The sequence below is a fragment of the Gracilinanus agilis genome, chromosome 3, assembly GCF_016433145.1.
Source record: "Gracilinanus agilis isolate LMUSP501 chromosome 3, AgileGrace, whole genome shotgun sequence".
NCBI classification, from domain to species: domain Eukaryota; kingdom Metazoa; phylum Chordata; class Mammalia; order Didelphimorphia; family Didelphidae; genus Gracilinanus; species Gracilinanus agilis.
The window spans coordinates 369,643,583-369,705,408 of record NC_058132.1 but is presented as its reverse complement, the minus strand read 5'-3'; the positions used below and the strand labels follow the sequence as shown (position 1 = coordinate 369,705,408).

At 37.6% G+C, this 61,826-nt stretch overlaps 1 protein-coding gene across 1 annotated transcript; it reads left to right on the top strand.

The window, feature by feature from the left end:
* The first annotated feature begins 1,527 nt into the window (after positions 1-1,527).
* Positions 1,528-31,868, top strand: CEP97 (centrosomal protein 97). The gene is made up of 11 exons (XM_044669197.1): positions 1,528-1,573; positions 8,114-8,256; positions 9,357-9,515; positions 10,522-10,623; positions 11,768-11,881; positions 12,455-12,621; positions 22,356-22,520; positions 23,360-23,493; positions 25,430-26,207; positions 28,572-28,647; positions 31,101-31,868. The coding sequence occupies exons 1-11, from the start codon at positions 1,528-1,530 to the stop codon at positions 31,818-31,820; spliced, it is 2,604 nt and encodes an 867-aa protein (XP_044525132.1). The 3' UTR covers positions 31,821-31,868.
* Positions 31,869-61,826: the final 29,958 nt, after the last annotated feature.

Below are 61,826 nucleotides of genomic sequence, written 5' to 3'. Positions count from 1 at the left end.
TTCCTTCCTTCCTCTCTCTCTCTCTCTCTCTCTCTCTCTCTCTCTCTCTCTCTCTCTCTCTCTCTCTCTCTCTTTCTTTCTTACCTTCTGTCTTAGAATAAATTCTGTGTACTGGTTCTAAGGCAGTGGTAAGGGCTAGGCAAGGGGGATTGTGACTTGCCCAGGGTCACATAGTTAGGCTGAGGCCTAATTTGAACCTAGGACCTCTCTAGGCTAGGCTCTCAATCCACTGAGCCACCCAGCTGCCCCCCCCAACACATAATTTTTTGCAAAAATAAGTGACCATAAATTCTAGCTATATATATGCCTGTGGATGAGCTCCCACATATAAAGTGGGTAGGCTGTCCACATAGGTTACAGGCAACTATAAGAATTGGTCTAGATATTGGCTCAAGGGGAGGCATAGTGTATATCTCTAAGATCTTCCTCCATCTACTTTTCTCTGCCAGAGACTTTGATTTCTTCAAAGAGCTGAAGTGGGTCAGAGGCTGGCCATTTTCTTCTCCTCAGATAAAGGATGTTAGGCTAGAGTTATGTCTATCTACCTTCCACAAAAATTATTATTATCCAAGGGGAAATAATTTTTAAGGTTCAAGCTGAGCTCCTGATCACTATCCCTTAATGGAGGAGTGCTCAAGACTCTCTTCCCTCTCTCCAAAGTTTGACTCCCATTCCCAATAAAAGCCGGTTCCACAATCAATACACATGACAAATAGCATATAAATCCACCCATTCAAGCAGACAGCGAATAGAAACCAGAGCACATAAATAAGATTGTATACTGGACAATACACAGAGTTGAAGACCTCTTCCACTGGGAGGGAGAAATCTCAGCTCAAACAAGGGAAAGTCCCAGATCTCGTCCAATGGGAAATCCTCCAAAGTCTCTGATAAGCTGAGGATAAAGACATGATGAAAGTTTTAACTCCTCTACATGTAAACTTCATTCCAGAAACTTTCTCTTCTTCCAGGGACCTGAAGAAAGTTTGGAACTTCAGTATTTCTCTAAGCTGGAAGCCAGATCATGACTCTTTTCTCCGCCAGGCTCTCACCAACCACATACAGCGTAATCAATTTCCACCAGCGAGGAGAATCCCCACTTAATTGGGCTTTGAGGCAGGATTTTCTTGAACTTGTTAAACTTCACCTGTGCGTTTAAACACATTAGTTTTTAAAGAGGGTATGATAATTACACAGTTTGTTTAGGGGATGGGGATGGGGGAAAGTAACAGATAGAGGAAACAATTTGCAAATTAAACTACTTGTATATGCTTTTTCTGCTTCTAAAGTCACTCCCAGTCGTAAAACTCGAAGTCTAGTATTACTTTAATTTATTAAACCCTCTACCAATCAGAACGTCATAAGCCCTTCCTTCCCATTAGTCATGAGGATTGGGGATGGGAAGGTAGGGTGTTGAGGGATAGGCGCCGTGCATGTTGGGAATAGTAGTTTTGCGCTCTTCCAACTAGACTACATACCCCACAGGGCTTCGGGAAGTCGGTTGCCTGGTGTTAGCAAGCGGGAAGTATGGCGACGGCGGCGCGGAGCGACGGGGCTTTACCACCCGGAGAAGGTAAAAGGACCATGCTCCTTTAGTTTAGAGATGCTTAAGCAAACCTCGCTTCCAGTAATCGCCTCTCCACAGAAGGCTCGGGGCGGTTCCCCATTTTAGCGTTGTGTTTCGGTTTGTCTCTTCTCTAGCTTTCAGTTAGGCTTGGCGGCGGGGGCGGCGGGACGTGTTGCCCTCTGGGAGTTGTAGTCTTCCCGTGCCCTGGAACTCCCTCAATTACAAGGTGAGAGCCGGAGGGACTGGACTACACCTCCCAGGGGAATGTGTCCAGCCCCGCTCTCTGGTCCCGATGCTTTTTCGGTTTGTTTAGGATTGGAGAAGAGACCTCTCCTGCCTGCGACTTGGGTTGTACTGAATTTGGGGAAAAGCCAGATTCTTAGGAGCATTCTTCCTGCCCCATGTCTCTTGTTCATCATCTTCCTATAGAAGGGGATTAATGACTTTGATGAAGTGTGGGTCGAGGGGTGCGGTGGGGTGAGATGGGATGCAGTGGGAACATCTCTTCCCTAGGTGCAAGAGGTTGGGGTTTGGCCTTGCCTGTCCGCTTGTAGATTGGGCATCTTCTTAACCAGAACATCCCTACCTTTGCCCAGTCAGTTTACAGGGCCGACCACCTTTGTTTTGGCTGAGATTGCAGGGGTTAAGACTGTATACCCAGCTCTTCCTGCTTGGATCAGGGCAATGGGAGAGGTACCAATATCAAGGTTTTTTCTACAGAGAGCTTCTGAGTCCTTGGATCCCAGATCCACCGCTTATTCCACAGCATAATGCAGGCTCTTGTGATGAGAGAGCATCTTACATACTTACACCCCTAGCCCCAATTAATCCCAACTGAGAGGTGGCCATGACCAAAGACCATCACATTGTGACTAGCAGATATGATAAGGTCTCATTAAAGACCTACTTCTTCCCCATCTCCTGCTGCCCCCCAAAACAACAAAAACTGCCTTTGAGGCCCATCAGCCTGGCACCTCCCTGTGCTTATTCCCCCTCCCCCCCATTGATTTTTCATGTCCTCACAGATCCCAGTGTTAGAATAGACTATAAACCTCACGTGTCTTCTTTGGCGGTGGAATAATGAGTTCTCTCATAATTGTCTAATTTATTTGTGATTCTGACAAACATACTGTGTTTGTTTGTGCCAATACCCATGTGGAGAGAACAAATCTTCATTTTTTCCACCCCCTTACCTCAAAATTAAGACACTCTTTAGGGGACTTGTCCCCTTTAGAATGCATTAATGGCAGACATCGGCATAACTTCTGGAATAGACCTCTAGAAAGCTATAATTTGAATGAATTTGAAACTGTGGTTTTAGCCTTTTCCAACTCAAGTCAGTTGCTTATGTCTAGAAAAACAGCCATGCAAATTTTAGAAAAAAACTTGGTCAAAGCCATTTCATTTTATCATTTGATCCCTATTCTAGAGTTGTCCAAAAATATGTTCACATACTTCTAACTCCCATCACTCTTGCTTAAATATCCTTAGAAAAGTAATAGAAGGCAGAATAAGCACCTTCCTTTAAACCTGAATATTTCCAAGAGGTTGAAGAGTGGAAGAATGTCACACAGGAGGAAAAGGACAGCTGTATATTTGAAGTTGAAAATCAACAAATTTGAGCCTCTTTTTGAAGAGGGGGAAACAATGCCTGGAGTGAAAAGTGACTGTTTTCTTAGTATAAAGTAGAGCCACAAAAGTGATTCGGAGAGGAATTATCTAGTAAAATTCAGAGGAAAAAGAGAAAAGTAGTGGTAGTAAGTGCTCTAGAGTATTGTTAGCTATTTTTCCACTAGATAACAGCAATCTGATAATAAGAAGTCTTGTGTCTTCTTGGGGAATGTATCCAAAACATACAAGGAACCTTCCAAATTTTATCAAAATGGGTGACCATTGTGTAGTCAGAGTGATTTATGTGGGTACAAATGGCACTATGAGAAGGACTCTAGAAATAGTGTTAAAAGTTACAAAACCATGGGTTAAATGGGGGCACATGTTTTCCTCACTGTTGCCCTTGATGGGCAAGCATTGTATGCAGAAAAGAAAAATTGATTTGGAAAGTTAACAGCTAGCTAAAAAGGTGCTTTCTGAGAATGGGATTTGACCTTTTGGATCATTGCTTAAGATGAAGGGATGACTGATTACTGGCCAGGGATGGAATGGACCAAACAAAGGCTGGTAACAATTTCTTAGGTGGCTTGCAAATCTATTCCAAAGGACTTTAAATGAAAAATGATGGGGGAGGTAGAAAACTATCCATGTCTATATCAGAGAGAAGCTACAGTGGAGGAAAACCAAAAGCACTTGAGATGCCCAGAAGTTCAGAGTAGACAAAAATCCAAGAAAAGAGTCAGAAGTAAAATCCATAGCTTCAGATGTCTATTTGAAAAGCCAGGGGTGTGTTGGAGGTAGGTAGAACTGGCTCTCAAGCCAGTTTTTAAATTCGCAGTGTGAACACTTAGATGTAAATCAGGTCTTGGTTTATAGTCTTATTGATTTTTAGACTCAAGTACATGATGAAGAAAATGTTAATTATTCAGGTTAAATAGAGAAGCTTTATGGGGTACATTTTCTTTTCCAGAGATCTAGTTGTTAAGTATTTACCAGAATACTTCTGGGAAATGCTCAGTTTAGGCAGCGAGCAAGAGGAAATAGAAGCCATACTGCTGGGAGGTAAATTTGGTACTTGTTGTGGATAGGAAAATGGAATTGTTTTTTTAATTAAGTCTATTTATTTATTTATTTATTTGTTTGTTTGTTTGTTTGTTTGTTTGTTTATTTAATTTTGAATATTTTCCCATGGTTACATAATTCATGTTCCTTCCCTCCCCTCCTCCCACCCTCATCCCATAGCCAACGAGCTAGTCCACTGGGTTTTACATGTGTCAAGACCTATTTCCATATTTGCACTAGGGTAATTGTTTAGAATCTATATCACCTATCAAAACCCTATCAAACCATATGATCAAGCAGTTGTTTTTCTTCTGTTTCTACTCTCACAGTTCTTTCTCTGGATGTGGATAGCGTTCTTTCTCTGCAGTTCCTCAGAATTGTCCTGGATTATTGCATTGCCCCTAGTAGAGAAGTCCATTATATTCAATTGTGCCACAGTGTATCAGTCTCTGTTCTCCTGGTTCTGCTCTTTCACTCTGCATCAATTCTGGAGGTCATTCCAGTTCACATGGAATTCCTCCAGTTCATTATTCCTTTGAGCACAATAGTATTCTATCATCAACAGATACCAAAATTTGTTCAGCCATTCCCCAACTGATGGGCATCCCCTCATTTTCCAATTTTTTGTCACCACAAAGAGCGCGCCTATAAATATTTTTGTGCAAGTCTTTTTCCTTATTATCTCTTTGGGGTATAAACCCATCAGTGGTATGGCTGGATCAAAGGGCAGGCAGTCTTTTAAAGCCCTTTGGGCATGGGAAGCTAGAGTTTTAAAAAGTTAAAAGATTTTCTGAAAATCTTAGAGGCAGCTTATTTTTGTTTCCCAATTTTGAGCAAAATATTTTACTTCCCCAGGCCTCAGTGTTCTTATCTATAAAATGAAGAGGTTGGAAATCCCTTCTTTTGGTAGAGTGGCAGATGCCTACATCTTCAGAATTCTACAGATGACTTCAGATGCCATCACTATTTGTTGTTTTCACTGTTATTTGTTGTTATAAGGGAGATTTCAGTTGATGGAGGAATTGGTATTTTGGGGAAATGACTGGTGAAAAGTTAAAGGCAACAATAAAAATTTGAAAAGATGAGATTGCCAGACCAGGTGATCACTAAGCTGCCTTTGATTCTTAATTATCTTTGACTTTATAATCAATATTATTCTCTTATCTCTTACTTAGACAGCTGAGGCAATAAGAGGAAGATTGTATCACCTGCTCATTTCCATGGCTGTTCAGAGCCATTCCTGATCATTTTATTATGACATTTTAAAGGTGGCTTAGCTCACAATTCTTGTCTTATTAAATAGGTTATATGCAACTGATTCAGCCATTTTAAGAATCAAAAAGGCCCAGATACCCAACTGATTAGGACTCAAACATGGCTGGGGAATTGTGTTGCTATAGAGAGAATGAGTTTGGAAAAGACCTAAGTGCTTAGAGTTTACAGTAGTTCTTACTACCAATAAAAAATAAATTTCCCAGAAAAACATCAACCCTTAGATTTCTCCCAGTAAATAAGTTAGATTGATATTGGAAATACTTTTAAAGTTCTATAAAGTAAATTAGATTTGTAAGGAAGAACTTCCCTATACATAAGTATCTACTTTCAAATTTATTTTATTGAACAATACTTCACTTTTGCCTCCATTTAACCTTGTGATTATTTAAAAGTTATTTCAAAGCCACAAGATATGTAAAGTTTCAGTAATATGTAGTTGGTTGCTAAAATACTGCATTTTAGAAGTTTGGCAAAAAGATATCCATGCCAGATAGTAATGTACTAATTCCCCAAGGAATATTGAGTAACTTAAAGAAAATATTGTTCTTTAAATTCTTAGAATGAGAATTGCTAGACAACTTAAAGGTCATTTGCATAATCCTTTTCTGAAGAATGAATCACTTCTGTAAGCACATTTATTCCTTTTATTTTTTTAATACTTAAAACATACAAAACAAGCATTTCTATATACAAAATAGAACAGAAAAAGGATTATGCATTAAACGGAAAACCTCTCATTATACTTTGTTTTTCCTTATAAGTACAGCATGTGTTAGATTCAAGGTAGAACTTTCACATCTATCCTATTTGTGTTTCCTTTGGCTTTCTGTGCATTTAAAAAAAATATTCAATGACTTTTTTTTTTTGATAGCCTTATGTATAAGCTTCCTTCTCCCTCCTATTATGTCCTTCCCCATTGAAAAAAGGGGAAAACCCCCTTATAATAAATAGATACACTAGTGCAAAACAGGTCCTCAGAATGAGCATATCTGAAAATGCACATTTCATTTTATATCTTGAGTTCATCCACCTTTTTGTCAAGGGGTACAAATTAGGCTTAATTATTGGTCTTTTGGAATCATGCATTTTCATCAAAGTTCATAAGTCTTTCAAAGTTGTGCTTCTTTTACTTGTGCTCACTTAAGTCAGTATCAATTCATACTAGTTATTTCAGTTTGTTTTAACCTCTTCCTTTCATCATTTCTTACAGTGCAATAACATATATATGTATAATATATTTAAATCCTTATTTTCTGTTATAGTTAGCTCTAAGACAGAAAAGCATGGGATAGGTAATGGAGGTTAAGGGACTTGTCCAGGGTCACATTGAACACAGTTCTCTCTACTGCAGGTCTGGCATTCTATCATACTGTGCCACTTAGTTGCCCCCCACTTCCCTAATATCTCATTACATTTATTTAGCGTTTTTTTTTTTTTTTGCCATTCTCTGGTTGATAGGCCCCCCCCCCCAACCCCAGCTCTTTTTTTTTTTTTTTTTAAATTTACAAAAAGGACTACTGAAAATATTTTTGTACATATGGGTACTTTTCCTCCTTTTTTAATCTCTTTGCCCAGAGTAGTATCACTGGGTCAAAGAGTATACACAGTTTAGTGACTTCTTAGGTAGAATCCTGATTTGCTTTTCATAAGGGCTGAACTAATTCATAGCTCTGCAGTGAGTGTGTTTTCCCATAGCTTCTCCTCCAATTGTCATTTTATGTTTTTTGCCATTTTTGCATATCTGCTGAATGTGAAGTGGAACCTCAAGTTGTTTTAATATGTTTAAGTTTGTATGTTTAAGTGCTTTGGAGCATTTTTTTCATATGATTATTGGCTGATTTCCTTTCTTCCATTTGAGAACTATCATTTCATATCCTTTGATCATTTATTGATGAATGGCTCTAAAGGCCATTCATTCTATGGTTTGAAAGTATGGTTAATTGTTAGAAAGAGTGAAAAAAATGAATACCCTTTCTTGGGTCTGGAGTCTGTGACCATGTCTGGAGATAGCAGCTGGTTTCTCCATGATTCAGCAATTCATTAAGCTGAAGCTTGCCTACTTTATACTGTTGGTCCTAATTCTCTATCTCAGCTAAACAAGTCTAATTCCTCTTTCTACTTGACAACCCTTCAGATGTTTGAAGATTATTTTGCCCTTTAGCTTTCCCCTTTCTAAGCTAAATAGCCCCAGTTCTTTCAGCTGATCTGATATGGCATAAATTTGACTCCCTCAGGTTATCAGTGTTTGTCTTAAAACATGGTTCCCAAAGCTTCACACAGTATTTTGGTTGTGATTTGACTAATTCAGTTTACATTAGAGGAATTTCTTCCCTTGCTTTGAATGCTATATGTCTAATAATATAGCTTAAAGATTGTATTGGGCTGTGACTCATCACACTTGCCCAAGTTGCAGTTTTAGTCCTCTAAAATTCATATCTTTTCACATGAACTTAAAGGCAAGCCTTTACATTTATCCCCATGCAATTTCATCTTAAATTTGTAGTATTACTTTTGTTCTTTGTCTAGTTCAAAAATGAATTTCTCTATGCGAAATTATCATACTGTCTTTATTTTTTAACATTTTCCTCTCTTTTCAAGGTGCAGTGGTGGATTGGTCAGGTCAGGGCTTACAGAAATTAGGTCCAAATTTGGCCTGCGATGCTGATACACATACTTTGATTCTTGATAAAAACCAGATTATTAAACTGGAAAATCTTGAGAAATGCAGAAGACTAATACAGGTCAGTGTTTTGTGATATGATACTTGGAAAAATGATTGACTTGGGAACAGTTTCTGTATTTAATACAACATGGCCCTGGAAGACTGCAAACATTAAAAAAGCAAGACCAGCTTGTTTTTCTGATGAAAACACCTGTGCCAACTTACCCTAGGTTGGAAAAAAAATTATTAAAATGACTAAAATTTCTTTTAAAGTGAAAACATTTATTTTAATATTGTATTCTTAAAGCACCCCACTCCCTCCATTCTCAGCAAAGGAATAAAAGTTTGCTTTTTTTTTTTTTTTTATGAACACTTTCTTGGCCTATGTAACAAATTTTTCCCTTTTGTTCTACATCTTGTTTAAAGATTCACCACTTGGGGGGCAGCTGGGTAGCTCAGTGGATTGAGAGCCAGGCCTAGAGACAGGAGGTCCTAGGTTAAAATCTGGCCTAAGATACTTCCCAGCTTGTGACCCTGGGCAAGTCATTTAACCCCCATTGCCTACCCTTACCACTCTTCTGCCTTGGAGCCAATACACAGTATTGGCTCTAAGACAGAAGGTAAGGGTTTAAAACAAATTAAAAAAAAAAAAAGATTCACCACTTCCATTTTGTTTTGATTGGAAATTAAAAACAAGTATACTATATCATATTTGTTGTTATTTAGTCTTTTTCAGGCAAGGGCAGCTGGGTGGCACAGTAGATACAATGCAGGACCTGAAGTCAAGAAGATTCATCCTGAGTTCAAGTCTGGCTTTATAGTTACTAATGTTAGATATGACTGAAAACAACTTTTATTGTTGTCACTGAGACAAAAAGGATTAAGTGATTTGCTCAAAGTCATATAGCTAGTAAGTGGGACTGGGTTTGAACTCAGGTCTCCCTGATTCTAGGTCAGGCATTTTATCTACTGCGTCACTTAGCTGTCCATATTAATGTTTAGAAAATTGAAAAGCTCTTGAAAACATATAAGCAGAAAGAACTATTTAGTTTATTTAAATATAAGATTTGAATTGTGATTAACTATTGAAAAGAGTTTTCCTTCCTTTATTTTAAAGTCAGTCTGAAATTTGTATATATCATTGCTGAGAATAATTTATTTTTCCTGGTCATGGCACAGTTGTCAGTTGCCAATAATCGGCTGGTTCGGATGATGGGTGTGGCCAAGCTGACTCAGCTCCGAGTGCTGAACCTGCCTCATAATAGTATTGGCTATGTGGAGGGGCTGAAGGAGCTACTATACTTGGAATGGCTGAATTTGGCAGGAAATAATCTGAAGGTAAACGGTTTTTCTTCTTTCCCTTAAAAAAATACTTAAGGACTAGAAAAGTAAGAACCTTTGAAAAAATTATTATTTTAAATGTCATTTGAATACAAATAAAAAAGCTACCTTTTCTTTTCTTTAATGTGCATGTAATGTCCCAAGCACTGAAATATGTAGGTACTTAATCCCAATGAAAATACTTAAAATGATGATACACTAAAATCAAACCTATCAGAAGCAAGATTTATCTAACTAAAAATAAATATCTCAGAGGAAAGATTTGTCAACATTAAAATCAGACCTCTCAGGATTTATCAGATGAATTAGTTTCAAGAAGAGATGACTTGAGTTCACACAACAAAGAGTAGAGTAAGCCCTAGAGGGGGAGGCCATTTCATTCATCTAGGATTTAATTTTCTCATCTGCAAAATGAGAAGGTTGATATTAGACTCCTAGTTCTAACATTTTCTGAAAACCCTATTAAAGATGCCATAGTATGAAGCCCATTGTACTTTCTCTCACTTTTTCTCTCTTCCTTCTCTGTTTTAACTGGATTTGTGATTTCTGCTCAGGGTGTGAAATTTTCTTTATCCATGTGGATCAGCTTCTTTGCAAATTACAGACTTGACATATTTTTTAAAAATTTATTCCAAATGTAACAAATACCAAATAAAGTTATCATTTCTCTATACTGCCTCTCATAGTATTAGGAAAATGGAGTGCCAAAAAAGTTAAGGATATTTCCCAGGGTCACTATAGCAGAATGTTATTAGTATTTAAACCCAGGACTTCCTGCCTCCAAGGCCAGCTCTAGCCCCTACAATTGCATGATGGTCTCCCAGATCTCTTAAACTTCTCCCCAGAGGTCCTTGACCCCTCTTTTGTCAAGTTCTATCTCCTGCTTCAGGTAATAAGGGGAGAAATCAGGAGAGGAAACTTCTGGTAGTTGTAAACTAAAGAAGTGCTTTGTTTTATGGAGCTTATGCATGAATTAATAGGTTTCATATTTTTCTCATCTTAGGCTATAGACCAGATCAGTAACTGCACAGCTCTACAACACCTTGATTTATCAGACAATAACATATCCCAAATAGGTGATATTTCTAAACTCACATCTCTTAAGGTAAGTGTACCTTCTGACCTCCTGGCTTTTTAAAGATTTAAAGACACGATATTGAGAATTAATGATTTGACCAGTATATAATCATACTTCTTTGAGAGAAGAATTAGACTATGTTAAAATTAGGATTTCCATGATTCCTTGAAAAATTGCTTCTTTCCTCCCCTTCCTATGTGTCTTTTTACCTCTCTGCATCACCTCCTGATTACTGGAATTGTAGCTGAAACTAATGTCTAGGACTGATGCTATAGGATAAAAAATTGGCCATCCTCAATTAAAGTTAATCTTTATCTTTTGAATGAATATAATGGCATTTCCTTCTTTCTAGCCAATAAAGTTTATTGACGTTTAGAACACAATGTGAAACCCTTGATTTGGCTGAATTTCAAGAGCAGTGATTCTCAAATCTAGATTTGTGACACTTCCAGCTATCTATAATTCAGTGTTGTGAAATTCATTAAAAAAAACCCAAAATTTAAAGATAAGATAAACACATGTCTTATAAGACTTTTATGGAGTAGAAAGTAATGGGAAATCAAACAACAGTTAGAAATCACTGCTTTTTAGAAACTATTTGTAAGGTAGCTCTTTTCATCTTTGTGCCTCATTTACATCATTAGTAGCTAGTGTAGTCATTCAACCTTGGAGCCAGTAACATTATTAGAATCTAATTTTGGTTGACTTGCGATCAACCCATCATCTCATCTGTAGGAATTATTTTCTGCTTCATTCACAAATTCTATTAGTCAAGTACATTGATTTAAAGAAAAAATGAACAAAAATTGCAAGTAATGTATTTAAAGAGAAATTTTACTTTACATATAGTTTCTCTAATACATTTGTTTTTATGTTTTGATTTGAAATAAAGGATCAGCTATATTTAGCTGATATATATAACTGAGATATAAGTTTTGTGACCAAGGCAAATTATTGAACTTCCTCGGCCTCAGGTTTCTCATCTGTAAACTGATGGACTTGGACTAGATATCTAAAGGTTTTTTAAGATCTAATATTTTGTAATTTTGTGCTTTGTACAGCATAACTAAATCTATTTCTGTATTAATTTGCACAATATTGCAACATTGCCAAAGTATATTTTCTTTTGCACTATTTTAATTGATATCTATTATTTGGTCTTACCTTAAAGACTCTCCTGCTACATGGAAATATCATCACCTCTCTTAGAATGGCTCCTGCTTGTCTACCTCGAAACCTTGCTATCCTTTCCCTGGCAGAGAATGAAATACGAGACTTAAATGAGGTACATATTTGATAACCATTTATATGAATGAGAGAACTTTTGAAAAAGATACAGTAAGAGGATGAGGGTGGGATCATAAGTTAGTTTCTTATTTTTAGCACTTTGTAGAAATTTAAAATCATTTTTACTTCTTTTATGTGATTTCATTCTTCCTTTACTCCCCTCCCATTCTCTCCTTCATCCTAATATATCAATATAGGATTGGACTTAATTTAATGTGTTAAGCCTGTGGTAATCCTTCTGCTACCATCTGGGTAAAAGAAGTTTGACACCATGAGTATACCTTTCCCTCAATTACCATAGATGCTTTTTACAAATATTCTGGTTTCTTTGTGTTGGGGAAGCTGATAGATGATACCTTTCTAAGGGATAATCCAAGTCCAAGTACAGCAGGGACAGATGGCTATATTGTTGCTGATTTTTTTCAAGTTAGTAGATAGTGCAGAGGGTGGCCCATTTTCAGAACAACAGAGAATTGTCTCCTCCAGTTTTGTTAAGATGTGAATCATCAGAAATCCAGTGCTTTGACACTAAGTAGTTCTTTGGTTTAAACAAAAATCTCCTTTGTTCCAGATTTCTTTCTTGGCATCCCTTTCTGAGTTGGAACAATTATCCATCATGAACAATCCCTGTGTGATGGCCACACCTTCCATTCCAGGCTTTGACTATCGACCATACATTGTTAGCTGGTGCTTAAATCTCAAAGTCCTAGATGGATATGTGATTTCTCAAAAGGAAAGGTGAATATGACCCCTTTAACTTCATACCATAGAAAATCAGTAAAAAGACTTTTGTACTTAGCTAACTAGGAATGGGATAAATTGTACAATTCTTAAAATATATACTCCAAAAAGAAAGAACAACATTCAGTCACTTAGGTACTAACTGTGATTCTCTGTGAATGGTATTTTTCCTGTACTTTTGATAACTAAGCCATGCTGGAATGTGTCCTAGCAAATTCTGTACCATAGAGTGTCTGGTTGTTAGAAAACATTTAACATTAACAGGCTCTGGGCATAGTTGTAAATCCAAGACATGGAATGTAGCTGTTATTATTTCTTACATTTTTTTTGTTTTTGAAGAAATTAGAATTCATTGCTGTCTCTTTTTTGTGTCTCGGCACAACATACTCTGTGAATATGAATGAGCAGAATATTTTGTGAGGATATATAGCTGACTTTAGTTTTAACCTATTGTTTAAATATAGATTTTTCTTTTTGAGCATTAAGGAGCATTAAGGGTAGACTTTTATGGTTAAGCAAAAAAAAAAAAATGAGAAGAGTGAAAATTCTCTATTAAATCAATATTTTGGAACCACAGAAAAAAATGTTCCTTAGGCTGTTTCTTTGGCAGTACGGTGATATCTCTGCAGAATCATGATGATTATATAGCATATGATAAAAGTGAAATTGGACAGAGACCTTGGAAATTGGAATTATTTTAATCTTTTTTTTTTACTTCAGCTATTTTTAAGGGGCACAGTTTTTTTAATTAGTGATGCAATATGGGACTTTATTTTCACATTCGGGTTTTGTATCTCTTTAAAGAAAATAGGCACATGCCTGTAATCCCAGCTACCAGGGAGGCTGAAGTTGATGGATCTTGATTTTTTTTTTAAAACCCTTAACTTCTGTGTATTGGCTCATAGGTGGAAGAGTGGTAAGGGTGGGCAATGGGGGTCAAGTGACTTGCCCAGGGTCACACAGCTGGGAAGTGTCTGAGGCCGGCTTTGAACCTATGACCTCCCGTCTCGAGGCCTAACTCTCAATCCACTGAGTTACCCAGCTACCTCTTGGATCTTGAGCTGAGGAGTTTTGAATTACAGTGGACTATGCAGAATGGGTATCCATATTTTTGTATCAGTAGTGTGAACCTCTGGGAGCAGGGGGTCACCAGATTGCTTTAGGAGGGGCAAATCTGTCCAAATCAGAAACCAGGTAGGTCAGATTTCCTGTATAGTGATCAGGTCCATGTATATATTCTCTGCAGTTCTATCCTGAGTGAGATGGGGAAATGAAATAAAAAAAAAGAAAGAAAGAGAAAAGAAAGAGAAAACAGGAACTCCAAACTCCTTATGGTTCTTCCTTAATTGCTTTTGAGTAGGCATACATTTTTTAAAACCATTTTTTTAACGTGGGTATCAAATCCCATTTTAGGATTTTTTTTGTTCTGCATATTCCAATAAAATGTTTTCCCATTTTATGTGGCAGAGGCATGTAAGGAATTCTTATAGTATATTAATAGTGTACTAGATATAGAAGACCGTTTTTCTCTGGATTTGTAAGTTTTTTACTCCACAGAGATACCTTGCCAAACTTCACTGATTCACAAGTTTTTGTGAATCATACCTAGAGACAATGCTATAGAAATAAAACTGAGCAGTCTGGAATTCCCAGTGGAAAGTCAGAACTACTCAGGTGGACTCAGGCAGAAATTTTCCTGGAGTGAGAATTAGTGATTGGACTGAGCTGGTAGAGAGGAGGGATTGGAATTGGGGCTGAGCTGGGACAGTTGGCTTAATGGTTTTACAGTGGGAGTGGGAACAGCAAAATGAGGTTGGTTGAAGTAATGAGAGGTAGGGTTTTATGTGATTAAAAAAAAAGATGAGCATTGTGGGGTAGTTTCAAAGAGAAATAGTATAAAACCTGGGAATGTTTAGAGTAACATATGTAGCTGGTATAAATAGAGTGTAGCATTTGTTGCTTTTAATCTATAGTTTTTTGTATATTGTTTCTTTTTTAAAAAATTTATATACATCTTAATTTCAGTACTATAGAGTCAAGAATACTAGAATTCAAATCCTACCTCAGATACTTATTAGCTGTGTGACCCTAGGCCAATCACTCTATGTCTCCAGGATTGATGTAAGAATCAAATGATATAATATTTGTAAAGCACTTAGCACAGTGCCCGGCGAACAATAGATGCCTTTTTCATTCTTCTTCCTACCAAGTTTAGGCAAAACCCACCTGGTAATTAGCTCCCCAAAAGTCCACAGAAGCCATTGTAACCTGTATTGTAATTGAAGTGCAGTACTATTAGGCCTAATCATCATGTATAAACTTGTTTCTTTGGATTTCTTTTTTTTTTTTCAGATTCAAATATTTTATTTTTTTAGAAAAATTTTCCATGATTACATGATTCATGCTCTTACTTTCCCCTTCACCCCCTGAGCCCCCCCCCCCCATAGCTGACGTGCATTTCCACTGGTTTTAACATGTGTGATCAGTCAAGACTCATTTACATATTATTGTTAGTTGCATTGGTGTGGTTGTTTTGAGTCTACATCCCCAATCATGTCTACCTCAACCCATGTGTTCAAGTGATTGTTTTACTTCTGTATTTCCACTCCTGCAGTTCTTCCTCTGAATGTGGGTAGTGTTCCTTTCCATAAGTCCCTCAGAATTGTCCTAGATCATTGCATTGCTGCCAGTACAGAAATCCATTACATTCGATTTTACCACAGTGTATTATTAGTCTCTGTGTACAATGTTCTTCTGGCTCTGCTCCTTTTGCTCTGCATCAATTCCTGGAGGTCTCTCCAGTTCGCCTGGAACTCCTCCAGTTTATTATTCCTTTTAGCACAATAGTATTCCATCACCCGCATATACCACAGTTTGTTCAGCCATTCCCCAATTGAAGGACATACCCTCGTTTCCCAGTTTTTTGCCACCACAAAAAGCGCAGCTATAAATATTTTCGTACAAGTCTGTTTATCTATGATCTCTTTGGGGTACAAACCCAACAATGGTATGGCTGGATCAAAGGGCAGGCATTCTTTTATAGCCCTTTGAGCATAGTTCCAAATTGCCATCTAGAATGGTTGGATCAGTTCACAACTCCACCAGCAATGCATTAATGTCCCAATTTTGCCACATCCCCTCCAGCATTCATTACTCTCTCTTTCATTTTAGCCAATCTGCTAGGTGTGAGGTGATACCTCAGAGTTGTTTTGATTTGCATTGCTTTAATTATTAGAGATTTAGAACACTTTCTCATGTACTTATTGATAGTTTTGATTTCTTTTATCTGAAAATTGCCTATTCATGTCCCTTACCCATTTATCAATTGGGAATGGCTTGATTTTTTATACAATTGATTTAGCTCCTTGTATATTTGAGTAATTAGACCTCTGTCAGAGTTTTTTGTTATAAAGATTTTTTCCCAGTTTGTTGTTTCCCTTCTGATTTTGGTTGCATTGTTTTTGTTTATACAAAACCTTTTTAATTGAATAGAATCAAAATTATTTATTTTACATTTTGTAATTTTTTTCTGACTCTTGCTTGGTTTTAAAATTTTCCCTTTCCCATAGGTCTGACAGGTGTACTATTCTATGTTCACCTAGTTTTCTTATAGTTTCCTTCTTTATATTCAAATCATTCACCCATTCTGAATTTATCTTAATGTAGGGTGTGAGATGTTGATCTAAACCTAATCTCTCCCATATTGTTTTCCAATTTTCCCAACAGTTTTTGTCAAATAGTAGATTTTTGTCCCAAAAGTTAGGCTCTTTGGGTTTATCATACACTGTCTTACTGACGTCACTTACCCCAAGTCTATTCCATTGATCCTCTCTTTGTCTCTTAGCCAGTACCATATTGTTTTGATGACTGCTGCTTTATAGTAGAGTTTGATATCTGGTACTGCTAGGCCACCTTCCTTCACATTTTTTTTCATTATTTCCCTTGATATTCTTGATCTTTTGTTCTTCCAAATGAACTTTATTATAGTTTTTTTCTAATTCAGAATTATTATAGAATTTCTAATTCTAATAAACTTTTTTCTTTGGGAAAATGCATTGAGTGCATTATAACCTTAGTGTTGGAAATTAAGGATTTCCCATCCCTACATCCATCACAAACCTTTTGCTGGCAATAAGGATGCCTCTACCTCCAAGTCTAGGTCAAGGGCTCCAACAGAACCAGAAGGTTAGGGAGCGGGGTCCTCAAAGGATTACTGGGTAAGGAATTGGTGGAGGGAGGTACTGTTTTGAAATGAAAAGTTGAATAAGGGTTAGTGAGGAGTGGAGTAGGGTTACTTTCTTTTTCCTTTTTTTTTTTTTAAACCTTTTCTCCTTTCCCTATTCCCTTCTGCCTCCCCTGTGTAAAAGGGCAAGGAAGGAGGGAACAGTGGCTTGCCTTTTCTTCCACTTTAAAACAATTTAAAAAATTTTAAATATTTTTATTCTGAACTATTATTAACAAACACTAAATAAAATAGGCATTTTACACATATGTGATAGAACAGAAAGGTGATTATACATGAAACTGCAACTATCTCTTTTTTTTTTTTAAACCTTTAACTTCTGTGTATTGGCTCCTAGGTGGAAGAGTGGTAGGCAATGGGGGTCAAGTGACTTGCCCAGGGTCACACAGCTGGGAAGTGTGTGAGGCCTGATTTGAACCTAGGACCTCCCATCTCTAGACCTGACTCAATCCACTGAGCTACCCAGCTGCCCCCTGCAACTATCTCTTATGTATAGCTTGCTTTCTTTTTTTAAGTTTGTTATAAAATCAGTCTATAGCTATCAAAGCTAACCTGGGTTTTTGACTTTCTTCTGACCTTCCCTGTGTGCTTCTCTGTCTCTTTAAAAAAAGGGTGTGTGTGTGGGGGGAATTGAGAGCCAGGCCTGGAGATGGGAGGGTTCAAATGTGGCCCATGATACTTTTTAGCTATGTGACCATAGGTAAGTGACTTAACTTCCAATTGCCTAGCTCTTACTGTTGTTCTTCTGCATTGGAACCAATATAGAGTATTGATTCTAAGATGAAAGGTAAGTTTTCCTTTTAAAAAAAAAGATGCCTCAGTGACCCTCTTTTCTTTGCCCCCTTTCCATCTACTTTCCTTCATAACTGGCTATTTTGATCAATGCTGGTTAGTAAGATGACAGCTGAAGGAGTTTTCTTTCCTCCTTATCTCTTCCAACAAGCATTCATTCCTCTTCTCCCTGCCCTTCTCTCTCTCAGAAATCTTCCTGACAACACTAGTAGATGGCAAGGAGTAGAATGAATTTAGCATTGCTTAACCAGAGGTGTCAGTAGGTAAGTGACTCATTTAAGTCCCAGACTACCTAAATTAGAAGGGAGATTTCTCTTTTTTTAAAGCAGTAGATGGTGCTCTAATAAGTGTTTAGTTTGTGTTTGAGGGAGTTTGATTATTAATTCAGTCTTGTTATTTTCAGTGTGCATGGATGATATAGTCCATTTTTGAAATGCTGGTTTTTTTCCTCTAGGGAGGATGAAAATAACATTCTCAGATCTGTGTTAACTGAGGGTTTATGGGTAGGGAATTTGAAGAGCATTTAAACCAGTTGAAGCTAAAGGGTGCTTTAAGGAAAATAGAACATAATTATGTAAAGTCCAAGTACCTGCACTTCTAAATGATTTTTGTTTGGGTTTGAATCTCTTTAAATATTCTGTATTAAACTTTGCAGTGATTGTAGTATTGTTCTGAATCTGTTTATATAGCTAGAGGCCATCATTGTGTTTTTTTTTAAGCAAACCATCCATTTTAAATCTTGAATTTGGGAATGAAAGAAGAATAATAGGGTGAATAAAATCTTCTAACCAATTTCCAAGTCTTCCCTTCAACCTCAGGTCTCAGGAGCCTGGAAGTTAATTTTTTTGATTTTGTGTGCACTCAGTTTAATTGACATTACCAAGAACATACAGGTTCTTGTAAAAAAACACTCTCCTATATAGTATTGGTAGTTTTAATTCCAGTGTATAATGAAAGTGTTCCTAGCATGGTGTTATAATAATTAAAATTGGGTGGCCAAATATGATAGTTAAAAATTTGGTTTGACAAAGATAATAATGGTTAAAAAAAAAAGAATTGTTGTGGTCGCCGTTTATAAAAACTAAAGTTAAACTATGAGTCAGTAGGCTGATTAGTAGCTTTATTTACGGCAAGGTAGAGATATTAAAGTGAGAAATATAGGAAGGAGGTAGAAAATATCACCTAGATAAAAATACTCTTAAGTCCTAATCCTAGTACCTCCAGACCATAAATGCAAATCCGAATTAGAATCTCACCAGAATCCAAAGTCCAGATCAGGAAGCTGAAATCCAAAGAACCAAAGATGCTGAAAAACTGTGAGAACCTTCAGCACACATGAGGCCAAGACTGCCAGGAATCCCACCAGAGCTCACACAGGGCTAAAGGCTGCAAAGAATGAAGAGCCAAAGAATGTGCCAAGCATGAAGAGCTCAAGAATCAAAAGAGCCATCAGCTCTTCTCTTCATATCTCAGGAATCAATCACAGCCTTTCAATTTGCAGAGAGGGGGAGGCAGTGCTTGTGGCCTGTTAGGGCGTGAACTTTCTTTGTTAGTGACTTACTAAGTGTTAAATAGGGATATTTTAAGCTTTTGATTGATTAACTTAAAATAGACAAAGGGAATAAAAAATTCCCTTTCACAGTATCTAGCACATAATAGGTGTTTCATAAATGTTTATTGATTGATGATTACAACTCTCTACCATTACAAAAACATGCATCAGTTCTTTAGTGTTCTTTAAATTTCTTTAATAGATTCAAGGGGGCAGAATGTTGGCTACATGTTTATACCTGAGACACTTGGAATAGCGAAGAGTCTCAGAATTGCTGATATGCATGCTTAGCTGAGGCTTTAAGCATAAAAAAGAGTGATAATCTGTCGACTTCACCAGAATCTGGCTGTTATTTGGAACTCTTTCTATACATTAGAGACCTCTGCTACACATACTTTAGCAATTATTCCCAAAGGAGACCTTATGATCCTGAGTTGAAATATATTGGGAATTAACCTTAGGCAACAGTGATACTTTTTCAAAGGAGTACAAAAGGCATACTCTTTGTTGTGTGTTGTCTCTTTGAACATATTTAATATATGTCAGATAATCTGTGTGTGTGGAACACTGCTGTGCAGGTCCCAAGGCCATAAAGATGCTTGTATAAGACATGGTCCCTGCACTGGTGGAGCTGGCAGTAGAAGACAAACTGGTAAATACTTCACATACTTAAGTCAATCTGGGATTTCATCAGTGCATTTACTCCTTTGATTCCACTTATCATCCCTGTGACTTCCCAGACCAAAGCACCATTCCCTAACTACCATTCTCTTAAAGTTCTTGTTTCTCTCTATTAAAATGTAAGCTCATAGAGAGCAGATCCATCTGCCCTTTGTATTTGTATTTGGCACTCAGTATAGGTACTGCCATGAGATAAGCCTTTTATAAATATTCATTCATTCAGTGATACACATCACAATCCATTTGAGCTTGGCCATCTTGTACAATGCTTGTCTAGGGCCTCCCATGAGGTTACCTCACAGGACCTGCCCCATGTGCAGTTGAGTGTCTCATTCACTTTCTCCTGACATTGTCAGGATATTGGAGCACATAAGCATCCTATCGTCTTCCTCTCACTATTTTGTCCAGGGACCCGCCTGTCTTCTTCTTGAGTCATATATTTCCTTGTCATCATCCTTTACTGAGGTTCCTGTTTTTAGCTCTGAATTATGCATTGAATCTATCTGATCATACCCATCTTGTCTTCTTCCTTTGTTCTCTTAGTGATACATATTTTTGATTCCTTGGGGATGATAGTATTCTGACTTATAGCCCCATTAGAATATCATAGAATGTTTTGCTTGGTAATACATGTAACTGAGATTGAATTGCTTGTCGGCTCCTGTAGAGAGGAGGGAAACGATATGAATCATATCACTTCAGAAAACTTATGTGGAAATTTGTTATTAAAATAAAAAATCCAAATTAAAAAAATAATATTATAGGGCCCTAGATCTAGAACGGGAAGGGACATGAGAAGGTACCTAGTCCAACCTCTTTATTTTACAGTTGAGGAAACACATGCTCCAGGAGGCTAAAAGATTTCTTTGAGGTCACATAAAGTCATCAAAAAAATGGGATTTGAACCCAGGTCCTTGGACTCTAGAGTCAGTGCTCATTCCAATACACAAGATTGTACATTATAGATACATAAAATGTACCTTGCACAGTATACCATCCTTTATGACTTAAAAAGATGGTCCTTGCTTTCTAGGAGAAATTTAGGTTTATTAAAGGAACTTTGCAATTTCCTGAAAGTTAAACCAGCCTTTTTTAAAAATGCTAAAATACAATGGAGGGTGAGCTGTGGTTTTCTTCATCATTATGCTGATAATATATTAATAAATGCTAATAATGCTGATAAATGATTCACTTAGATCTTATAATTATACTATTTTATAAATACCAAGAAAACTTTTTCACATTAGTCTTTTTTTTTTAACCCTTACCTTCTGTCTTAGAATCAATACTTTGTATTGGTTCTAAGGCAGAAGGGCAGTAAGAGCTAAGCAGTGGGGTTAAGTGACTTGTCCAGGATCACAGCTAGGAAGTGTCTGAGGCCAGATTTGAACCCAGGACCTCTCATCTCTAGCTTGGCTCTCAATCCACCGAGCCACCCAGCTGCCCCCTCACATTAGTCCTGACAGTTAACTAACCAGAACTTACATAGTTACCTCAGTTCAGCCATACCTCTGAGAACCCATTTTTCCATTCTGGAATGTAGACAAATCACAGTGAACTAAGTTAACTGTATTTTATGTTCTAGGGACCAATAAATTCACAGAGTGTATTTGTCCCTTACGCAGTTAGAAAAATTATCTTTTTCCCCCACAGTCTGTGGCAGAGTCTCTAGTGGGCAGGTGATATGCATATTGGTGTTGATGTGGACATAAACTATGCATTTTGAAAGGCTCAAGAGGACTTTTACGTCTCTGAAGTAGTTTTCAAATGAGAATAGATCTGACACAGAATACTGTATCAAAATGATAGAACTCCATCTATGTTTTGGTGCAGCATTGCCACAAAAACATCCCCAATTTTGCAATCATCTTTAATGCCTCTAATTAGTAAGACGAGTGAACCAGATAGGCCAGTTTTTAACATTTCAAAATTTATATATTTTTATTAATATATTTACAAGTCTCAGCCCCTTCCCATAGAAGGTATCATCTCAGAGATAGATGTATATATATAAATTAGTTCTTTCCTGTTTCAGTTCATTCTCTGGCGTTAGCATTCACAAGTTATTCTTTAAGTATTAAATCTGTAGCTGTGTATAATGTTTTCTTGGTTCTACTTATTTCACTGTTCATCATCCCATAGAGTTCTTTCCAAGTTTTTTTTTTTTAATTTGCCTGTATGTTGTTTCTTTTGGTGGTGCAACAGGATAGGCCAGTTTTTAAGACAGTTTGTGAATTTTATGACTAAAGAAAAGCCTACTAAGACTTTTATTATCAGAAGTTAGCTTGAAGTATATGAGTAAAAGGGTCCAGAAGCCAGAGCTTCCTTTCTGTAGTATCGCATTGCTGAAAGCATGTCTTGATGTCATAAGATGAAGATGAGGCTTGAAGAGATCAGCAGTCACAACATGCTTTAAAAGAGGACATGCCATCCTAGACTCTTCTTTATTGATTCTTTTTTCAGTTTGAAAGCTGAGTGGCTTTACAGCCAGGGCAAGGGAAGATCATATCGACCAGGTCAGCACATCCAGCTGGTCCAATATCTGGCAACTGTTTGCCCTCTTACTTCTACTCTGGGCCTCCAAACTGCAGAGGATGCCAAACTGGAGAAGATACTGAGCAAACAGAGGTGAGTGAGTAAAATTTGTGGCAGCTAGGTTCGGTGTTAGTGGTTCTAATTCCAACATACAGTGAAAGTGTTCCCAGCATAGTATCTGACAGATAATAGGTTTTAATAAATGCTTGTTGATGGATGCCTACAACAAGTATTATACCTTCCATCATTCAGGACAGCTAAGTGGCTCAGTAGATTGAGAGCCAGGCCTAGAGACTGGAGGTCCTGGGTTCAAACCTGGCCTCAGATACTTTCTAGCTGTGTGACCCTGGGCAAGTCATTTAACTCCAGATACATAGCCCTTACCATTCTTCTGCCTTGGAACTGATACTTAGTATAGAGTCTAGAAACAATCTCAGTTTTTTTTAAAAAAAGAATCCTTATTACTGTTGGGTTATAGAAGTGGTGACATTAATGTGTGGATCCGGCCACATAACTTAAGGCTCCATTGCCTTTCATTGCTGAATGAAGTCCAGTGGGAAGAGGTCCAGGTAGGCAAAGAGTGAAAGGGAGCTACGGACACACACAGACACACACATACATGCACATACTGTGTATGCATATACATGCATATCTCTATTTGTAATTAAATATATTTATAGATGTGTTTAACTACTTGCTTATGAAGACATCAGAAAACATTTAGTCATATCTTATGTAGAGATTAGGTCATTTCTGGGTAAAGCCTTAAAGGATTTTATGTATATAAATAAGTGCCTTGTGGAAAGTTCTTTCTAGCCTTTCTTTCCCAGTTTTCCAAGACAAGGATTTGAAACTTTGGAGGTGGTGGGGTGGAAGGGAGCTGCTACATGACGTATACTATAATTTAAAATTGATGTGTTATTGATTTTTAGGCTTCATCAGAGACAATTGATGTGTCAAAACCAAAATGAAGAATCTTCATCTTCAACTACTAGTGAAACTGAGATAGCCATTGCACCGGAGGCCTCAGATCCAACTTCAGGGTGCCAAATAAGCCTGGAAAGTGGTAAGATTGCCATATGCTTTTATAAAGGGTATATATGGCACCATATGTATATGTTATATATACATATATAATATACATATATATGTACATACATATATACATATATGCAGACACATATAACACACATTCATATATTTAGTTTTTATTTTGTTTTGTTTTATTTTATGTCTTAGAATAAATACTGTGTATTGGTTCCAAAGCAGAAGAGTAGTAAGGCCTAGGCAGTGGGGGTTAAGTGACATGCCCAGGGTCACACAGCTAGGAAGTGTCTGAGGCCAGATTTGAACCAGGACCTCCCTTCTCGGGGCCTGACTCTCAATCCACTGAGCCTCCCAGCTACCCCTATATTTGGTTTTTATTAAGACTGGTTTTAGAACATAGGTCAAACTTTTCTATTTAGAAATTCTTCTCAAATTTTTATTGATTGCATTTATTTTTCTGTCACCTTGATTTCCAAAACCATCTTTCTCACTTCCTTGCCCAGCAAGCTGCCCTTGTAACACGATAAAAGAAAGTGAGGAAATAAACATTCAACAGAACTAACCAATGTATCTAGAGGGGCTGTGAGAGAACAGGCACATTAATGTACTGTTGGTGGAGATGTGAATTAATTCAGCCTTTCTTGAAAGCAATTTAGAGCGGTATGCCCAAAAGTTGCTAAACTGTGCATATACTTTAATCTAGGGATACCACTACTAGGTCTGTACCTCAAAGAAATCAAAGAAAGAGGACCTTTGTATACAAAGATATTGATAGCATTTTTTTTAGTTGCAAAAAATGAAACTAAGAGGATGCACATCATTTGAGGGATACCTGAACAAATGATAGTATATGAATGTAATATTGTATTATTGTGCCATAAGAAATGATGTAAGGGACCATTTCAGTGAAAAACCTGGGAAGATTTGTATGAACTGATCCAGAGTGAAGTGAGCAGAGCAAGTAGAATAATTTATGCAGTAATAACATTGAACAAACAAATTCAAAAGCCTTAATAACCCTGATCAATGCAGTAATGGACCATGATTCCAGAGGACTGGCAATGAAGCATGCTGGTCGCTTGACAGAAAAGTCATAGACTTAGTACAAAATGAGGCTTGCATTTTTTGGACATGGCTGATGTTGGAATCTGTTTTGCTGGATAGGTGTATTTGTTATATATTTGTCATACCTCCAAGAATTTGAATGTGGCCAACTTTCCACTATCCTTCCAACTCTGGCTATTTTCTTCTCTTGCCATTTTTGTTAATTTTCTGGGTATAATGTAAAATCTCAGTGTTCTTTTATATTTTACTTATTGGTAATTTGGGATGATCATACTTATGGTTGCTTATAGTTTGCAATTCTTTTTTTGAGAACTATTTGTTTATATCTTTTGATTACTTTAAATTATTTTTAAAAGTTTTATAGCACTACCATTTTGGAATAAGAAAATAACAAATTGCTTACACATTCTGATGACTCTTATTAAGAATTATGAAGTAAAAAAATCTGAAGTCACTGGATTTTTAGAAGATATTATAATTTGAGAAGTATGGAGAATCACTGTTATTTGATAACTTACTCATTTTTGTTCTTAAGAGATTTGATGTGAATGCAGAATTCGTAGGTCAAAATAGACCCTTTAAATTCTTAGTTACTCTGTGGGAGGAGAAACAGCAGAAAAACAACTGTTCGAACACATGGGCTGATGGGGATATTATTGGGGATGAAGACACTAAACGATAACTCTAGTCCAACTATCAATAATATGGAATTAGGTCTTTATCAATGATACATGTAAAACCCAGTGGAATTGTGCATCGGCTAAGGGGGTTTTGGGGGGGTTTAGGGGAGAGGAAAAGAACATGAAATATGTAACTAGGGGAAAATATTCAAAATTAAAAAAAAATAAATTCTTATTTACTCAAATGAAACTATCTTTCTTTTTTTTTAGAACCTGTCATTCAAGTAAATTCTTGGGTTGGGGCAAGTGCCCATGAGGATCACTTATATGCTATTAAGAGCAACTTGTCAGCCTCAGTACAGACTGCAAGGTTTTCTCGAAATGACCTACACCTAGAGGATATACAGACAGATGAAGATAAACTGAACTGTAGTCTTCTCTCCTCAGAGTCTACTTTTATGCCTGTTGCCTCAGGATTGTCCCCAGTATCTCCTACTATTGAATTGAGATTACATGGTATAAACTTGGATCTGGAAGATGATGGCACCGTGATTGAATCCCTGAAAGAAATGAAAAAACCAGATGTGGACAAAGAAGTAGAAAAGGCTTTGAGGGTTTCAAAAGAGAGTTCAGTTAAACCAGAAAATAGTGAGGGGAACCCAGAGACTGATGGCAGAGTTGGAATATTGCTGCACCCTGAGCTGGTCACAGCAAGTGAAGTCTCAAGGGATTGCATTAGTCATTCCCCCAAGGCCTTTGCTGGGACAGGGGGATTCAGGCTTTCTAGCACACAGTTTGTTAATCAAGACACATTGTCTCAAATCATTTCAGAAAAACTTCCCCACAGGCTTTTACCTGAGGGATCTGTTGCTTTGGACAAAGATTCTGCCACACTTCGAAGAATGAATGAAGCTGCTACCAAGCTCCAGGCCTGCTGGAGGGGATTTCACATCAGGAACTACCACCCCCAAGCCAAAGAAGTGCGCTATGAAATCCGGCTGAGGAGGATGCAAGAGCACATTGTTTGTTTAATGGATGAAATGAGAAGGTGGGTGGGGAGTTCTGTTCTAGCTGTACCCTGCTTGTGAGTAGAGGGCTAACTGTTTCATATCACTGAGTGATCATGAAGTGTCTGAGATACAGGCTAACCTTACTGGGCACAAGAGGATTTTCATTTTGGAAACTTACTCTCAGGTCTTTTTCCGATGCCTCTTTGTGGTACGGGGATAACCTGAGTCCTGGAGCGCTATGCCAGCCTCTGTCACGCTGGAGGTGGGCCCACAGGAGACTGCATGTCTGTTAACTGAGGCCAAACCAGCTAAGTTTAAACAAACTCATTACCAGTTTGGCTATAGGGTGATACATTTCCCAGGAGCAGCAACTTGTAAGGATTAAAAATGGGGAGATTGGCCATAGATCTTAATATTTTATTGATCAGAAAGGAGAGGATGAATGCAGAGTGAGGAAACGGATCATTCCTAAAGAAAGGATCAATATATAGCCTCCATTTAACTGACTTTTGACCTATACTGGTGATGGCAAACCTATGACGTGTGTCAGCACTGATACACGTAGCCATTTGGTCACATACAGAGAAGTATGGGGCCACATGCTGAGGATGAAACATTTGCTATAGTGTAGTGTAGACACTCTGTGCACTATAAATGACAATTCTCCCTATATTAATTTACCTAATTTGGTTATTAAATACAGTTATATATTACAGTTATACTTTTTTGTTATTTAAACTATTTAAACTATAAATATCACAAAATTATGGCTGAGTTATGCTCGGTTTTTTGGTGAATTTTGACACACCTGGCTCAAAAGGTTGCCCATCACTGGTCTATACTCTTCCATAGTAGAGCCAGCCAGCCAGCCTCAGACAGCTCCAACTCGGAAGTACAAGAGTGCCAAATCTGGTCTGGCCTCAGTTTATCTAGCTGTTTCTCTGCCCACTGACTCTCACACATCAGTCCTCATGAGGTGACTGTGGCCCAGACTCCTTCCGCCTGAGTGCCCAGAGGACATCCGGCCTGCCTCCTTCCTCATTGTCCCCTACCTCAATTGCTGGCTTTTCCTGCTGACTACAGAGGGCACCAGAGCTTCAATTCTATCCTCAGGATCAAAGTCCCTTCAATAACTTCCTTCACACAAACTCATGAAGACTTACTACAAGGGCATAGCAGGGCTTGTGATCTGTGGCAACAGAGTGAAATTAGATTTCCTTGAAAAGTGTATTCATTTCTAAATGTACAAAAGAACTGTAAGGGCAGGAACTCAATCATTCATTAAACATTCGTTAAGTGCCTGCTGGGTGCCAGGTACCTGGCAAATGCTATGGACAGAGTGACTGAAATGACGTTGTCCTTGTACTAAAGGAGCTCATATTCTCTTAGAGTGAGGAGAGATGGAAATAAAAGCAGTAGGGAGTATAGGACTTTTATACAATCAGTCCCAAAACAGCAAGAGGTCAGCAGATGCTGGAGCTTTTTTCAGAAAATAAAGAGTGTTGGTTGGATCTGCTTCTGTAATACTACTACTAATAATAATGTCACATTTTAATAGAATCTTAAAGTTTGCAGGACCTTTCCTTAAGTTTTATAACTCACATGATCCATTTACTTTATAGGCAAAACAATTAAAATTTTATAGGTTTGTGTTGAATAAATATGATATTTATTAAGGCTGCTTAATTTAAAATGTAAATGCATCGACTTCTTTGTAGTTAAAGGATTCATCAAGTTTATTATACTCACCTGGGGTTGTGGATGCACTGTACCAAAATAAATATGAAAGGGCAGATGAAAATTATTGAGTATGTTAAAGTTTCTAACATATACCTATTTTTTTTTTATTAATGCTGAACAGGGAAATCTTTTAAGTAACCTTTTGTTAACTTTATTCTGTTTTTGAAAAATTTAAGGAATTTTTTTTGTTTTGACATATCACTCAATTCCCAAAAAACACCACCTCCTGGTTCCTTCCTAGTATGAATCACAGTCCACGTTTCATTAACTTTGAAGAGGTAAATTTAAAACTATATACATCATTCTTCAGCATCCATGAGTTGGAATTAAAGAATACAGAGATCCCTACTAGGACTAGTTTCTCACAATCATAGATAAAATTATTTAGTACTTTGTTTTATGCATGATATTCTGATTGTTATTGTTACTGTGTTACTGTTCCACACAGTGGTATATAGAAATGAGTAAGATCTTTATCAATTAGCTGTGATATTAGTTCATATTTGCTAAGATTTCATATAGCTATTTTACTTTCTTCTAAGGTTTATGTTTAAGATGAGATAGAGTAGAAAGATCATCACTGGACTTAGAAATTTAATTTCTTGAAACTGGTAACCAAGTTCTATGCCTTCTGTGAGTAATTTGAACATTTTGAATTGTAGATTGAAAAAAGAAAGAGATGAAGAGCATATTCAAAAGTTGGTACAGGAAGAGGCTGTCAGATTCCTTTGGAACCAGGTAAACTCTCTTCCATTGATTTGCCTCTTTATGTAAACAAAATATACATTTCTATAAGAAGAAGGAATAAGTCTAAATACTTTCCCTGGCATGTTAGCTACCCTTTGCAAAGATTAAGGATAATTGGTACTTTAATGGCCGTATACTTTTAGAAGTGGGAGTAGTGGATTAAATTAAATAAAGTGATATTTTAGTTTTACCTTATATGAAAAAAATCTTTTTTTTAATAACTTGGGAAAATGAAAATAAAATTCAAAGGTGAAGGGAAATGGTTAATAGAATTTTATGAAACTATTCTGTTAGGCAGAACAGCATTACAGGGGCAAGGTTTGCTAATAATTATATGTATTAAAGACTTTATTTCACACTTCTTAGGCCTAGATCTTTAGGCCTTTCCTGCCTTGTACTCAACATACTCCATATTTGGCCATTATCTCATACTGCTCTTATTCCTCCTATTCAGTACTATGGGCAAAAAAGTTTACTTTCTGCCCTCTAAACACTCTTCCTTTTGCTTATGCTATTCCTTATGTCTTATGTCCTTTGAGTTTCTCATCATATTTTAAGTTCAACTTAAATGCCAACCTCTCCCTGAAACCTTTAACTATTACCATTCCCTCTCCCTCCCCCTTGTCTGGAATGACTACCATTTCAGACCTCCTTCACAAAGTACTTTGTTTTATATCTTTATGATGCATTTGCCTTGTAATCCTGTGTAGTATTGTTATCTGTGTTTGGAATATTTATGAAGTATTTTATCTGAATTTTGTATTTTCTCCAGTTAGTGTGGTGTTATGGATATGATAGATATTTTCTACTATTGGATGAATGAATGTTAAAATGACACTGGTTGGGGTAGTAATTGCTTGGCATATAATTGGCACATAATAGATGTTTGTTAATTGAGGCTAATAGGTAGAATATACTTATAAGAAAAACTCCTATTATTTCCTTCCAGGAAATAGTATCCACCAAATTTAAGGGTTTTTTTTTTGTAGCATATCTAGTTAGTTTGTAGGACAGTGTTTAATTTATATTTGAGTTTAATTTGAGCTTTTTTATTTTCAAAAAACCCTTACCTTCCTATTAGAGTGAATACTAAGTATTAGTTCCAAGGCAGAAGAATGGTAAGAGCTAGGCAATGGGGGTTAAATGACTTACCCAAGGTCACACAGCTAGGAAGTGTCTGAGGTCAGATTTGAACCCAGGACCTCCTGTCTCCAGGCCTGGCTCTGTATTCACTGAGCCATCTAGTTACACCCCGATTTGAGATTTTTTTTTTTTTTAAACCCTTACCTTCGGTCTTGGAGTCAATATTGTGTATTGGCTCCGAGGCAGAAGAGTGGTAAGGGTAGGCAATGGGGGTCAAGTGACTTGCCCAGGGTCACACAGCTGGGAAGTGTCTGAGGTCAGATTTGAACCTAGGACCTCCCGTCTCTAGGCCTGCCGATTTGAGATTTTTAAAAGTGAGTGGCTACAGGATTGCTCATCCCGAGAAATATAGTGTAAGCTGCTTTGTCAGATGAATACAGGTTGACTTCTTGTTTATAGGACATCATCTGAATTATTTTCTATCCTAGAATTTTTTTTTGTGTCAAATACTGCTTGATGGTCATCCAAGACAGAATCTTTTTGTGATTGTATTTGTAGCAGGAATTTGACCTATAGACTTTTAAAAATCTTCATGTGATTTAAGAATCTAGTGGCCAAGGAGTTAACTGCAATATTTTCAGAGAATACATTTACTCTGTCATTAATTAACATTTAGGAAACTCTTTTGCCTGCCTGTACACCTAAAGTATGATTGATTATAGTTTGTATTACTTAGTACCGTTATAGTATTTTTTGCTTTTATTCCCTGGATTTATTTTATCATATTTATCTCCTACTTTTAAAAGATGTATACTATGTTTCATATAAAAAGATAAGGATAAAGACGGATGTAGAGATTGGAGATGCTGGATTCAGATAGAACCTCAGACACTTCCTAGCTGTGTGACCCTGGGCAAGTCACTTAACCCCAACCCTAGCCCTTAATGCTCTTCTGCCTTGGGACCAATACTTAGTATCAATTCTAAGATGGAAGGTAAGAGTTTCAAAAAAGAAAAGACAAGAAAGCTAATTCTAGTGACCTACTATCTCTTTGAATTAATTTTTCATTTGGTTAATCCCTGTTTTCTCACTCTTTGGGATCAAGGTGCTCATACTGTAAATATATGGCAGAAACTAGGAGTATGTTTTGCAGCCATTAAACACAGTGGATGAGGCCCTCAGAAGCACGGAGTTCACCACCTGGGTTTCACTAGTCACTGGCCTAAGTAGACACGGACACTGCTCCTTTACTGGAAAAATAGCCTCAGTGCATGCCCTCCTGGAGGTTGTTTGTGTTTTAAAGTTTGCTACATAATCACCAGCCTCTTCTTCCATAACGAGCCCTCATTCTGTGCTTGCAGGTGAGATCGCTACAAGATTGGCAGCAGACAGTGAACCAGCACCTCAGCTCTGCCTGGCAGCCTAGTGCTCCTGTGTCAAGTACCCTGTTGTCTTCCCAGTCTTCTCCCTCCTTTATCTCAAGTCAGGAGCCCTCTTCGGCCTGTGCCTCTGACTGGTTTATTTCAGATGCTGAAGCTGCTCCTGACAAAGTCCTAATTGAATTTCCAGACTCCGGCTTTCACTCTTCCCTCACAGAACAAGTTCACTTGCAGTTTTCATTTGATTCTGAAAGGAGTTCCATGGGAGGCAGTGAGAGCTCTTTAATGGGGAATTCCATTGAAACAGTTAGACATTTCAGAGAATCAGATACAGGCGATGCCAGTGAAGAGTACAATGAATGGAATAAAGAGAACTCTAATACAGCGAGCTCTAATAATGAGCAGGATAACAGTCTTCTTGAACAGTATTTAACTTCAGTTCAGCAGTTAGAAGATGCTAATGAGACGGCCGGTCTGGACGATGGCATAGAAGACAGAGGCCTTCAAATTACTTCCGTTCCAAGTTCTTGTGTCTCGTCTGACTCTGCTGTTGCTGCGGATGTACCTGATGACAAAGTTACTCCTTTGCAAGAAGAAACCAGTCAGACATCAGAGACTTGTAAATCAAATGCAGAAGTTCAAGGTCATCAGTCAGAGTGTGACTCTGCATTTCAGGTGCTCCCTGTTGGTATTGCTGTGTAGGGTGCCCAGTGCCATGGAAAACTGAGGAATTATTTAATTCATTCTAGTTTTCAGTTGTACTTATATTTTCTTTCAGGCGTGTGTGTTTTTTTGAAAACAAAACAAAACAAACAACTTCATAATTTATATAGAATTTATATTCTCAACTCTTGTTTTCCAGACTTCAAATATTGCATTGAGGCTTCATTTTGACAGCATTTTGCTAATCTTGTATATTCAAATATTGAGCTATATGATACTGAAAAATATTTTTACCGGGAACTGTATGCACTTTATTTCTTAGCAATTGAACTGTATCAAAAGAGCTTTTTCTTCTTTGAAATGTACTAAGATTATGTTTTCCTCTGAAAAGAATTAAACTAAAGCATCTTTGAATTTAGGAAATTTTATCTAAATGGTTATTGCATTATTTTAGCGAACTGTCCTTTTTGGTAAAGTGGAAAATACATTTTATCTAAAAAGAAATCAAATGCAATGGAGCAGTATATACAGAACAGTGAGGTGTTGGAAAGGAAACAAGATGGCTTTCTCACCTCCTGATGTGGCAAGAGGATTCCAGCCTTGCTTTGGTTTTCTCTGTTGGAGTCAGGGAAAAACCTTTGCCCAAATCCAGTAGGACACGATGAAGCTATGGAATTTCTTTGGTACAGATGATTAATTGCCTTAAGAAGTATCTTTAGTGAATATCAAAATATCCTTAAGAGCATGATCTTCAACAGCAAAGTGTTTCATCTAGCCCTGAAGCGCAGATGATTTAAAGGAAGCAATAATAGAAACCCTCCTCTCAGATGGGAGGAAGCAAGCAAGCACAAAGATCAATGCATCTGCATACCACTGTATGTGTTCTTGTTCTTCGCTTTAAAAACCTACCAGAATGAAGTGTATTTTTATTAACCACTCTTGACTTGTTTCCCGGCTATGTACCCTTATTAATGTTTTAAATAATGGCACCCATTTATATGGCACTTTACAATGCACTTTCTTCACATTTGTTGTGCTTTTTTATTTTGTTTTTTTATCCTCAGCATAGTGCCTTGCATGTAGTAGGGAGTTAGTAAATCCTGTTTGGGTTTGGAGATAGCAGAAATATTATTAAAGCCATTTTATTTTGTTTTGTTTGTAAGTACTTGATTAATACTTTTTATTATCACTATTACTTCACTTCCTGCTTGATTTCCTTCCCCTTTCCCCCCACCCCAATAACTCCTTCTTGTCACAAACAAGGTTGGTTGGTTGGTTATTCTTCATACTCAGAGGTCCAAAATGGCATCACTATGTTGGGGGGCAGTGTACAATATATCTAAGTATGATCGATCAGACCAATACGAGCTTGGAGGGCTCTACCACAGCTCAGGCACAGATAGTTCCCAGGACCACATCCCGCCAAATCAACACCTTAGCTATGGCTGAGAACAAAGGCTTTGCATTCATCACTCGTGCTTCTTTGAGAAGCATTAGTTCCTCTTCACATTTGGTCCTCTAAAATCCTGCTTAGTCAATTCCATACATTTATGAGAATTCTGAAGTCTTTCAAATGACATTCACTTTACAGATAAACCTTTTGGTGAAATCTGTTTTCTTTAATGATTTACCAAGGATTACATAGCTAGTAAGTATGAGAGCTACAACCTAAACCTAGGTATTCTGACTCCAAATATTTCCTTTTACCCTTACCCCATACTGCTTCATTTCCACTTAAATAGGGAATATTTTCCCCCTTCTTTGAGGGGAGTGAGGAGAAGGGAGGAATTAGTAGTCAGATTTGGTTATGGTTGTTGAAGCCCATACACAATTCTCTTTTTAATTTTGCTCTTTGGTAAGGCATGTACCGACTTGAAGATAAATACTAATTGAAGAACTTGAGCTAACTTTTTTTTTAAGGAAATATTTCCCACTTAAAGCTCTAAAAAAGTACCACAAATAATGGTGGTTAAGGTGGGAAAAACTATCTTTTGCCATTTGTTTGGTTAAAAAGTTCCCCAAATGCACAAAGAAAATATTTTTTTTTGAATGTCACAAAAAAAGATCCATAAATAAGAACAAGAATAATCTAACTATTGGGAAATGTTTTAACTGTTTGAAAGTTCATCAAAAAATGTTCTAATCTCTTTTTACTACAAGCACATAGAATTAGACCATCTATGATTCAGTTCCATTTAATAATGATTTAGTAAACCTCTACTACTGTATAAGATCCTAGGGATACAAAGCCAAAAAGGAAGCAATTCCCACTTTGACTCTTGAGTTTATATTCTGTTGGGAGATTTAATGTACCCAGGTAAATAAATACAAAGCATATAAAAATAATTTCAGGAGGGAGTACTAATAACCACGAAGGATAGCAAGGGCCTTGCATTGTAGGAGGGACCTAAATTGTGCTAGAGATTATAATTCCTAATCAGATTCCTAGGATTACAACCATTTAGAACTTTGACATTACTCAAATATTCTAAGACTTAAATTAGAAGTTAAAGACCCATTACTGGCCCCCTGTAACTCACTGGGAATCCATTCTCTAAAATTATGTAAAATAAATCTTCCAGAATGCAGCTAACCTAATATTTATGCTGGAATTTTTTTTCTGTGTTTGTGAATAAGTAGAACTCAGGTTAAGAATTCTCTGGATCCAGATTGTTTTGCTAAGGAAATTTTCTGTCTGCATTCTTTGGCTTAAATCCTAAAGTGAACATTGTAGTAAAATGTTTGTAGTTGTTAAGTGGATATATTATGTAGATTTTTTTCCCCTTTCATGACAACATGTCTTATTGATTACATGTTAAACAGTAATTGAAGCATTTTTGGGCTTTGGATAATACAACTTGTCTTTTATGGATTATTTTACATTTATTCTTAAAATGCACCCTATTTTTCTATTTTTACAATTAAGTGCCTAATTTCCTACCAGGAGTTAAAGAAAAACCACCTTGAGTTGCCCTAGTGCCAAAGTCTTCTTATTATATTAAAATTTTCCATAAAAGCTGCTAAAATTTCCTATTTTGGTATTATGTAATTAGACTATCTTATTCACACCTTTTTTTTTTCTTTTTGCTAAGTTCATTCATACACTAACATTTATCTAAATTGATTTTCTTTCTTTTGAGATGTGAATTTCATTACATAAAACTAGCCTTCAAAGGAATTTAATTTGATGAAGATTTAGCATAATGCCACATCAACTAATATTTTCATCTCTTACCTGTACTAAAGTTTAGAAGTACAAGAATATAGACACATCCCTTCCACTTTCCCCTATGGACCATTACCGTTTATCTAGCATGTAGGTGAAATTAAAATAAATTTAAAGTTAGAATGTAGGAAGTGGCTGGACCAGGCAATATATAAATCTGAGGGGTTTATAATAGTTAAAAACCAATTTATATAAAATGTGTGCTTTTAAAGTCACAGAGTATAATAGTTTGGGTTAAGAGGCTAATGTAGTTAAGGCTTAGTAGCTGGCAGAAAGGGATATGTATGGAAACTTATTCTTTGACTTTGGTGACCTTGTTTTAAAGGGTTTTAGCCATGGGTTAGGGGCAATACAACAATGTTGCTTCACTTCACTGAGCTTTTGGGATTTGGTTAAATTTTTTGAAATAAAAAAATTTGTACTTTACAGCAAGCAGTGAGTAGATAGTAGGTTTGCCTGTGTTTTTCTCTCTGTGTTTGAAAAGAAAGTTCTATCATTGAAGATAAAGTAGCTATTAAAAAAAGAAAAAACAAAAATAGAACTCTAATCTTTTTTTCCTAAGAAGCATAGTTGTATTAATTACGTATGATAAAAAAGAATGGAAACTATATAAAAAGTTTAGCAAAGGATCCTTTCTTCCACATATCAAGATTGATAATTTCATCAGCATGAGTAGGTATCCTTCTGTCATCTGAGATGTTGCACATCTTCGTAATTAGTTTCACAAATTTATGGAGCCAAAAAAAAAAAAAAAGTATCCTTCGATGGTCAGTTATGTTAGTCCTTAGATCATGTATATTGTTAGGCTGGATTAGAAACTTTTCTATCTTGAGGTTATGGCCTAGATTTTGAGAATCCAGGGTCATCTTGATACTATGATGAGATATAATCATAACTTGAGCAAAGAACATTATTTGATAATAAAAAGTGACATGTTGCTGATCAATATAAAGCGTTTCTAGAGAAATTGAATTTGATCACTTCAAACCTCAAGATTTACTGAGCCAACTAGACGTGAAAATTCAAACTTTACTAATTACAAAAAGCACGTTAGGCTAGTCAATATATATATATAAACTAGTTTGATTTTATATATTTGATTGTAAAAAGCTTCATAACATGCATGCTATAGAAAAAAAATGTAAATAGATGGCAATGCTGTTCTTGTGAATGTTCAGATAGCTTCCCCCCACCCCAATAAGGCGGATGCTATTAATCTTGTAAATTGTAGTGTCTTAAGGCAGAGTTTGTGTTGTGTGTGAAATATTTTTGTTAAAATAACAAAAACAAAAACAAAACCCTTTGTAATGGTGTGTTTCCATGTATCTGACTCTAAGTCTTATTCCCACTCTAGTCAATGTTTTTAGGAACTGAACTTAAGCAATTGTTTAATTTTTGGTGGTCCATTTTGATGATTTTCTGTGTAGTTTTATTAAATACCACAGTGCTTTCAGTTCAAGATAGTCAAGATGAACAGGAACTGTATGATCGAAAACATGAAATACTGTAACTATAGTGAAATGGATACAGTATGAAAATACAGCAGAAAATATTCCCAGGAAATGGATACAATATGAAAATAAAACATGAAAAAAAAGATTAGCAACCTATTCATAAAACAAGTGGAAAGATGATTTGCTTCTTTAATGTAAGGGTTTTTTGTTCATCTGTTTTGATGATTATATATGTAGTCGAGGTAAATTTGCTATACTGTGCTCCCTCACAGTCACTTCTAGGTAAAGTTTATGACTACTTTGCCATGGAGTTAAAGAGAAATTCTAGTCAAAAAACACATTAAAAGTAGTTTGCTTTCCAAGATGGAAACTTGTGTGCCATATTAAAAGTTCATAAATAAAGTATATGACAGTAAGAAATAAATAAATGACAATCTTGGACAGTATCCCTCTATTTAATTGTATTTTTCCAAAAACGAGGTGCTTTTTAACCTTGTATAATATTTTTAATTTTATTCAATCCATTGTTTGTAGTAGATGGTGGAATCATTCTCTGTGGTGGCTTTGTTAATCTTACAGTTCCATTTCTTTGTTTTTCAAAGGGGAAAGGTAGTGTTTTATGTATATAATAACAGTTTTAAAAATTAATTTGATTGTGGTTTATATTTAGATTTCTCTAAAGCTTGTAGAAAATATGTGGTTAAAGTGATTACAGTGTAAGTATTTTTTATGACTGCTGACTTTTAAAATTATGCTTAAATGTTTAGTTTGTATTTCTGAGGTTCTAACTTTAAATAAATTATTTGTATCTTTGCTTCAGTCCTTAATCTATTATTTTTTAAACTAGTAGTAATGGTTCTTATTCATGATTTTAATGATTAAGGGACATATTATACAAAACAAATCACACATGTAATATTGTATGGAGTGTTGTTTTTTTTCAGTGTGCTTACTTCAGCATGTTTACTAAGAATTAGTCTGGCATATGAGTTGGAGGCACAAATGGCAAATCACTCCACTATCTTTGCCAAGAAAACCCCAAATGGGGTCATGAAGAGTCAACACAATTGAAACGACTCAACAACATACAAGAATAGTCTGGCAAAATGACACTTGAGGTTTTCTCATAGTAATCGAAAAAGATATGAGGAGATAAGAATCCTGGTTTTTAAAGTTTAGATTATGTATACTCAGAAGGAATGGACACAGTTATGTAATAATGACGTGTATTGATAAATATTTTAATTTGTAAAATGCAGTTTTAATATATATTCTGTCCTTTTTATGGAGAATTCAAAGCACTTTCAAATATTGTTTAAAAATTTTTCATGACAATAATTTAGGTAGAGACAACTTATTACTTAATAATTTTATAGGTTACTGAGTGGTCTGACTAATGTCAGTAAAGAGTGTGATATGGTAACCAAAAAAGTCAATTTAATCTTAAGCTATCTGGAGTGGCCTTGTTTTCAGAATGGAAGAAGAAATAGTTCCACAGTATACTGCCCTGATTAGATCACCTCTGAAGTATTGTGTACAGTTCTGGATGTCACATTTTAGGGAAGGTCATTGGTAAGGTGGAAACAATAGATGAATTTTTAAACATCAGTTTAAGAAGCCAGCTATGATTAGCCTGAAGGAGACAGCATACTGCAGATATGATAGTTATCTTTTCTATTTGAAAGGCTATCACAGGGAAGGAAGAATAGAGCAGTGGTTCCCAAACTTTTTTGGCCTACCGCTCCCTTTCCAGAAAAAAATATTACTTAGCACCCCTGGAAATTAATTTTTAAAAAATTTAATAGCAATTAATAGGAAAAATAAATGCACCTGTGGCCATCACCACTCCCCTGGCTTGCTGCAGCACCCACCAGGGGGCGGTGGCGCCCACTTTGGGAATCACTGCTTTAGAGAGTAGATCTAGGAGCAATGGATAGAATTTATGAAAAGTCAAATTTAGACAAGATAAAGAAAACTTCTTAACAATGACCTATGAGTGGAACAGACTGCTTGAGAAGGTAGTGGGCTCCCCTCTGGCAGTTTTCAGACAAAGTCTAAGAGACCACTTGGTAAGAAGTTTATAGAGGCTTTTTTTTTTATCATTTTTCATTTTTTGGTTTGGACAAAATGGTCCCTGATCTCTTCCACTTCAGTTCCGATTCAACTCTAAGATTCTGTAATAATGCAGGCAAAAATTGCTCTTAAAATCTGAATATAGTTTTCTAATAGATTAGTGCTCTTTCCTAGGTGGTATTGCTAGCAGGTAATATGTTATAAATAATTAAAATTATGTCTTTATGATAAAATTTGTCTAGAAATGTGTGGTATCATGAACCTGTCGAATCTCTGGATTTCCACTTCTTCCACCATCTTTCCCTTCTCCACCACAACCTCTTTTTTTTTTTTTTTTTTTTTTTTTTTTTTTTTTTTTTTTACCAGAGTTGCCTAGAATACAGTATTCAAGAATCCAATCCAACCCATATCTGACCCCTCTACAAACCATGATGAGGTCATCCTCCAGTGAAGGGAAACCCATTACTTTTTGAAGCAGTCCATTTCACTTTAGATAGCTCTATTTACTTAGAAGTTTTTTCTTATATTAAACCTAAATTTGACTATGATTTCCACCCATTACACTGAGTTCTGAAACAAACAAGAAAAAAACCCAAGTCATCCATCTTCCAAATGATAGTCCTTCAAATACTTGAATTCCTATCTTTTCCCCAGGCTAAATATTCCCAGGACCTTCAAACAATCTTTATACGACATGGTTTCTAATTATTTCATAATGTTGATTGTTTGGAATGCTCCAGTTTTTCAATATCTTTCTTAAAGTGTGGCTCCAAGAACACAGCTTTCTCTTTCTCTCTCTCTCTCTCTCTTTCTCTCTCTCTCTCTCTCTCTCTCTCTCTCTCTCTCTCTCTCTCTCTCTCTCTCTCTCTCTCCCCCCTGCATATATATATAAATTATTAATATATTTCCAATTACGTGAACAAATAATGTTTATATTCATTTTATAAAAAATTGAGTTCCAAAATCTCTCTCTTCTTTTCCTTTTTCCCTCTCCTCATCCTAAGATGACAAGCAATTTGATCTAGGTTATAATTGTGAACACAGCATCCTTAGGTATGGTTTGACCAGGGCAGAAAAGAGGCTAATATCTCCCCTGGTTCTGGATGTTACTTTTCCTTCTTTAAGAAAACAACAACAAAGAAACCCTTAGAATCCCATCTTAGAATCAATACTGTGTATTGATTCCAAGGCAGAAGAGTGGTAAGGGCTAGGCAATGGGGGTTAAGTGACTTGTCCAGGGTCACCCAACTAGGAAGTGTCTGAGGTCAAATTTGAACCCAGGACCTCCCATCTCTAGGCCTGACTCTCAATCCAGTGAGCTGCCTAGCTGCCTCCTGGATGATACTTTACAACATAGCCTGTATTAAAAATAAAGAAATCTCTGGGCCACAATTCTGAGCTGAAGATCCAAACTTTAACTGTGGTAAATAAAAGCTGGAGATCTCACCACACCCAGATCTGTGGTAAGACCCCATATAGATGTTCAACAGTGTGTTTTACAGTTTTTGATAGCTAATTAGCATAAGACATCAATCCAGTAGAAGATACAAAGGATATTAAGAAACATGCAGCAACGCTTGATAACAAGGGTTTGGAACATTTGCTTTGAAGCCCTAAAAGCTCAGTACAAGGTTAACTGTCATACTACTTGGGTCAGGTAACCTTTGTTGGCCATACTATTCTGGGGAGCCTATAGTTGACATAAGTCTTCAAAGGATCAAACAACACATGGACAAGCTGTGGTCATTTTCATATGATCTCAGGAGGTCAGCTGTACCCTCTCCACTCCCAATGAACCCAGCTCCTTCTGCATGGGTTTCAGCTTCCCTAGATAACTGCACACTCCTAAAGTTTTTATTGCTCCAACAGATGCTCTTAATATATTTAGTTGCCATAATATTCTGATATACCATACTATATATTCTTTCTAATACTACAGTTAATATTCTGTTATTATAATTGATATCTTATAGACAGTATAATAATTGGATCTAACCCTTTCTAAAGATTCTTATTGCAGTTACTTATCTAAAGGACTGTATGTGGTCACTTGGTTCATAATCAATAATATAAAGAAAAAAAACAGTTTTCCTTTCACTTAGGTCTACCATGTTCCACTGTTTATTCACCATGAGCTCATAGTTCATTTAAACTTCAAGATATTTTCCTTAAGAATTGCTCCCTAACCAGTTGTCATTCATCCAGTCCTTATGAAGTTGATTTTTGAACCCAAGTGTAGAACTTCACTTTTATCCCTATTAAATTTCATCTTTTTGAGTTTTCCCACTGTTCTAGTTTATTGAACTCTTTTTAGATTCTAATACTGTTATACTTGTTAGTTGTCCTCTCCAGTTTTGTCATCTGAAATGATCACAAATATACCTTTCATGGTTTCTCACGCAGAGCTCTCTGTCCTGTTGGTTTTGACTACCAAATCTATTGTCTTTGCTCTGCAGGTATACTTCCTCTTGACCTAGACCTGTGGGAGCAGATGAATATTTCTTTTTACTTTCCTGTTGTCCCTGAAATCAGAGCAGGAAAGTGCCAGCAATATAGTTAATAGTAAAAATTGGTGGACCCTCAAATCTAATTTTTTTTACTAAATTTTTGATTCAATCTCAAATTGTTTTATTATAAAAAAAAGATAAAAATGGCAATGCTTACAGCAAAAACAAAACAAAACAAAAACAAAACAAAAAACCCTTTCCTTTTAAAGGAAAGGTTTACTAGGAAATTCATAATTTAAACAAAACCAAACAAAACATACTGATTTCTAACTTTGTGGAATTGCTGCTGGACTTATAGGAGTCAAGGCACTGTCCCTTATCTATTATCCCTCTGCTTTGGACTCAGGCATGCAGTTCAATTGGATTCAGTCCTGGGGAGCATGACCTTTAATGAGAGAAATTAGTATGCCTTTTCTAACACTCTTTGGCTCTTTAAAATCCCAATCCAGCATCCTAGAAACAAGTTTACTTATCACTTAAGTTATGGCTTCCATCTAGGATTTATTAGTCTTTTACATATGTATTTTATTCCTACACTCAAAAAAAGTGCTAAACATTAAAAAGAAAACAAACAGATCTTCACAGCATTCATGAACAAAAACAAAGTTTTAAATATTTAAAGTTTAAATAACAACTTATACAACTGATAGTCTTCTGGGAGGCTTACACCTAGATCACATTAGAATATAAAATAGTTTATAATACTGGTAATAAGGCATTTTACAATTCATTTTAACTCTGCCCTGTTGAAATGACTCCTGGCACATGTCTGCTAGTAAATTGACCAAGCCTAGGCCAATCCTCTGGTAAGTAGGTGGCTTTCCTCTGTAAGATTATTAGAATTAGGGGCAGCTAAGTGGCTCTGTGGATTGGGAGCCAGACCTGGAGATGGAGATCTTGATTTCAAATCTGGTCTCAGATACTTCCTAACTATGTGATCCTGGGCAAGTCACTTAACCCTCTTTGCCTAGCCCTTAGCACTCTTCTGCCTTGGGACCAATATATAGTATTGATTCTGAGATGAAAGGTAAGGTTTTTAAAAAAAAAAAAACCAGTTACTAGAATTCTTAGGATTCCCTCTCTGCCACCATTCATCTTCAATTAATTGGGTCCAGGACATAAGATCAACTCCAAGTCTGGACATATCCATCTCAGGTTAGATACTCACGATAAGAAAAAGAACAAATACAAAAGTAGAAGGATTCTCAGAGCAGTTCAAACTTTTGCTGAACTATCTTGGCTCTACTCCCAATTACAAAAGTAGAAAAGGCAATCCAGGGACAAGCTTACCTCACTGAATTCTTTTGCCCTAGTTGTCATGCGGTTGACTTTATCATGATCCCGGGTGGAAAGAGTTAACTCTGCCCTACCCCTTCCTGGAAGTCTTGTTTTTATATGATGTCATTTGGAGTGTTGAAGCAGGAGTGGGGCCAGCCCAAAGCTGTCTGTTCTTTGAACTCAGGGGATGGAAAAGGACCAAGCACTATTCAAAGTTTGCCACATCATATTAAAAATACCATGTCCCCTCAGTGTTGTCATCACATGTCTGGAAGCTGGTCCCAATTCTCCTACATGATAAACAGAAACCAGGCAAGACAGTGGGGAGTATATTCCACTGGATGGTCCTTGTTACAGATAAGTTTTATTTTTGTATGTTCTTTATGTGTGAATATATCCTTCTTCCCTTTCTCACTCAACAAACTATCCCTTGTAAAAAATAAAAAAGCCAGGAGAGGAAAAACTTCCACAAAACTAGTCAAGACACAAATCTGGCAGTGTGTGCAATGTTCCACACCCATAGCTTCCCACCTATTAAAAAATGTAGGAAATTATATATTTTTCTTTTTCCTTTAGGTTCATACTTGGTCAAAATAATTACACAAAGTTTGGGGAGGTTTTGTTGTTGTCAGTATTCTTTCCATTTTCATTGTTATAATCATTGTGTATGTTGTTTTCTTGGTTGCATTTGCCTCACTTTTCATCAGTTCATATAACTCCTTGGACTTTTCTGAATTCTTCATATTTGGGGTTATATATATATACAAATATTTTTGGGTGGTGTTCCATTGAGCAGCTAAGGTGGCAAAGTGAAAAGAATCCCAGACCTGGAGTCAGGAAGACTCATCTTCCTGAATTCAAATCCTGCCTCAGATACTTACTAACTATGTTACCCTGAGCAAGTCACTTAACTTCATTTGCTTCAGTTTCTTCCTCTGTAAAGAGAGCTGGAGAAGGAAACGGCAAATCACTTCAGGCTCTTTGCCAAGAAAACCCCAAATGGGGTCAGAAAGAGTCAGCTACAACAAGAGTCTTTCTTATCCTGACTAAACCCTACCTTCTAGTAAATCTTATCTACCTTTCCCAGCCCTATCTCTAACATTTCTGACATCCAATTTTTATTCCTTAGGGTTTGTGTGGTCACTTCCTGTAGTCCTCTCCTACTATCCTACCTTGTAGAAGGAAGCTAAGTTTTGGTTCCCTTTTCCATATTCCCCACTTTCAGGAGCTCTGGATGAACCCAAGTTATAAATTTTGGGTGCTAATGGTGGGTTTTTAGGTTATGCTCTCAAAGCCATTCATTTCTATCTCAGACAACTCCTGACTGGCAGTACCTCTCCTTTCCCTAATCTTACTACCTTTTAAGTAGAAAGTGAATACCTTAGAGGATTTTTTTTCTTTGCCTTTGAAGGAAGGGGAAAAGCCCTTGCAATGAAAACCACATAGCTTTTAATTCAGAAATAGTCCACCTGAAACCACCTCACAGCTAGCAGATTGGCTAACATGACAGCAAAGGAAAGTAATAAATGTTGGAGGGGATGCAGCAAAATTGGGACATTAATGCATTGCTGGTAGAGTAGTGTATTGATCCAACCATTCTGGAAGGCAATTTGGAACTATGCTCAAAGAGCGCTAAAAGACTGCCTACCCTTTGAACCAGCCATACCACTGCTGGGTTTATACCCCAAAGAGATAATAAGGAAAAAGACTTGTACAAAAATATTTATAGCCGTGCTCTTTGTGGTGACAAAAAAATTGGAAAATGAGGGGATGTCCTTCAATTGGGGAATGGCTGAACAAATTGTGGTATATGCTGGTGATGGAATACTATTGTGCTCAAAGGAATAATGAACTGGAGGAATTCCATGTGAACTGGAAAGACCTCCAGGAATTGATGCAGAGCAAAAGGAGCAGAACCAGAAAACATCGTACACAGAGATGGATACACTGTGGTACAATCGAACGTAATGGAATTCTCTACTAGCAGCAATGCAATGATCCAGGACAACTATGAGGGACCTCTGAGAAAGAATACTATTCACATCCAGAGAAAGAACTGTGGGAGTAGAAACACAGAAGAAAAGCAACTGCTTGATCATATGGTTTGATGGGGTTTTGATTAGGGATATAGATTCTAAAAAATCACCCCAGTGCAAATATTAATAATATGGAAATAGGTCTTGATCAATGACACGTGTAAAACCCAGTGGAATTGCGCATCAGTTAAGTGAGGGGGTGATGAGAGGGGAGGGAAAGAACATGAATCTTGTAACCATGTAAAAATATTCTAAATTAATTAATTAAATAAAAGTTTAAAAAAAATGAAATGAATGACATTGAGAAAGCTTAAAAAAAATAATCCACCTGACTTGGAAAATCAAATAATCAGACACATGTAGGAACCTAAAAATTAAAATAATTAAAATGAGGGGGCAACTGGGTGGCTCAGTGTATTGAGAGCCAGGCCCAGAGATGGGAGGTCCTGAGTTCAAATCTGACCTCAGACAGTTCCTAGCTGTGTGACCCTGAGCAAGTCACTTGACCTCCATTGTCTAGCTCTTACCACTCTTCTGCCTTAGAACCAATACACGGTATTGATTCTAAGAAAGTATGGGTTTAAAAAAAAATAAAAATAATTAAAATGAATGAATCCTATTACTCAAAAAAACCGATCTCATCATAAGTGGTTGTAGAATGAGCCCCTCTAAATTTAATTATAAGAAAATAGGGCTTTTTATTATTATTTATGTATATATATATATATATTTTTTTTTTTTGCAGAAGGACAGATTATTTGTTGGAAAGGAAAGACTTTGAAATGAATGCATTATTCATTTATTTATTAAAAAAAACAATCTTTACCTTCTGTCTTAGAATTGACACTAAGTATTGGTTCCAAGGGAAAAGAGCAGTAAGAGCTAGGCAACTGGGGTTAAGTGACTTGCCCAGGGTCACATAGTTAGCAAGTATCTTGAATCCAGGACCTTCCATCTCCAAGCCTGTCTCTCTTTCCACTGAGTCACCCAGCCACTCTAAGATGAACTTATTTTTAATCTTATTCTATTTCCTCCAACAAGTAACTTAATGATATTATATATATATATATAATGGTGTAATTATATATAAATATATATTTTATATTGTAATTATATATATCTTATGTTATAATTATACATATATATACCTTGCTTTGAAAAGTGTTTGAATCAAATCATACTTTTAATGTAGTAAGAGAAATGGCTATACAAAGGAACCACAAAATGAATCCTTTTATGAAATACTAAAAACTGACACTTATAGAGGCTTACTATTTGCAAAGTGCTTTTCGCTGAGACTCAACAATCCTGGAGCAAGACTTTTTTCTCATTTTACAGATGAGGAGACTTAGAGAAATTATGTTACTTTGTCACACAGTTAGTGTCAAAAAGAGAAATGAGAGACTACAACTCTGGGAACTGATTCATCTTCCTCTCATAGGGAGACAAACTCCTGAGCATCTTTTCTTTCTTTCGTGACCCAAGATCTGGAAGAGCTGCCTCTCCTGCTAAAATAGCTCTCCCTGCTCTCGAGGCTAAACAGAGATGGCCAAATTCAAGTCTTTCCTTACAGGGGAGAGATAAGCGCTTCAGCTGAGAAATAAGGGTGAGTCATGCTCAGCCAGGGAAGGAAGCAAGGATGGCACAACAGAGACGAAAGATGGGGGCGAGGGAGGAGTATGGATCAAGACCCAAAGAGCCATGCAATGCTCAGGCTACATGTGGTAGAACCTGTAGGGATCAGGGCCAGAAGAGCCAAGATCCAGCAAAAACCATATCATAATGTCATGAAACCTTATAGAAGCTGAAAGACGAGTCAGCTGTCTCTCTATGCGTGTGTTTTGGCCACAACATGTTTCCCACATGCATGTTCTTTAAAGTGTGCATGTCCTGGTCACACATGTTCCATATATACACATTATATATTCATATACCCTCATCATAGGTGTTCCCTAAATGTGTGCCCTCTATGCATTTCCCTTGTCACATCTTTTCCTATATCTGACCATCCATTGATGTACCTTGGGCACATGCGTGTGCCTCTTCATATGTGTTCCTTGTGTGAGTGGGACCATTCTTTCCACTTGTAGCATATATATTTGTGGGAAGGCCCACCCCAGTTTTATGTTGGAAACGTTGAGATAGCTCAGTGCAGTGGAAAGAATGCTGGCCCCCAGAGTCAGGAAGACCTGAGTTCAAATCTGGTTTCTGACCCTTACTAGCTGTGTGACTGGGCAAAGTCATTTAACCTCTATGTGCCTGTTTCCTCATCTGTAAAATGAGGATGAGTTGTGTAAAGGAAATTTAACCTTCCCCCTTTCTGGGGCTGCATAACCTGGAGTGAGCCTGAACTTGACTGTAGACGAGGATTGTGTGAAGGAAATCATTGAGTGAATTGGGTCACGACAAGGATAGAATGGCAGCCAGAAAAGGGCAGCAATAGAGTCAAAAGATCACCAGACAGGGGGCCAGGTGATGTTCCCTGCACTGCCTTCCCTGAGCAGGGAAGGTAAATAGAAAGCCATAGTTGGCTGTGGGATGTGTGAGAGTTAGAAGTTTGATAAACTGAGGCAAGAGTGGATTTCACTCTCTTTTCTTCCATGTTTGTTGCTGGCTGGACTTCCCTGTGGCTGGGGGGCCTTAAGGGTGGCCACAGAATAGCAAGCTAAATGAAGCAATAAGGTAAGTAATCTCTCTCTCCCTCTATCTCCCTCTCCTCTCTCCCTCTCCTTCTCCCTCTTCCTCTCTCTCCCTCTCTTCCTCTTCCTCTTCCTCTCCCTCTCTTCCTCTTCCTCTCCTTCTCCCTCTCCCTCTCCCTCTCTCCTTCTCTCCCTTTCCCTCTTTCTCTGTCTCTCCCTCTCCCTCTGTCTCTCCCTCTCCCTCTCTCTCCTTCTCTCTCTCTCTCCCACCATGTAAATATATCTTTCTTATTTTTCCATCTTTTTTCCCTACTACTTTTGATTTAATAAAATTATTAACTTATGGCCAGTCTCATAATTTTCCCTCTTACAGAGTAATAGGACCTACTTCCTAAAGTTATTGTGAAGGGCAAGTGAAAGAATAATCATAAAGCTCTCAGCACATAGTAAATGCTACATAAATGTTAGTTTTCTATCTATCTAAAAATGCTTGTTTGGCATTCTTCATCCTAACCTTTTTCATTAAATATTTTTTCATTGAATGCATTGTGTGTCCTCTTGCTGATTAGTAAAAACGAACTATGGTTTTGAGTAGATATAAACCCACAAGTTACCCTGAATCTTGGGTAATTTTTCTGGGGAGCCTATATATGGGTAGGGGTGCTCTATGTATAGGATAAGATGCCCAGCTTCATGGAGATTATTCTCTGGAGACAAATACAGATACCAAGAGATACCTAATGTTACACAATAAATACATCAGATGATTACAAAACAAAAGGCTAGTTTAGCCCTAAAGAGGTAGCTTTTGCTAGCAAGAAGTAACATTTGAGCTGAGGCCTTAAAAAGGGAGAATAAGAATTCAACAGATGAAGTGGGAGGGGAGGCTATTTCGGGGACGGGGAAACAGTTTGATCAAAGGCCCAGATGGGAACGTGCAGGATGGCAGAAAGAGACAGAAAGTAGTTCAGTATGACTAAAGTGGAGGATACCCGGAGAGGAGCAATATGAGATACCACAAAACACCACAGACAATCTGGCGATGAGACTCTGAATAGAACCCAGCAGTTTCTCACATTACAGACACACACAGTTGTCTGTCACAGGATTCATACTTGAAACCTTTCCAGGTGGTAGGACCTGTCAGAACTTATACTCTGTTATAGCCTTTAAGAACCTAGAAAAATATCCATGCCACAATGGAGCCTTAGAAGAGGACTTCAATGGAAGCTAATTATTACTGGTTATTTCTAGTTAGAAGCTACAGAAAAGGCGGGAGGATCATCACGTACTGTCTGTCAACAATGACAGGGGGCAGCTGGGGGGCTCAGTGGATTGTGAGCCAGGCCCAGAAAGAGGAGATCCTGGGTTCAAATCTGAACTCAGGCACTTCCTAGCTGTGGGACCCTAGACAAGTCACGTAACCCCCATTGCCTAGCCTTTACCATTCTTCTGCCTTGGAACCAATATACAATATTGATTCTAAGACAAAAGGTAAGAGTTTAAAAAATAAACAAACAATGACAAAGATAATGTTATGGTAGAAAGAAAGATTATTAAAACAGAAGAGGAGGTTAAAATTCTCACTGGGTAATAAATAAATAATATATTATTATATAAAAATAAATAAAAACTACCTTTCTAAAAGAAAAAAAAACGATCTACTCACCAATATTGGGGTACTATGTGGCACCGAACAGCAGGAGCCTAGGAGAAAGAAGTTAGGAGAGAGGTAAAGGGAATAGAAAGGGCAAAGATATTTACCATAGTAACTTTCTAAGAAAACCAGTTCCTTTCTTATTTGAAGAGAAAAACTCATTCCTGGGTGACAGCTCTGCTGGGGAATTATTTGTGAGGTGATGGGTTTGCCCAACCCTCCCCTTAATACCCATTGGAGTTCTTCAAAGAGGTTGGATGAGGGAAATAGCTATTGCTCTAAAGGCTATGACTTGGCTAAGTCCTTGGTCCTAGGAGAACTATACCCCCAACAGTAGAAATAGATGTCTCTAAGAACATCAATAGGCTCCTGCTCTCAGGTGGAAAGTCATTCAGTCTCTCTGGGGAAAATGAAAAGCAGTCTGGCAGAAATGAAGTATAGACTAATATCTTCTGCCATTTAGCCAAAATAAGGTCAAAATGGACATACGAACTAGATATAAAGGAAGATTTAGTTAAATGAGAAAAACACGAGACATATAAACTATCAGGTTTATGAATAGGAGAATGAATAAACAGGAAAGAGAAAGTTTTGTGGAATTTAAAATGGACTATTATGATTACATTACATTAAATTAAGAAGGTTTTGAACAAAAAAACCTCCATGTAGCCAAGATTAGAAGGAAAGCAGAGATTTTGGGGAAAAATTTGTAGACATTTTCTAGTTAAAGGCCTCATCTCTCAAATATATAAACAATTGAGTCAAATTTATAAGAATATGAGTCATTCTCCAATTGATAAATAGTCAAAGGATATGAACCGACAGTTTCTTGGAAGATGAAATCAAAGCTCTCTATAGTTATAATGAAAAAAGGCTCTAAACCATTATTGATTAGAGAAATGTAAGTTAAAAGAACATTGAGGTATTATCTCATACCTATTAGATTGGGAAAATGGCAAATGTTGGAGAGGATGTGGAAAACCTGAGACACTAATATACTTAAAAAAAAAACCCAAACCCTTACCTTCTGTCATGGAATCAATACTGTGTGTTGGTTCTAAGACAGAAAAGTGGTAAGGGCTAGGCAATGAGGATTGAGTGATTTGTCAGGGTCACACAGCTAGGAATTATTTGAGGCTAAATTTGAACCTAAGACCTCTCATTTCTAGGCCTGGCTCTCAACCCACTAACTCACCTAGCTTGCCCCCACTAATGCACTTTTGATGGAACTGTGAACTGGTCCAACTATTTTGGAGAACAATCTGGAATTATGCCCAAAGAGTTATAAAACTGTATGCCTTTTGAGTCAGAAATACCACTATTAGATTTGTTTCCTAAAGTTACTGGAGGAAAAAGGAAACGAACCTAAATGTTCTTCTTCTTTTTTTAAACCCTTATCTTCCATTTTGGAATCAATACTGTGTATTGGTTCCCAGGTGGAAGAGTGGTAAGGGTTAGACAATGACGGTTAAGTGACTTTCCTAGGATCACACAGCTAAGATGTGTCTGAGGCCAGATTTGAACCTAGGACCTCCCATCTCTGGACTGGGCTCTCAATCCAGTGAGCTACTCAATTGCTCCTGAACCTACATGTTCTAAATTATTTATAGGAGTTCTTTTTGTGGTGGCAAGGAACTATAATTTGAGGAGATGACCATTAAGTGAGGGAATGGTGAATAAGTTAATTATGATGGAATACTTCAGGGCTATAAGAAATAATGAACAAGTTGATTAAAAATGGAAAGAAGCATGAAATAATACAGGGCGAAATGAGCAGGACTAGGAGAACATTATATACAATAATACTATTGTTTGTAGAGTAACTGTGAATGATTGAACTATTCTGAGTACTATGAATATTTTAATCAATTACTAAGGACTTATGAAGAAAGATGCTGCCTACCTCTAGAAAAAGAACCAGTATATGGAAGTATTTATTGTATGGTTTCATATATATATATAATGTTGATATTCTCTAATACAGGGTTGGGAAGGAAGGAAGAAGACAACTTTGAAATTAAAATGTGATCTAAAAAAATATTTAAAAGAAAGTCATTTAGTCCAGTTCTACTTTTGATAAAATATCCTCGTGATTTGCTAACAAATCTTTATGTCATTAATGAATCAATGAAAGGATTAAGAATCTACTATGGAAACAAAAATAGCCTCAAAAAAGAGCTCTGAGAAGATACTTCTCCAAATTATTTGTGAGAGGGTCCACAGATGTGAAATAATGAATATTATTTTCAGATATTTGGAATGTATTAATTAGTTTTTCAGATTATTTTTCTCTTATTCCTCTCTTTTTTTTCTTTAAGAACTCTTTTTTTTTTAAACCCTTACCTTCCATCTTAGAATCAATACTGGGTATTGGTTCTAAGGTAAAAGAGTGGTAAGGCCTAGACAATGGGAATTAAGTGACTTGCCTAGGGTCACACAAGTAGGAAGTGTCTGAGGTCATATTTGAACCCAGGATCTCCTGCCTGACTCTCAATCTACTGAGCCACCCAGGTGCCCCCTCTTTAAGAATTCTTCATTGTCTAGGATGGTTCTTTGGGGGGTGCAAAGAAGAAGCAATACAGGGGGAAATTTAGCTGATGTAAAAGTAAGAAATATCAGTAAGTATATATATATATACACATATATATATACATACATACATATATATATTTTTTAAACCCTTAACTTCTGTGTATTGGCTCCTAGGTGGAAGAGTGGTAAGGGTGGGCAATGGGGGTCAATTGACTTGCCCAGGGTCACACAGCTGGGAAGTGTCTGAGGCCAGATTTGAACCTAGGACCTCCCATCTCTAGGCCTGATTCTCAATCCACTGAGCTACCCAGCTGCCCCCAGTATATATATTTTTAATGTACTCCCAGTACAGCACTATTAATGGTGTTATTGATTAATACAGCAGAAAGAGAAGGATAAGTTTGCTTTTGGTAAATAAATGCATATTGTACTCTACATGATCCTTGGACTTCACAAAATCAATTAATTTTTTTTAACAAATCTGGTGAAATTCTTTTTTTCTTAAAATATGCCTTATTAATGCTTTTGTTTTTATACTAGTCATTTCTAGATATCCCCTCTACTCTCCAAGTAAGCTTTCCTATTTAACAAAGAAAACAAGAAAGCAAAAATAAGGGACGAAGTTCACTACATATGCCATATTCTAGTTTCTACTAAAAAGAAACACTTGTTTTCTTATCTTCTCCAGACAAAAACTGCTCCTTACATTCAGTCATGGACTTTGTTTTAGTGTTGGTTTTGTTTACATTATTGTAGTCAAAGGTGTATATTGTTCCCTTGGTTCTGTTCACTTAAACTTATTGGTTTAGTTTTTATAGCAGGAAGCAGTTATAAAGCACCTTGATACTTCTAAAGATATACATAATATCTTAAGTACAAAAGACTAAGAAAGAGATATGTAGCAAATATGGGGCAGCTAGGTGGCATAGGGGATAGAGAGCCAGGCTTGAAGACAAGAAGACTATATAGCTTGAGTTCAAATCTGATCTTAGACTGTTATGACCTGTGTGATGCTGGGCAAGTCATTTAACTGTTGGTCTCAGTTTCATCATCTGTAAAATGAGCTGGAGAATGAAATGGCAAACCACTCCAATATCTTTGCCAAGAAAACTCCAAATGGTGTCATGGAGAGAAGGATATGACTGAACAACAACAAATATATATAAACAAATATCTTATGGCTCTTTTTGTGATGAAAAGCATCCCATGTACCATGTTCAAAGCCCTTCTTTGTTTTAGTTGACCACACAAAAAACTTTGGGACCCACTTTGGCTATGTGGTGATTTAGCACTGAAAGAATTTGGCATGATGCAGTTACTTGGCCCCCACTTCACCCTGCCCAATGGCACTGGCAGGGATAGGGTTCTGTGTCAGTTAAAAGGAAGAAACAGCCTACAAGTAATGTGCTTTGCTATGAGAGGGGTGAGAGGAATGGATTGAGTTCTTTGCCTTTAATCTGTTATTCTCACTTGGAGCAACTCAACTAGGTGAACTTGGGTCTGGGCCTGGCTGCCTTTTTCTAAATGAATTTTCTTTCCTGAGTAGGTGATCAAATCTTTTTCTTTTTCCAAAACCCTTAGAGTCAATGCTATGCATTGGTTCCAAGGCAGAAGAGTAGTAAGGATTAGGCAATAGGGGTTAAGTGACTCGTGCAGGCTCACACACCTAAAGAAATTTCTGAGGCCATATTTGAATCCAGGACATCCCATCTCTAGACCTGGCTCTCAATTCATTGAGCTATCTAGCTGCCCTGATCAAATATTCTTCTTGAGGTAGATATGTCTAGGTTCAGAAGTGACCTTGAGGATTCAAGAGATTTAGAGGTCCATTTTAAAGGACTGAAGCTGAGTAATGGAAATGAAAGCTTCTTTTCTGGAAGAGATGATCACAGAGAAGAAGAGAATATAGACTAAGGCTGGCTGTTTTTACCAGCAGATGGATATTGCAAATTATTTGAATACTGAACAGCCAAAATATAATATAAAATGCTTAATCCGCAGTAGTAAAAGCTGCTTTTTGTTCTTTTTTTTTTATTTTTTATTTTTTAAACCCTTATCTTCCATCTTAGAGTCAATACTGTGTATTGGCTCCAAGGCAGAAGAGTGGTAAGGGCTAGGCAATGGGGGTCAAATGACTTGCCCAAGGTCACACAGCTGGGAAGGGTCCGAGGTCAGATTTGAACCTAGGACCTCCTGTCTCTAGGCCTGACTCTCAATCCACTGAGCTACCCAGCTGCCCCCTGCTTTTTGTTCTAATGAGGTTTAGATATCAACCTTTCAGCCAATCATAACAGTAATCAACTTATTGAATCTTGCTTTGTCATTTTGTTAATGCGTGTTGCTTGTCTTTTGTGTTCAGCACTTCTTTTGTGTAGAGTAATAATATATCTATCCCATACCTAACTCATACTGTAGACTGAGTACATTTCTGCATTCCTATTTGGGGAAATGCTAGATATGAGCCTAAATCTAAACCTTAAATAATTTGTCCCCAAGACACCAATGGAAGTGTATGAGAAAAGGGAACCTAACCTCCTTCTCTTTAAGAGCAAAGTTTCCCAGGACTGAACCCTGTCAGGACAACATACCTGGTTCCATAGCAGAAAGGCCCTTTAGAGAAAGGGAGTGGCTGCATTTTCCAGGATCCTGTGAGCCCAGGAGAGGTTTCTCAATATTAGGTTTTGTTTAAAATTATATTATATAATAATTTAAAGATAAAAATTGTTGGCTTTTGGAGTGCTAGTTAAAAGTATTAATAAATATTTCTAAGTGTTTTTTAGGATTTATTGAGAATGTTTAATTGCTTGAGGATTAAAAAAAAGGGGGGGATTTAGATACATTTGGCCAAAAGTAATCTAAGCACAGTTCCTGACCCCCCCCCCCAAAAAAGCAAAAATAAACAAAAAAGTGAAGAAAAAGAAGATAGTTGCTAAAGAGCACTGGCTTCAAATCAAAAGAAGAGGCAATTTTCCAATTTGTAAGACAGTGATCTCAAAGTTGTTCTTGGAGCTTTAAGGTATGACTTGGAACACTCACTTGTGCTTGTTTGGGGGGGGGGATGCAGGAGGATTGGAGGTTAAGATTCTACTTCATACAATAAATAAATAAATAAGCTGTTAGTTCTTAGCGGGACTCTAGAGCCAAGAGTTGTGTTTCTTTCTGAAATAAAGAACGACCTTCCCGCGGGTCAAGCGCCAGCCAGCTAGCCCATCCTGAAGTTTCCCGAGGGCGAGGATGAGATGATAGGCACAGGTAGAGCCAAGAGAAAGGGAAAGAGAAGACTACTATTTAGGGGAAAGTCAATGTTGTAGCAGCAGCTGCAGGAGGCAGGAGATCTAGTAGGTGGGGGGAATTGTTGGTGAAGGAAGTCCCCGGAGGAGGAGGGCAGGATATCGGGTAGCAGCAGCAGCAGCAGCAGCAGCAGCGAAGCTCTTCGAACCTCAGACTAACGGGCTTGGGCTCACAGCTCCATCCACGACTGTCAGTCATTGTCCCGGGCCCCGCCTCTACCGAACCCGACCAATGCTTGACTGCAGTCTGGTGAAGGGAGACGTATTGGGGTCACATCAGCTTAGTACCGGGAAGTAGAAGGAGGCTGGAGGCTAGACTCTGGCCGCGACTCGGCTGGTTTGGGGGCTCCTGAGCTTTCCCGCAGTTATGTGAGCGGCTGCGGGAGGGATGGTAGTTGGGCCCCCCCTTGCTGCAGCTGCGTCTGCAGCAGCTGCTCTTCGTGGTGAGTAGCGGGTCCCCGAGGGAGCTGATGAAGAGCTTTGCATGCACGGCCTCCTACCCACCCCACCTTACTCCCATTCCCTCCGGTACCCCCATATGCATACTCCCTGAGTTCTGCAGTGCCTTCTGCTGTTTCCAGCCAGTGTATGCCTGCTTCATCGCAGCCCTTAGAGACTCGCGTTTGCTTTCTCCTCCCTCTCTGTTCTGCTTTTGGATCCGGTTTCCCTGGGCTAGGGGCACAAGTAGCCCCCTGGGCCCGCTTCGGCTGCTGCTGCTGCTTTTGCTGCTGCTGCTGCTGCAGGGCCGTCTGCGAAGGAGGGCTGGAGATTAGAGCCTAGCCTTCTGGGTGACACTCCAGCTGGGGCTGGCGTGGGTGGTTTCCTTCGGTATTGTAGTACAGTCTAGAGAAAAGGAGAGCTGAAGTGCCGGCTTTATCTACTCAGCTGGAGGAGAGGAAGGGGATGGGAGGTGGGGTTTGTGGATTGAAGGTAGGCCTAAATTTAGAGCATCCTCTGGGAGGCCAGGACTTTGTGACTGTGCCTCAGTTGACTAGGACCCCCTGAGATTGTTTTCTCCCACTCCCTTCTCTTCTTTGGCAGCGGGAACCCCCTCTGCCTCTGTTTTCTCTAAGACAAACACACCTGCCCTCACCCACACTTATTTTTTTTTTCCCTCTAAAAGCGGAGTTGTCTCTTGGAGGAAGCAGGGTTAGGATGGTCATAGATATACTGTTGATGACAGAGGTATTTGATGGACTGAGACTGAGAGCAAGAGTATATATGGGAGAACTGTGCCATACTAGAAGGTATGGATTTGGAATTTCCTTGACACACCTTTGTCACTTCCCTATACTGGTAGGACCTACCTCAACTACATTTTTCTTGAGACATTAGGATGAACTTGCTGCTAAAACCAGCAAGGACTTCTAGAACCCTGATCAAGTTTAATTGCCCTTATTCCAGAAAGTGGAGGTATATTATATTGTTATTACCTCCCCCCCCCCCAAAGGTGCTATGTGAAGATAGGCTCTAGAACTTGAAGGAACCATAGGGATCATTTCAACTGATCCTTTTATTCCCTCTTAAAAAGAGGAAATTGAGGTCAAGAGAGTAACTTTAGCAATTTGCTATGGGTTGCAGCATATTGTATGTAATAGAGGCAGAATTTAATTAATACTTAGTCTTGTTGAGGCTTAGTTGAGACTGTTCCCAGATATGAAGTTGTACCTATTTAATTTACTTATATATCCTCAATATACCAGTTGTTGTTGTTGTTATTACTATTTCATATTTTTAGGTTGGCTGTTAGGTGTATTCTTTTAGAATCAAAGAATCATGAATCCTCAGGGTTGGAAGGCATCTCATATATTCTCTAGTCCAGGGTTTCTTATTTTGTGTGTGTCATGGACTCCTCTGCTAATTTGGTAAAACCTATGGACCCCTTCTCATAATAATGGATTTAAATACATAAAATTCAAAGGAAACTAATTATATTGAAATTCAGTTATCAGACTATCTATTAAAAAAAGAGTTAACAAAGCCCAGGTTAAGATCGCTTGCTCTGGTACAACTTCTACCTGAAACATAAATCTCTTCAATAATATTCAATTTGCGGGGCAGCTGGGTAGCTCAGTGGAGTGAGAGTGAGGCCTAGAGACAGGAGGTCCTAGGTTCAAACCCGGCCTCAGCCACTTCCCAGCTGTGTGACCCTGGGCAAGTCACTTGACCCCCATTGCCCACCCTTACCAATCTTCCACCTATGAGACAATACACCGAAGTACAAGGGTTTAAAAAAAAATTAAAAAAAAATATTCAATTTGCTTGGATACTTCACCAACAAGGAGCTCATTACTTTATTGCCAGCTCATGTGATTATTAGGCCTTCTTTGATTTAAAAAGAAATTTGTCTACCTGTAATTTTTATTAATTGATTTTTGTTTTCTTCTCTGGGCCAACCAGGTTGTCTAATATTTTTTCCATTGAACAACTTATACAGCTTGAAATCCTATTATCCCAAGTGACCATCTGAGAGGGATGGTTTCAAAGGGAAGAACATAATTTTCCTATAGTTTTGTCCAAGCCAGTAATATAATCTCTCACTTCCTCTTCCTCATCATTTAGGGAAAGTCCTAACAAAATATGCTTTCAAGTCAGATCTAAAATATAGCAACCAGATACAGAAAAGACAAATCCTGTCATAGTTCATTGGTTCCTGACTTTAGGATGTACCTAAATTAAGGTCACCAAGGAGCTACATAAAGATCTTTAAGAGTCATCTGTAAAGACTCAAAATGGTAGATGAAGATATCTAGGTTAGGGTACTTTCTGGGCCACATATAGGCCAAATGACCTGTGATTTCCCTTTCTATACCATTAAGGCCCTTATCCTCCCTTAAAGTTTTACAGGGATAGGAAGTATTTTAAGACTTTTCTCAGGGGTGACCTCACTAACGTTCACTCATCTTGAAGAGGCAACTTTTTTTTAAACCTTTGCTTTCCATCTTAGAATCAGTACTGTATTTTGATTCCAAAGCAGAAGAGTGGTAAGGGCTAGGCAGTGGCAGTTAAGTGACTTGCCCAGGGACACACAACTACGAAGTATCTTAGTCTACATTTGAACCCAGGACCTCCCATCTCTGGGCCTGGATCTCATTTCACTGTGCCACCTAGCTGCTGTCATGAAGAGGCAACATCTGGAAGGAAATCTAGTGCAGGAGTTCCAAGGACATGTCTTTGGTCCCGTTACATTCAATAGTTTTCTCATTAACTTGGAAAAATAGATCAATGGCACACAGCAACTTTTCAGATGGTAAGAGGTTGGTAGAAATAATTATTAGAGTTGATGACAAAATTGTTATTTAAAATTTTGTAACAGCCTAGAATAAAGGGATTAGCACTGGCTAGACATAGTACTGAAATGGGATTTGGAAGCTCTGGGGCAGATTGTAGTGTGTTAGTTTAAGGAGGAAGAGGAGAATCTCCTGACCATAATTAAAGAAAAATTGCTATTGTGAAGTTTTTTGACAATTTTGGTTGTTTTTTGGAGAACAACTCCAGATCTAAAATTTTGGAAGGGAATGAGGAAACCTTCTCTGAGATGAGCATTTCTTTTTTCTCCCAGTATGTAGGACTTTGGGAATGTGGTCCCCAGAATCATGTGTGATGTCTTGTCCCTTTCTCTGGATATTTAGTTTATTGGTGAGTTCCTCCTAGGGCCTCCATTTTGGGGAGGGGCACAGGCCAGCCAATCTTTATACCCTTCCTTTAACTTTTTGGAGTTCAATATCAGGTCCCTGAGCAGGTGCCATCTCATTCCTTTTTCAGCTCTTTGTGTGTGTGTGTGTGTGTTTTTTTCCTCTCATTAGAATGTAAACTCTTTGTAGACTATCTTTCTTTGTTTCTATTTGTATCATCAGTGCTTCTTAGCATGGTGCCTGGCACATAATAAATGTTTGTTGCTTTACCTCCTTGAGAGAAAAGATTGTTTCATTCTTTGTGTTTGTGTTTACAGAACCTACCCCATAATAAGTGCTTAAAAATGTCTGTGGATTGATTGAAATATAAAAGCTTATACTTGGTTTAAAAAAACCAGCAACTTAAATATATGAGAGAAAATGGCTTTTTTGTTTTAAAAAAGTTTTGATGAATTTTTAGTAAATCAGTAATATGAAATCAATAACGATGTGGTAGGATAAAAATTGAATGTGATTTTATATTTTAATAGTTCATTGGATCTATGAGCTCATTGATTTGGATAGACCTTTCGATTATAGCTCATTAGGACTTATCCTATGCAACATTTTCCCAAGTCCATAAATCCTCTATGAGGGTTCCCTGCAACATGGGCAACTCTGTCTAGGATTCTTAATATTTTATAGCTATCAGTTCAACATTCAGATAATCTCTTATTTCTTAATACTGCTACATGATCCACCAACCCCCTTTTCTGGTTGTACATCTGTGGTATCTTTTGTATTACTAGTTTCATGTCATTTATCATTGATAATATGCTATACTTATCCTGTGTCTCTTTATTGACCTTTACTGATCCACAATTTTGATTCTGCCAAGATTGTGATTTCCTTAAATCACAGCCATCCTAATATCACTACAGAAATAATGGTATTAAAAAAAAAAGGTTTTCATTTGGGGAAAACCTTGGGATCAGTGAAAGAGCTTTTCAGTTTTCTATAGTGGGTGGGGGTATTGTAATAGGGATTCCACTTAATGTGGTACAGAGAGGGGGGCATAACAGTTTTGCAGGCTTTTGCAGAGTTCTTCTGTCAGTTAAGGAATTTAGAATCTTGGGAAAAAATTTCAGTTGGACCTGGGAACTCGTGCAGGGAACCAGGGTCCAGCTGAGCTCCTTCTTGAGATTGAACCCTGGCCTAGATTTGCAGTTTTCTTTTGAAATGTGTTAATTTAGCTAAATCCTTTGAATCTCCTACCCTACCTTATTCCTACTTCATTTCCCCTTACCTGAATGTCTGAGAAGAGTGAAAAGGAGAGTGAATCTGAGAGTTAGTTCAAATCTGTGTTAATTTAGTCCTACCCTGGCAACAAATTATCTATTGAGTCTTTGTATCCAGCTTCCTAACTCCATTGATTACAACCCCACCTTGAGAGCTGAGGTAAGGCAGGTCCTTTCTCAGTCTCAGGGTCCTGCTTCCCTTCCCCCACGTGAGGTTTCTCTTAGCGGCTGTTAGGGCTACCTTAATCCTCTTCCCTGCCAATCTATCCTAGAAGACAATAAACCCCATTTGTGTTTAAACAAGACCTCTTGGCTACTTCATTAGTTAATTAGTAAGAGAGGGAGGAAGAGAGAGAGAGAGGAATATCATACTCTCTGGGGTTTGAGGAAGCTGAGAGTATCCATTTTGGAGGAAGTGTAACTTCAATACTAGTCCCTTCCTGTGAAACTGACTAAAGCCTGAAGTCAGTTTCCAGCTGTCTTGGCCGACTCTAACTTGGCTCTGTAAAGTGTCCTTTTACTTGAAGGCATCAGTTTATTTCCCTTCAATCTGTTTTTTTTTTTTTTTAATTTTAAACCCTTAACTTCTGTGTATTGACTTATAGGTGGAAGATTGGCAAGGGTAGGCAATGGGGGTCAAGTGACTTGCCCAGGGTCACACAGCTGGGAAGTGTCTGAGGCCAGATTTGAACCCAGGACCTCCTGTCTCTAGGCCTGGCTCTCAATCCACTGAGCTACCCAGCTGCCCCTCCTTTCAGTGTTTTGACTTTAACCTAAGTCCCAGTCTGTATTTCCCTGCTGCTGTTTGCCTGCCTTAGATTAATTCATCCTCTCCCTTGCAACCCTTGTTACCTCAGTGTTATACTCCCTAAACTCAGACATTCCCTTATTTCTCCTACAACCTCAACTACCAACCTTCATCATTATACCTGTCTCATCCACCATATTGCCTTAATTTCCCTACCACCTGGTCTATTCCCTTGATTACCTCCAGCCTTGGGTCCCTTGCCTTGCCTTATTCCCTATTCCTACCAGTGATTACCCCTAGCTTCAGCTTCATATTGCATCCTTCTTCAATCCCCTTATTATATCTCAATAATTCCCTTATTACAGATTCCACTGAGGAAATAGAGGCAGGATACATGAATGGGGAAGGGGGAAAGTTCAGCATTGTGTGATTTAATCCACCCACTTCTCCACCCAGCACGACAGCAGCCAAGATATAGTTTTGGCCCATAGGAACTCAAACCTACCTAGTGTGAGAAATCAAGCAAAAAAAAAAACAACACCAAAACAAAAATGGATTCTGGGAAGTGTTATCTTCTTATGATTCTGAGAACTGTTATTTTCCTCTGGCAACAAGCAGGTGGACATCTGGCCAAAGACCTTGGATACCTCAGTCTCCTTATCTCAAATGTGCTCTTCTTTGAGGGTGTAACCCTTCCCTGACCTTACTCAAGAATGCCAGAGGGGAGGGGAACATGACAAAGGAGGATTTAAACCTTTGTGTTCTCTAGTTTTCCAAATGTAATACAGAGAGGAAATATCATATGGTGTATAGTGAAATATGTGGATAATCTGAATGGTTGTTTCCATAGAGGTGAGATACCAAGATTGAGGGTATCCCACAGTGAGGAGGCCCAGACAGACCTCCACTGGACTCTGCATGCTTTTCAAACTCTTAGGCAGTTTACAAAACAGTTGAGGGTTTATTATAATCAAAGTAAACTTGAAGGGAGGATTAGGGAATAGGATGCCCTGATCTAAGGGTTCTAGCTAAACCACCCCCCTTTCCAAGACTCCTGCAAAGGAGTGTCATCTTGACTTCTAGCTGCTTAATAGTACTCTGTCTGTCTAGAAAATCTAGACTCTAACTACCTGAAGCTAATAATCCTCACAGATAAAGTTTTGCTTAGATTTATACTCTTTCAGAGCAGTTAGGCTGATCCCTTTATTTCAGGGATCAACCCTCTTTGGGTTAGGTCCAAGATGGCTTCAGCCCTATCCACAGACAGTATACTGGCTGGCCAGCAGAAATCTTCACAGCAATTGGGAACATTCTTTTAGGACACAGGGACACATCTGGATCACAGGTATGTAGGATGAATTCAAAACAGGACCACAGGATCTGAAGCTTGGCTTCAAGGGGAAAGGAAACAACCTTCTTCCTTGACTTGTAAAGATCCCAAGCAAGGGGAAAGTGTCAGCTTCAGGCTATACCCCCAAGAGGAAGTCCAAAAGCCCCTAGCAGCTCTCTGTGTTCTTTTTTTATAATGTCCCCTCATTCTTACAACATAACCTATGGTTCCAGGGCATGCGGCCAGATCCAGCACATTGCTCTCTGTACAAAGTTTCTCTTACCAATTTGCACTCCTTTCCTCATAACATTCCACCCTTTTGTGCAGACCAAAATTCGTTTTGCCAAAAATGTTTTGGTGTCT

Excerpts from the sequence above, each read along its gene's own strand:
- CEP97 (XM_044669197.1), top strand. The coding sequence starts at position 1,528 with ATGGCGACGGCGGCGCGGAGCGACGGGGCTTTACCACCCGGAGAAG. Across the intron at positions 12,622-22,355 it reads GTGATTTCTCAAAAGGAAAG|TTTGAAAGCTGAGTGGCTTT; the intron begins GTGAATATGACC and ends TTCTTTTTTCAG. Across the intron at positions 28,648-31,100 it reads TCAGATTCCTTTGGAACCAG|GTGAGATCGCTACAAGATTG; the intron begins GTAAACTCTCTT and ends CTGTGCTTGCAG.